The sequence below is a fragment of the Mytilus edulis genome, chromosome 4 (genome assembly GCF_963676685.1).
Source record: "Mytilus edulis chromosome 4, xbMytEdul2.2, whole genome shotgun sequence".
Lineage (NCBI taxonomy): Eukaryota > Metazoa > Mollusca > Bivalvia > Mytilida > Mytilidae > Mytilus > Mytilus edulis.
Genome location: NC_092347.1, coordinates 35,954,301 through 36,026,389, shown reverse-complemented (window position 1 = coordinate 36,026,389; position 72,089 = coordinate 35,954,301). Strand labels below are relative to the sequence as shown.

Genomic DNA, 72,089 nt, shown 5'->3' with positions numbered 1-72,089 from the left:
ATATATATATTATCAAAGGTAACCAAACCCTACGACACCGACCAAGAAAACAAATCATCTGTGAAAGTACTGACAGTAAATATGAGACCCATTTTGACTTTTAAATATCATATGGGTATCCATAGCAAAGGCGAATTAACAAATTATTATTTTATTATTGTTCTATTTTGTTTCTGTATATAAAATGTGTTAGTATAAAACTACAAAAGGAACGAAGGCCACTTAAATACTACTGGGGTCATGAGCGTTTGCAGGTGCTGTTAACGTTCCACGTCAATAGCCCATTTTTAACTTTTGGCAAGAGAAGGCATTTTTTTCTACGTTCAATATTTTTATCTGGTCATTCAAGCCAATAGCGACCCCAGTGGCATAGGAGCCTCCGTGTAGCATAAAGTATGATCAGATTAAATACCTGAGGGAAACTTCAAGTAGTGTACTTTCACTTTGATATATTTAAATATTAAGATTAAGTCCTTCATAAGAACGTAAATAAGAACATTAGACTAAAAAACATGCTTGAATAAAAGAAAAGCTTGACATTTAAGAAATATCTGTTTATAACATTTCGGGTTGTCAATATCAAAACAATATCTAAACAAAATAACATAATATTCTTTGAATAAAGGGAAGATAACCATTTTATTTTAATAAACTTGTCTCATTGACACTCATATCACATCCTCTTTTTTATATTTACATAACATGTTAAATCAACTTATCATCGTGTACGTTATGTTGTACTCATGCAGTGGTCAGCCTATAATCCTGAATAACTGTAATGTTATTGACCGTACACCTTATAGTCTTAGGTTAGAAAACAATGACAGCTTGCATCATCTTGTGGATTACATTATAGCAGTCTCTTATTTCGCATTTATTCTTTATTTCGGTCATTTTTTCTTCGTAAAAATAAGAGGTAAAGGTTGCCAGATGGTGAAGAGAGGATTTTTTAATGGTTATCAAATTAAATGAATATTAATTGTCAAAAAATTGCGATACTGGTTGCATAGTTTGTTAAAGCTTGGACATTGATTGCAATGAAATTGAGAATGGAAATTGGGAATGTGTCAAAGAGACAACAACCCGACCATAGAGCAGACAACAGCCGAAGGCCACCAATGGGTCTTCAATGCAGCGAGAAACTCCCCCACCAGGAGGCATTCTTAAGTTGGCCCCTAAAAACATATGTATACTAGTTCAGTGATTATGGACGACATACTAACTCAAATCAAAAATCATACAAGACTAACAAAGGCCAGAGGCTTCTGACTTGGGACCAGCGCAAAAATGCGGCGGGGTGCAAGAATTGATTATTTTAAACGTAAGATTGATTACTGTATGTACTGAGAGGAAATCTCAAAATATGAGACTCGACCTAAACCAAAAGTATGATGTATTGAATGGTATTAAATAGAGGGGATTGTGAAAAACTTGCATTAAATTCTTGTAAGGTGTTAAGGAGAATAGGGTACAAACGTGTATATGGATGAAAAAAACGAATATTTCTGGGAAATTTATACATATGATAATTTGCCTGGACCCTGCTTATTTGAATGGTTAAGTGACTGCTAAAAAATCCTCTTATAACGGGAAAGAGAGGTGAAAAATACAAAAGGGATCTACAAAATCATAAGACGGAATGAACTGACAAAAAAACGACAATAAAACGAAAATATACTATAAAGACAACAGTACAATTGTGTATGTGTATAGAAAGCACAACATCGAAAACTGAAGACTGAACAATGCAAATTACACTAAAAACTGAGGATGATCTCATGTGCTCTTTGTGGCTTAATAGATACTGCTTAACATATGTCACGCTTCTTGCTGAAAAAAAATCCAGTAGTGTCACAAGAAATTTACAGGAAAAGAGGATAACATTGAAGTTACGACAATTGGAACATATTTATCGTCATCTGTAAAGCAGGTATTCCAAAATGACAACCGAACTGTCAAATGTTATAAGAGATTACTAACCTTATTTAACGGAACCCTTGATATGTAGGTTCCTAATTAGCAGTAACCCTGTACAAATGAAACCATTATTAGAAACCAAAGCTCTGGAATATTATATCCACTGTGATATATATGCGGGAGGTTTGGTTAGCCATAAAACCAGGATCGACCTTCCATTTTTTTCTTACAGTGTCCTGTACTAAATCAAGAATGTTACAGTAGTTATCAAATAGTCCGTTTTTATATATGGCGGCGTTTGTTTTCCCTCTATCGATTTGTGACTTTTGAACAGCGGTATATTACTGTTGCTTTTAAATATATATATACCTAATGTTAGAGTACTGCAGGAATGTTGATAAATAGAATTTGGAATCTAAAATCATCTTTCTTGTTGTGAAGTCAGATTTAACACATTCGTGTGTATCACTTTGAAAATCTTATTGATTCACACGGTATTGGAAATCATCCCTGTATGGAGAGTTAATTTGTTTTTCGTGCTGGGTACCAATTTTTAACTGTTAATAGCTATATATACATTTTACTCAAATGACCAAATATTCTTATAGTTTATATAAAATAACAGCCACATGCTTTAAATTTGGTTTGGGGAGGGAGAATAAAATAATTTGTAATCTTGATTTTCAATTTAAAAACAATATGTTGCCATTGAAAGGAAATATTTCCTGAATAGTTCAATTCGTTAAAATTGTTTAAAAAAACGATTGGCTTTTTCGCCATCAAAATGTAATAAAGCAAAAAAGATAAAAAAAAAAAAAAAAAAAAAAAAAAAAAAAAAAAAAACACATAACATTCACCTTTCATCAACTAAGTTGATACATTAAATTATTTATGTAAAAAGGAAAATCAACAAAATAATTAACTGGCAAAATCAAACGCTCAAACACATCAGTGGAATGGGTATGAACTATCTTATTCCTGACTTGGTATAGGCATTTTCTTAGGTAGAAAATGGTGGATTGAACCAAAGGTGACTTTTCATACACCGTTATCGGGTGGTATCAATTAATTGTGTCTTACTTCAAGCAATTGCAATAATATTCTTAATATTGAAGCTTGATAATGATTTCTTAAGATTATATCTGGAATAGCTAATCATTTCATTTTACATACTGAATGATCCAAAGGCTGTATCAACACCTGAGAATAGTGGGATGGTCGGTAAAATAGGTTGAAATAATGTTTTTTTTTAATTTGTTTCTTCACAGATAACTAAGGTATTCGGTTTTGCTGTTGAAACAATTAATTTTTTTTAACTTGAAGTTATTGATGGCATTTTATGTTATTGTCATGTCATGACATGGTTATCCTAAATTTGTAAATAGTATAAAAAGGAACGGAGGCCAGTTTACCACTGGGGACTTAAACGTTTGGCATGAGTTTTGCGTTGAGTTAAATTTTTGTTTTGCTAGTTCATGTTAATAGGCGGCCCCAGTGGCATAGAAGCCTCCACAAATATTGAGGTACGAAAGGTTTAAATACCCAACGGAAATTCCAATATTCTACTTTCGATTTCAGATATTTAAATATCAGAATAAAATACCTCGTAATAAATAAACAATTAATTATTAAACAAATGACACATAATAAAAAAAAAGATAAAAAAAGTGTCGTTTAACGCAATACCTTATCGAATTTTAACGTTTTTACCAAATAAATGTAAAAACTTGAAAATATCATATTCTTTACATAAACGGGAAGTAATCATTGGTATATTTACATACCGGCATGCAAAGTAAAATGTAATTGATCATGATGTTTGTTCTAAGCATAACTTTATTGTGCGTCCTTGCACTAGATGTGTTTGTTTTATAAGATTCACAGTGGCGGATCCAGAACTTTTCCTAAAGGGGGGCCCACTGGCTGACCTAAGGGGGGGCTTCGTTATGCTTCAATGATTCCCTTTATAATCAACCAAATTTTTCCCAATTTTTTCCCACGAAAGGGGGGGGGGGGGCCCGGCCCCCCCCCAGGACACCCCCCCCTGGATCCGCCTATGATTCAGTGTAAGTATGGTAGAATAACAAGGCTGCTTAAATTGACAAACTGACAAAACAATATGAAAAAAACAAGGTGAATGTAATATAGCTAAGAGAGGAGTTTTTCGAATTCCAATATAAACAGAAACATGAGACTATAAGTTAAATAGTGTGCTAGTGACCTAATACGGTATAAATGGGGTCAGTAAATTCCATATGGGGTGTGAGCGAAAGCTCGAATCCCCATATGGAATTTACTGACCCCATATATACCGTATTATGTCACTAGCACACTATGTAACGAATTTATCTTAACGACTATCTTAACGAGTGAAATTAACACTAGTGACCTATGAAAATGAGGAAGTCTTAAATATACTGTTAGCATTAAGAAACTACTTGTCTTCCATTGATCCTACAAACACAGATGCAGACAATAACAACTTGTAAGTTTTAAATGTGTTTTATGAATTTATTTCCATCTTAATCATCAATTTTTTCGTCTGTTGAAACCTTTAAGATTTTGTCTCAGTACCGTTTTGTTTTATAAAGGGACGTAACACCACTACTAACTGTGTATGAAATAAGCCTTGCCTCCCTTCTTGTCTAATATGAAACATAAAGGGACGTAACACCACTACTAACCGTGTATGAATAAGCCCCGCCTCACTACTAACCTAATATCAAATATACACGGTTTGCACGCGGACGCTTTCAACCAATCATATTCCTAGAAATGTATAGAAGGTAAGATAATATTTCATATTATTCAGTAAAACTAACAAAGATAAATTTATAGAAAATAAGCAGGTTTAAGATGATAGAAGTGATGAAGTAGTAGCTAAGTATTAAGTATTTCTAAACACCATTTGCATTTTTTATTTATTTGTTTTGACAGGTTGAAAACCAGTGAGATACAGATTGGCGATACTATGTTTGTACTAGAAATGTATTTATTTTATGCAAATCAAGACATACTCTTGATTGCACACAGAAGAAAAACTAAATTTAGTTTCTGCTCGGTATTGCTTTTGAATTATGAACAACTGTTAAAGTTTTTTTTCCATTAAGAAAGTATATGAATTCAACATGTTCAAAGGTTAGGACTTTAAAATGGTATGATTTCAAAGAAAGGCACATTTAAAATAATTTAATCTCTAGAGGCAATTTTACAATTCACAAAATAGTCCTTAACATCCACTCATAGTTTCCATCCTTGATGCATGTTTAGTTCTATGTAATAATGCTTACCATATAACAATTATAAGAAGAAGAATATGTCACATAATTAAATTGAAATACCCAATAGACATAATTCTTAGCTCACCTATCCAAAATGGCCATGTGAGCTTTACCCATTACTATGCATCTGTGATCCTTCTGTCTGAAAACTATTCTTTAAACATTTTCTTCTGAAACTACTTAATGAACTGAAATAAATGTTTGTCTGCTTCACCTGTAGGATATCAACTATAAAGTTTAGACTCTTGGCAATGTTTTTTTAACCAACATGCACTAGGAGTGATACAACCATTGTTATTCTCCAATGAGTCTTTGCTTGATGGCATATTTGTCTCGCCTGCTCTGAAAGTCGCGGAAAGGCTGACATAGGGATTACAATGGTGACCGCGTCACTAATTGACCATTAACGTTCTGCTTGAGTTAGTTTAAAAGGAACTACTTGTGATAGATCCTTAATTGATATTTATGTTAAATTGCATTACTATCAGTACATATAATTTTGATGACTATTCGAGCCCCTGTCCCCTGGGTGAAGGGTAAGCGACTCTGAATTAATAAGAAATTGTTAGTGTTATGTTTTCTGCTGAATTGAGTTTGATCAATGTCATGGTTCATTGACCTTAAATGATAAGTAATTTTCAATTTTGAATTTTCTGCTGAACTAACTTAAGCAGAAAAAAATCATCATTCAAAATTCCTTATTATTATATGGAAAGGAACTAATCACAAAAGACCAAGATATTGTCTTTACAGTTACAATACCGCCTGTACATTTCAGTTTTGGGAGAATTTCTATATCCTGCCAACGAAATCATGGTCCAGTGACTTTGAAATGATAAGCAATGTTGCTGTCTATCAGATTGGGGTTTTTGGCTCATCTTGACGGAGTCAAAAAGCGAGGCATAGATATGCTGTGTCTGGCGGCAGTGGCGTCAACAATGTATTAGTTTGTAGTTAGGTCAATTATAACGGGTATTCAGTTGTATAAGCATTGACATATCTCATTTACAAGGATATTATTTGGTCCTGCCCCGCAGTCATGGTCTATTGACTTTGAAACTTTTGATTATTTTACATGTATTAGTTTGTGTGATTAGTTCGGTTCAAGTGGAACCATTAGTGGTAGGCCAATGTCAATTTGTTTTCAGTTGTATAAGCATTAGCACATCTCATTTCAATGGAGAAAATTTGACCCTGCCTCCTAAATCATGTCCTATCGACTTTAAACTTTTGCATAGTTAACATGTATTAGTTTTTAATATCAGTTTAGGATGAACTGCCAATGTTAAGTCAATGATATTTGGTATGCAATTTATTGACATTTGCAAGTATGGTTTCCATGAAAATTATATAACCCCATCCCCTCGTAATGGCTCACTGACGTTGAACCTTTTACACAGTTTACAAGTTAATGTTTGTGTTTAGGCATAGGCGGATCCAGGGAGGGGGGCTGTGGGGCCCGGCCCCCCTTTCGTGGGAAAAATTTGGTTGATTATATAGGGAATCATTGCAGCATGACTGGAGCGGGCCCCCCTTAGGTCAGTCAGCGGGCCCCTCCTTAGGAAAAGTTCTGGATCCGCCACTGTTAGGTTTGTTTAAAAGGAACGACGTATAAGACCCCGTTCACACTAGCATTTGTTTTAAATCGATCTAATTTGAATCGATCTAAATAAAACCAGTTAAGCGTTCACATTATCTTTAATCATAACGATCGCTATCGGTCTAAACCGATCCACTGCGTTCACACTACAATTAAAAACGCAATCGATCTAACCTTTTTACCCGTAAAACTGTAAACATTGTGTATAAATAGAACTGATTTATTAAATTCATCTATTGATACTCTGACACACACACTTGAAAAAAAATGGATAAAGTTATTGTTTCTCCTGAATCAGAAGTTAACATTTTGGTACAGGTGTTATTGCCTTTTTCTTTAATTTTGAAAAAAATATCTGTAGTAACGAAGTTCCAACACGACGAAGTATTGCGGTTCTTGAAAAGAAAAAAAGGCATCATAAGAAAAGAAGACACAGATTTCGCAAATCTATGCGATGGCGAAGACAAAATGTTTTCAGTTTGTTTTCAATTTCTGTAATTAAACAGTGAAATATGGGTTAAACAACGAACCTCTGAGATAGTTTTGGCGCTGTACATGCGCATACGTTATTTTCGATTCAAGCGGACTAGTTTAAACCGATCTCTGCGTTCACATTTAAAGTTAGATCGGTTTACTTTAGATCGATTCAAACTAAACTACCTCTTTTGGTGTTTTAGTTTAGACCGATTGAAGATCGATTCAAAGCGTTCACATTGCCCCTTAAATCGATCTAAAGTGAACCGGTCTAGTTTAAATCGATAAAAATGTCCTAGTGTTACCGGGGTCTAAGTCAATGATATTTGGTATGCAGTTGCATAAGCATTGGCACATCTCATTTACATGGTGTTTGTTAAGTCATGTACCTCTGAGATGATTCATTGACTTTGAATATTTGCATAACTTATGTAACATGTTTTAAATATATTGCTTTTTAATTTCTACATTTATATTATCAAAATAACATAAAGTTGAGACATATGTCTGTGATAACAGTTTATTTTTTTAATTTCATGTGGACAGATAAGACATATCTCTGTGCATAATTTATCTTCGTTTCAAATAAAGAAATACTTGGCAGGAGTACAGTTTTATCAAGTCGAGTACTACCGTCATAGTTTCACAAAATATTTCATTGCATAACCAACAAATGTTCACTACTTTTTTACTTATTTTCAAACTGTAGTAACAATGTCACCTCGAGTTTCCAAAATGTTGTATAGAAATACCAAATGAAAAAAGAATTGTGCTTTGAAACAATTGCCAATGATATATGCAACTTACAAACTAAAAAAACTGTCAAAGTCAAGCAAATATATTTATTTATCCTTTTTGTATATGACACTGGATTCCAAATACAATAGCACAAATAGTAAACTAATTTTGATCTGAATCTGCTATTGAACAACTGAACAATAAATAATTGCAAGTTTTAAGGCTTTACTTATATTCAATACTGTTCAGACATTTTACTTGCAGTCAATGAAGATATGTTCAGTCTGTACAGAAGCTGTTTTTGACCAGTCTCTATCAGTATCATGCTGAATTGACCGAAATGCTACAGAACCTGAGTACAGAACAGTACAGAATCGACCTTAAGCGCATTGTCTAAAAATAATAGTACTGACCTTTTCACAGTGGGTATATCTCATAATATGGACATTGAATCAAAGACTGAATATTACGGAACAATTTATTGTTCAGACTTTCAAATTAATGATGTTAAGATTATATTGATGGTTTAATGACTGCATAATTAAACTCTATATAATTGATTGACGTGTGATCCTGGTATGCAAACATGTTTATTATAAAACATTGTAAAGGTAGTTCTTGCAAACCAATTAGAGGTTAAAACTGACCTAAATGGAGATATTTCATATTTGATCTGGTGTTTTATATATAAACTCATCATAGATACCAGGATTAAAAATGTATATTTACGCCAGACGCGAGTTTCGTCTACATAAGACTCATCAGTGACGCTCGAATCAAAAAATGTTTAAAAGGCCAAAATAAAGTACGAAGTTAAAGAGCATTGAGGACCAAAAATTCCTAAAAGTTTTGCCAAATACAGCTAAGGTAATCTGTTGATGCATGTAAGCAATTTTCACATCTACTCATAATAAAATGTAAATTCGTTGCCAAAAGTTGACTTCAATGAAAGGGAATGTTCAGTTATGTTTAAGTTTAAGTTTAAGGGTTGATAATTGTATATAGATATGGCAATATGACAGCTGTTTGACAGTAAAATCTATATTAAAAAGGGGACATCATTTTGTTTTGCAAGATGCATAAATACACGGTCATATCCAGTCTGGAAGTGGGTCGTTTAATTGGATGTGTTATGTAGGGAAATGCGACCATCGCTGAATATTTAAGAACACTTGAACAAGAGAGTGGCGAAAGATACCAGAGGGACATTTAAACTCATAGATCGAAAACAAACATACAACGCCATGGCTAAAAAAAAAAGAAAATGACAGACAAACAATTCAGAAGAACACAAGACACAACATAGAAAAACTAATGACTAAGCAACACGAACTCCATCAAAAACAGGGGCTAATCTCGGGTGCTACGGAAGGGTAAGCAGATCCTGCTCAACATGTGGCACCCGTCGTGTTGCTCATGTTATTAGAAACCCGGTAAATAGTCAGTAGGTCATATTCATGGAAAGGGAACAGGATTGTAGTATTGAAATAAGGTACATATCAGATATCATCAGTGAAACGTATATTCCGTAATCGTCAACCTACTCGTGATGATGTCCGTAAAATTTACGAAGGGCTGAACTTATCTATCAGTCATACATGATCAATGGAGCAGGCTTTGTATTTGGTCTCTGGTGGAGAGTTGTCTCATTACATTAAGGCAGGTACGTATTTAGACACACTTAAATTCCTGTATCACAAAATTTTATAACTTTGTATTCAATTATATTTATAAAGAGAAGAACAACACATTTTTTTCCTCAAATTTGCAGATTTATCATGGTTGTATGTGCTGATATTTATATAAACAGTCATAGGACAAAAGTGAGTTCCCACTAAAGAAAAATGTCCTATCATTTCAACTTAAATCGATATTTTTCAGAAACTTATTGTCAAGTTACTCTTATGTGTGTTTTTTTATAAAATAGATCCCATAAGATGCAGAAATAGCTGAAGCTTTATTGTTTATTTGGCCATAATTTTGGTGTGTTTCGTTTTTGTTATCTAATGCGTGAAACACAAATGCAAATTTTTATGATATTTTTATATACATAATTATAAAACCAAAAGCAGTCAACACTTGCATTATGTGTAATAATATCTTGAGCTTTTTGCACCACTGTTTAACTTACTGATTACTACTAACAATAATAACTGCTTTTCCAAATGCACAAGTTTGTCTATATTCAAGACATGTTTTTTTTTAATTTGGAGTGAAAACAAGGCCATGGTATCTCAAAGATTCATATGAGCCTTAATCTCCAATAATTATTTTTATTGTGTTATGGTTATCGAATCATAAATAAACAATATAAACTGTTTGAAGACTGGAAAAAAAGAACGGATACCAGTTTACCACTGGGGACTTAAACGTTTGGCATGAGTTTTGCGACTTGAGTTAAATGTTTGTTTGCTAGTTCATGATATAATATGCGGTCCTAGTTGCATAGAAGCCTTCATAAATGATGACTAACGCACTCTTTAATTACCAAAAGGAAATTTCAATATCTTCCAAAAAATTTTGCTTTCGTATATTTAAACATTAAAATAATTTACATGGCAATAAATAGAAATAAAAGATAAGACTAATGAAACATACTATATTCTGATTAAGAAGTGTTGATCAAAGCAATAGCTTTTCAAATTTTAACGTCTTGACCGAATAAATGTAAAAACGTAAAAAACATAAATTATTCCTTCAATGTATGATCATGAGAAGTAATCATAGCTTTTATTGGTACATTTGACTTTGCAATTTAAAATACGTCATTATGCAAACAACAAGCTTTTTATTTCTCTCCCCCCCCCAATAAAAAAAACTTTTTTAAAGGCATCTGACCAGTTGATTAACAGATTTGTTTTGCATACTAGTACATGAATACAGGCAACAGCAGTATACCGGTGTTCAAATGTCGTAAATCGATTGAGAGAAAACAAATCCGGGTTACAAACTATAAAACCGAGGGACACAGTCATATCAACGACAAGAGAAAAACAAAGGAACGACAGCTCTACACTGAAGTGCAACAAAAACAAGCATCAACATACATAAAAACTACTTAATTAAATGAACTATTTGATAACAACTGCCATATTCCTGACTTTGTATAGGACATTTTAAGATGGTTAATATGTTTATTTAATCAAATACCTGTTAGTTTAAAGAAACACATACCGTGTACACACTTTATATATATAAATGAAACGAGAATATGTGTCTAGATAGTAGTATATATTGTATGTATTTTATTTATTGACAACATACTTACTAAAAAGCCTTCTTAAAGATTGGAAAAAATGGTAGCATTATTTTTATCATGTTTATATATAATAAGCACGACAACTCCTCGTAAACCAAAATAGCCAAAAGTTTGTCCAATACAGATTTTAAAGGATGTTCATGGCTGAGGTAGAAAAAACCTGTTTAATTTTTCAAATCAATACTGATAAACAAATTAACATGCCTTGGAACCAATTTTTCTCCCCCTTTTTCCTATTTTTTTTTTTTTTTTATTATACATTATCATTCAGTGGTGAAAACGGAAAGTACACAAGCAATGGATAGTAAATAGTAACACGTGATACTCTTAATTCATAGAGTTATGAAAATCTTTCTGAGAAAACCCCAAAAATAAAGAAAGGGGGAGGGCAAACAAATATTTTCCCGGTCCCCCAAGCAGCTGTGGTATCGACTGATCATGCATATTGAGGTTCAAACGCACCTCTTATATTTACATTATACATTTTCAGATTGTGTAAATTGATTATAAACATACAGACGCAACGTTAGATATTGATACCACTAAAAATAGCGCTTAATAAATATTTGATAAGGAAATTTTCTTAGAAATGGTGAAATAAATATTTCAAATTATATATGAAAATAAAGATTGCGTCTTAAATGTTCACATTATGATAGAGAAAGAATAAAAATATAATATACATAGGCTTCGGAAGACACAGATTATCAGCAAACGCGTTTACTTTAAGTTAGCGTTGTTTCATGTAACAAACTCGAAACAAAAAACACGAACAATTCTTGAAATGTTCACCCAACTCTATGAAAGTTTTGCATGAATGTTTTATGACGTGATATATTTCAGTATAGTTTTACATGGCCGTGTCCATATAAAATTTTAACAGATATTTTGAAAAGAATATGAGTAAATAAACTCATCATAGATACCAGGAATAAATTTTGTATATACGCCAGACGCGCGTTTCGTCTACAAAACAGTTTAAAAAAAAGCCAAATAAAGTACAATGACTGTCCCAGGGGAAATTAAGTTTGGAAACTTGAAACATTTCAGTTAAAAAAAAATGTTTACATATAATTGTTAAATTGTAAGCACGATCGTTTTGTACTACGTGTAAGCTCCAAAAATTCAAATTAATAGATTAATTGAGTTACATATTCAATTCAAAACAATAGGTTTGCAATGTCTTGCGGAAATGTCAGGGTTAAACGTTGAAATTCATGCCTTCAAGTTCTCAAAACTTTTTCGGCCAAAAAACTAAAATTTGATTTCGTGAAGATTATATTTTGGCTTTGAGTATTATACCAATAAAAAGTACTTTTAAAAGTTGAAGATGTTACATCAAATTGTATTAAGATTACAGTGTTATCTCTAAAAAATAAGGATTAATGAAAATGTCTTGCAAGGTTGTCCGTTAACATTATTTGACGTTGTGTTATACTTTGCATTTACACAACAAGGAAAGCAGGAAAAACTTGATAGTGCGCGTTTCTTATTTATCGATTTTTTTCTGTTACACTAAATGGTAGCAATATCTGACATTGAGGCACACAGACTTTAAAAATGTAAAGTTAAACTTGGTGCTCCCTATTGGAAGGAGTTATACACAACAAGGAGAAGAACAAAAGTGAAAGTAGATGGGGATTTCCGGAAAAACACACATCCCACCACAACCATGACAACATGGAAAACGATTTACGAGAAAGAATCAAATTCTTGTTGCCAGAGTTTCAAAAATTTCTAAAGCCAAGTGATATACTTTTCAGTATACAGGGCTTGTCAGGTGAAACTATAATGATACATTTTGACAATCCATAATTATTACAAATTAGTTTGTTTACATTCAACACTGACATTGTATCTATGCCTTTTACATGTTTTACCAAAATAAATTAAAAGACTATTAATAGATATTCATTAATATTGTATAAATATGTAAAACAGTTATTTGCATTTTGACAAATTATAATTATCTTGTCAAAATTTATGTTAATTAAGTTTAACGTCCAAAGTTTTTAAAGAAGGTGTGTTGGGACCTGAGACATGTGAGATGACTATATATGGTATATAAGGCTCAGATTGGAACATATCAAGATTTAAATTTCTTTATTTATAAAAATTTTAAATATAAAAACAAAATTGAAAATGTTATCTTAGTTTGAATTAAAGTTGATAAATATATACAGTGGCAGAAAGGGCCGCACCAGCGCCGCACAGTCATGCTGAAGGGATTCCTTATATAATCAACCAGTTTTTACTACTTTAAAAAAAATTAACACATTCTGTTTTAAAACTAATGTCAGGCCAAATTATGACAGAAAAATATCAATTGTTACTTTAAAAGTTTGAAACACGCTAGAGTGACGTTTACCGAAGGCAACGCCTTCAACTGTTCCTTGTCAAGTACATTTCGGTATTTTTTAGTTCCCATGCCCCTGCCGTAGGGGAAGGGGCATTACGTTTTACCCTTGTCCTTCTGTACATACGTCCCAAAGTTGGTTTCCGTTCTCTTACTTTAGATTGCCTAAACCAAATGTTATAAAACTTATACACAATGCTGATTACCACAAAATACAAATCAAGTTTGAATTTTGGTGGCGTCACTTTAACTGAACATTGCGGAGTTATGCCCCATTACAAATGGAAAATTGCAGAATTCATCGGTTCTGTTCTTTAACCTAAGTTTTCCTCCACCAAATGCAATGAAACTTATACACAATGCCAATTAATTTATCACAAAATACAGAATTAAGTTTCAATTTTTGGGTTGTCACTTTAATTGTTCTAGAGTTATGCCCCTTTACAAATGGATTAAGTTTGCCTGTACCAAGTGCTATGAAACTTATGCACAATGCTTATTACCTAAAACACAGATAAAATTTGAATTTTGGTGGTGTCACTTTAATACGTTCTAGAGTTATGCCCTTGGCAAATGGAAAAAATGCTGAATATTTTGTTTCCGTACTCTTACTTTGATTAGCCTCTACCATATGGTATGAAACAAACACAATGCTTATAACCACATAATACAGATCACGTTTGAATTTTGGGGATGTCAATTTTATTGCTCTACAGTTATGCCCTTTACAATGGGAAAAATGCTGATTTTTATACTCAATCAAATGTTATAAAACTTATACACAATTGTTGTTACCACAAAACTTATACACAATTGTTGTTACCACAAAACTTATACACAATTGTTGTTACCACAAAACTTAGATCAGTGCACCAACAAAAATGTACAAATTTGGGTTGAATCACTTTTACCATCTTTCAGTTGTCATGGTTATGTTCCTTTCTAAGTTTATGTGTTTGTCAAGCATGGGGGAATCATCTGTGGCAGATTTATTTCAAATTGGATGGGTTTTTTTTTTGGTGATTTATTACATAAGCATTACATAGTTTGTGATGCATGCAGATGAACGTCAGTCAAGAAATGTTCCTGCTTGTTTGCATATATATATAGACATAAATTGCATCACATTTTTTGAAAGATGGTAGGAACAATATTTTTGTTTTGGCCTCATTTGCATCAGTACAGTAATATGTTCAAAGTAAAAATAAAAAAACAAGAAATAACCTACTTGCATTCATAATAAAAGGCCTATAAAGCTATCACCATGATCACTGGAAATGCAAAAAACAGAAATTGTACTATAGTAGCTGAATTTTTTATATTCATATGCAGTGGAGCTCCAAGAAAATGTTCGTGAAATTGAAAAAAGAAGTCGAACAGAAGCTGTTGCAATACTGATAAATGCAGTATCTGTAAATGAAGATTTGTCAGAGAAATTTGTTGTGGCTTTATCTGATGGAGGTAAGGTTTAAGATATGACTACTTTTTTGTTTTGCCTTTGAAAATACTCATTCTCAAATTATGTTCAAAAAATTTATATAGAATTATAATATGCATTCCAAATTGTTACCTGGTTCATAATTTATGATAAAAACTTAGTTTATGTAAAAAAAAACAACAAAAGAAGTAAATATTATATGTTAACATCTGTTTTTGCTAGAATTTCTAAATATTTTGAAGATAAAAATTGTACTTCCAATATGACACATGTGACAGTCAAGGACTGGATACTTCGTGTACAAGAAGTAAATAATGATATACTTGTATAAGTAAATTATACTGTTTGAATAATCTCTCCTTAGTTTTCTCAAAAATTTACTTGTATAAGTAAAATAATTTTCAAATTCCTAAAATTCAAAACTTTTCAGATGCAAAAAAAAACCAAACAAGCCTTTAACAGTTTTTCTCAGGTTAGCTCATAATTTTTTTTTATTAGAGTTCAATGTTTCATCTTATTTGTTCAACAAAGAAACTAATTGTGCACCGATCTTAAGTTTTTTGTGCAAGGCTTTCAAAAATTGTCTCTTAGATCTTGTAAATGAGCAGTGTTCTTAAGATAACCGAAAAATGAGATTTTTATTGTCAATGAAATTACACTTAAATGATTAGTTAAGACATCTGCAAAGAACAGATTGTATAACACACTCTATTAAAGCAAAGGAATCCAGAGAAATTCAAGAAAAGACCTTCTAACTTGCATAAGCAAAAAACAAATCAGGAAGTCTAAGGGACATAACTTATATAGCCAATGAAATAATTTACCTATACAAGTCAATAAAATACACTTGAAAATGAATATCCTACAAATTTACTCATATAGGTCAGGAATCTGATGTACAGTAGTTGTCGTTTGTTTATGTAATATATACGTGTTTCTCGTTTCTCGTTTTGTTTATATAGATTAGACCGTTGGTTTTCCCGTTTGAATGGTTTTACACTAGTAATTTTGGGGCTCTTTATAGCTTGTTGTTCGGTGTAAGCCAAGGCTCCGTGTTGAAGGCCATACTTTAACCTATAATGGTTTACTTTTTAAATTGTTATTTGTATGGAGAGTTGTCTCAATGGCACTCACACCACATCTTCCTATATCTATATTAATATTTACTTCTTCAAGTTCCCCTGACTGTATGATATTCCCTGTGTAAAAAAATATTGGTTGCCCACCAAAATACATAGTGCTTAGATTTTATTGAAACATGTTTACTAGTATATCAAGATCACATCCTGAATTCATTGCTGGTTTTAAAATCCATGCAAATTGAAAATGTTTGTATTATTTTACTTCAGGTTATGAAAGATTCATTGATCTTATTAATAATGAATATCCAGACAGGGGAGACAAGTTTTGTCAGGACTACTATGAATTTTTAATTTGTTATATGAAGGGAGATCTTTTTGAAAGAATAGAACCAATGAATAACTGTGGGTTTTTATACCAAAATAATTGCATTAAACGGAGTGATATGGAGACTATAAGATCAGAATGCAATTCTCATGGAAAATTTAAAGCCTTGAATAAACTACTTTTCCTGATGCGACGAAGAAGTTATAATTGGCCAGTTCTGTTAATGGAAGCTTTTAAAGAATCAGGAGGAGAAGCTTTAAAAGCTAAGATGGATCCAGGAGCAACACCAGGTATTGTAAAATAAGTATTCGTAAAGGTCTTATACAACAGTTCTTTAACTCCTTTTTTAAATTTGAACTTTTCCCAAAATTGTGTAGAATTTGTCTTTGTTTCAAAAAAAATTACTAAGATCTGTGTGAGTATAGTTTTATTCTGTTTAGTACTACATACAAAACTGTACATAACTTGTCATTGCATATAATAGGATAACCATCACTGGAAGTTAACTAATTAAATGGTGACCCTTTTTTCCTGTGTACAAGCTTTAGTAACCATGTAACCTCATGTTTCCCAAAAAATCTATATACATACAAACGAAAAAGAATGGTACTTTGATAGTTATCAAAGGTACCAGGTTCATAATCTCATTTTATCAATGACTCATCAGTGACGTTCTGATCAAAATAGTTAAGAAGCATAACAAGTATAAAGTTGATGAGGATCAAGGACCCAAAAATGCAAAAGGTTGTGATATATACGGCTAAGGTAATATATGGATTGGTTAAAAAAAATCCATAGTTTTTCGAATAATTCATTCTTATGCAAACAGTTAATTTATAAAAAAATGACTTTATCATTGATGTTCATGTCAACACCGAAGTGCTGTCTACTGGGCTGGCTATACCCTCGGGGAAGAAACGACGACCAACAGTGGCATCGACTCAGTAGTGTAAATAATTATCAAAGGTACCCAATCTGATTAAAAACCGATCTCTCATCGCTCCCGTTTTCTGATATGTCGCGTGAGAGATCTAACGAAACCTGATTTGAGGTCACATGTGAGTGACCTTGTATGTGTGTCTTTTTCGACCAATGAAAATGAGTCTTCGACGATCATGAAAGTTTATCGTGAGGTAAAGGGATGTAACTCATTTCATTTACGAAGTAATCGTCAGTCCAAATAATTCATACTCTTTTTTGATTGGCTTATCAATAGGTCGTCAACTCATTTGCATATCATTATAAATTCATAACTTCCAGTTCACTACCATTTGACCTCAAAGCGGGTTTCGTTAGATATCCCACGTGACATATATTATAAAACGGGGGCGATGAGAGATCGGTTTTTAATTACATTGCAAAGGTACCAAGCTAATGATTTGATACGTCAGAAACACCGAATATATATATGTTTATGACTCAGAATTGTAAATGTTGGATTAATTTCCTTCAACTCTTAAATTCAACTGAATATTTTTTTTAACACTTTTTGTGATGCAGTCCAATGTGACCTACTGTGATTTGGTGGTATTACACCAACATGACAACCTATATATTGTCAATCCGATCAATCTAGTTCAAACGCACTATATCAGCTGTTTTGTGTAACACCCACCTTATTTATACGACCAAGTAAACTAAATTTGTGACAATAAAACCCAAGTTTAATCTAGACATAACTTCATATATATTCCAGTCTCTCTTTACTAATGCAGAATAAACAAATCACTCAATTTCAGTTATTATTGCGGTGTAAAATTTCATAAAAATGTAAATTACGCTAAATAATGTTATTGTATTTAGCAACTAAACAATGTATGTATACCCTTCGGGGTCTTATGAAAACACTGGTATATTCTAGTCTTTATGGCATTTATAGCCGTAGTTTACCCCCTCAATATAGCTCGGGACAATATAATAAAATATAAACGGTTAAATCGAAACAATTCTACGGCTGACGTGATTTATTACACAAGCAGATTTAACCTTATTTTCTCACTAGGCCAAATTTTAAAAGTTTTGGCTAGTATCTTGAAAACTAAGATTGAAAAAAAGCTCCTGTTTAAAGTTTGCTATGTGCTTTGTTTGAATGCCTTTTTATGTATCATTATTATATATATGATATGATAAAGATAAAGATGAAGATAAAGATATTTTATTTCCTAATCATAGGGCTCATAACAAGCATTGTAATCACATTAAGTAAAACTGAAAAGCCTTTCTCTTTCACTCGCATACCATGCATACACTCACACATACAACTATCGTTCTGATTAAGGATGATTGATTTAACAGTACAACATGTAAATGAAAAATAAAATACCGGTAAAAAATACAGACACAAATGTATTTTTATTCTTTTTTAATTTTTTTGATTTTTATTATGAGGAGAGTCAGTTGACTACATTGTATATGTGGAACGAAGGATAACTCTTACTGCCCAGAAAAGAAAAAGATAAAACAATTCAGGTATAATGTGACAATGAACTGGTGAAGACTATAAATAAGTTTTCTAAGTTTAAGTTAAGCAAATATTTAGTTTGTCAATGTGTAAAATGAGGATAGCAATTCACATAATTTAGAGTTAGAATGAAGGCTATCGTTTGACATAAACCAAATAAGCAGATTACTATCGGATATTTGGGATACATATGGGTATTTTGTAAAGAGTTCATCCAGAAAGGTTTTTCTTTCCTTATAATAAAAGGTACATTTAAATACAAAATGTTCTTCGTCTTCAACCGAGTTCATTGAACAAAACTGGCATGTTCTCTCTGATCTTGGCCGTATAATATTTTTACTTAAGAGATCAGTGAGCGAGTTTTCAAGACGGTGCATTTGAATTACTATGTTAATATATAAAGGAAATCTACCTAGCTCTGATATAACTGCAATATTTATGCAATTTTTGGAGAAACATAGAACATACTTGCAAAATTTAAGATTTAATTTATCAGGTTCCCAATCTTTGAAGATTTAAAAAGATGCATGGCTGTTCTTTCTGGAGTTAAATTTATTATACCCCATATTTTACAGCCATATAAAGCTATTGGTTTGATGGTGTGATCAAATATATGAAGAAAAGTCTTAATAGATGGAGAACATGACTTAAATGACAAAAACATTAAGTCATGTTCTCCAGAAAGAACAGCCATGCATCTTTTTAAATCTTCAAAGATGTGGTCACTATCCGAAGTCTTGGTCTCAAAAGTGACCACATCGAAGTATTGCATTGAATAGTTTTAGAAAACATGGGACCATGTGGGATTGTGACACTTTCAGCATTTCATTACTTATGTTGTCCAATCCTGGACTCTTTCCAGATTTGAGCTTTTTCAAGCCTTTTGTAATTCAGACAAAGAAAATTCAAAATCAAGTGGAATAAAGCTTCCAACATTTTTTTCTAATTTCTTTAGTTTTTCTGTAATTTCGTTTACTTTGTTTGACAGATTTGGAGAAACAGATGCCAAATTAGAAAAACATTTGAACCAATTATCTCCATCTATATTGTTTGTGTTATTATTTTGTTGTTCATCTCTTAAGGAGTTTACCAGCGACCAGTATTCTTTTGGGATTTTGGTTTCCAAATTGTCCAAGCGATCTAAGATAAGCTGTTTGAATTCTTTTTTCTTATTTCTCCTTAGTTTTGAGTATTGTTTATATGTCTTAAAAAAAGAGCCCCGTACGATTGGGTCTTTTGGAAATTTTGACATTAAATTGCCCTTTTATGTGACAATTTTTTTAAGTTGTTTCAAATCTTGATCAAACCATTTTTTATTATTTTCTGTGAATTTTCTTATTTTTTCTTTTCAATATGGCTATGAACTTATACATACCGTCATTGTGTTATTGTACTTTGGTAAATTTGTTTATTCTTGTCTTCAATTGTTACTAATATGCTTGGTCTGTATGCCATTTTGGCTTCTTTTTTACATGTTTGTATGGTTATTTTTACAATTACGATTATAGCAAAATGTTTAGCACAATGTTGACTGCTGTATTTTTTACATTTAATCTATTATGTATGTTTGCTTTGTTCACACATCGTTGTCAATAACATGGAATTTGATACTGCCACTGTCATACAAGTGAGAGGTTTGGCGCTATAGTACGGCGGCTTTGTGAAAAATTGTGCACATCCTGCTACAAGCATGAAATTTGGCATAGACCTTCCTCAACTATAACTCTTTTTTCAGATAGGGAGGCATTTGAAAAAAATGTCTCACTTCCGGTAAAATCCAAAATGGCGGACGTCATACTTAAATCAGCCCAATATCGAAGGCTAGTGTGTAAAAATGTGTTATTATCATGCTACTATCATAATATTTGGTACAAACCTTTGTTTTTTACTACTTTTGTATAAATTTAATAGATTAGGTGTCTTCAGAAACCCTACTTCCGGTTAAATTCCAACATGGCGGACATTGTACTTAAATAAGCTTATTTTTAAGGGAGGGCGGGGGGGTAATTGAAATGTGTTTTAACGTATTGCTACTATCATTACATTGTGCAAGAACCTTTCTTTGGTGCTTCTGATGAATACAATGTTTAAGACATATGTCTTAAAAACCCTTACTTCCGGTCATATCCAAAATGGCGGACAAAGAAATATCAATTTATTATTCAAATTTTCAACTTTTTTTAAAATGGAAAGAAAATGATTTTTTTTTGTGCTGGTCATTAAACTTTTGGCTTTAAGTTATCCCCAAAACCACTTATTCTATCATGTTGTAAATGTTTAAATATAAAGTCGACACTTCCGGTAAAAATATGACGTAAATTTCATAGATGAGTCCTCAATCCATTTCTTCGATGTAGAGTTTTGGATAGATTGATTAAATCACAGTTCTCTTTACGCCATAATTATTGTGACGTATATATGGGAATAATTCTATGTTGTCATAATCTGACTTTTATACAAACCAAGTGATGAAGATAAACAGTGCATCTATTTCCAAAGGTTTTGAAGAAAATGCAATGGAACACAATAAAAATCAGAAGATTTAGTATGATTGTAATTAGACAATTCTTCATTAAGAGACCAAACTATGTAAAAGTTAATAGCAATGTGTACAGCCTTCAATAAAGAACTAAACCAATCTGCATATCATATTTGATTTTGTAAAAACCAAGAGCATGATTATTTGTAGATTTTGTCACTACCAAGTATAAACGTGCATGTAGTAATGTATTCGTGTGATGCCAGTCCTCTAACTAAAGTTGCCCTTCGAAAGATACTCTGAAATCCCCCCTCCCCCAACCAAAAAAAAAAAAACACAAAAAGAAATGGACAAGATCTATGGTCATGATGGTCATGCAAGTTGGCAGTTCAAAATATATTAGGTTAAGAAATAAGGATCTAGTCAGTAGTTAATATAATGAGTTGAAGATGACATAAATAAAAGAATAAAAATTTAACAATAGATATTATATGAAGAGAGCAGAGCATGTCATTGAGGATTAAACTATGATGGTTTGGGATGGAGATCTGTCTCATTCATATTAAGATATGTAAGGATTTTCTTTATGTGGGGTTCCTGTATGGCATGATCTGAAGGTACACATTTTAGTTGCATTAAAACGGTGTTGTCATGTCGATCAAGATAATACTGTTTATTCAGAAATGTGTGCAATGTTGTTATTGCCAAAAAAAAATCATCATAAATTGTGAAAGCAATATTTATATGCAGCATTTTAGGAAATTGTAATTACAAAACTAGCAAGTGCGTGGATTGTCAAACAGCTACAATAAGTTTTGTAAAAGTATATGATTTTGAAATGGACATATAAAGCTCTTTTATATACATATACCTTTAATCATGTTAAAGGATAAACGTCAGTCAGATGTTATCATCCATGGAACACAACATATTGTCTTGAGTTGCTGCACAACGGTGTCAATTATAAACAGCTTTTGTCACAGGGCAAAAAGATCTGCTCCCGACACAAAAGTGTAAACAAAAATCCTCTTTTTACTTTGAGGTCAAAGGTCAAAGTACAGCAAAAATTGTATTGTAGGTATCTATGGCATTACTGGCCAATTCAATGAGAATTTTCTTACAACTTCCAACTTAGTTCTTTCATGGTGAAAATTTGTATAAAAGAAGCCAATAGGAAATGAACAGTGTACATTTTATGGTTGCTATGGCAACCAAATGAACAAAGTGGAGACAAGACTACACCTTTTTATCTTTATTTTTTTTCATCAAAACCGTTCACTTAAACATGATAAAAACAACAAAGATGCAAAAGTATATGGTATTTTGCAACTTAGTCCAAGTAATACCATTTTGGTTTGCCAAAGAATAGTTTTCTCAATTTCACAATTTTCCCTATTTCTTGCATTTTTTTACTTAATTTTTTGAAAAATTAAAAAAGATACCAAAAATTTTATTTTCATAATTTTTTACACTAACATATAGTACTAGACTTCCATATAAGTAGTTAAGTCATAAGTGTTATTTTCCTTTGGTGATGGATGATTGAAAACGATTAGAAACTGGCTTTTCTCAATTTTCTCTATTTTTGCATTTTTTTAGAGAAAAAAAATAGAAAAGATACCAAAGTTTTATTTTCATTATTTTTTTACACCAACATAGTACTAGACTTCCATATAAGTAGTTTAGTCATAAGTGTTGTTTTCCTGTGGTGATGGATAATTGAAAACGGTTAGAAACTGGCTTTTCTAAATATTTACAATTTTCTCTATTCGTGCAATTTTTTACTTTATTTTAAAAAAAAAATTTAAAAGATACCAAAAATTTTATTTTCATTATTTTTTTCACCGACATAGTACTAGACTTTCATATAAGTAGTTTAGCCATAAGTGTTGTTTTCCTCTAGTGGTGGATAACAGAAAACGGTTAGAAACTGGCTTTTCTCAATTTTCCCTATTTTAGCTTTTTTATACCTTTTTTGGGGAAAATATATTAAAGATACCAACAATTTTATCTTAATTAATTTTACACCAACATAGTACTAGACTTCCATATAGGTAGTTAGTCATAAGTGTTGTTTTTCACCGGTGATGGATAATTGAAAACTGTTAGAAACTGGCTTTTTTCCTATACATTTCAATGAAAATTGGGGGATTGAGCGCTTACATTGAATTTCATCAAAAAAATGTCAAAAATACAAAAAAATGTAAAAAAAAATATATATTCCCAGTCAGTATGTTATACTGAAAGGGTAAACTATGTATTTGACCAAATATTTTTTTTTAGTTGAACAGTCCTGCCTGGTGCTCTCTGACATTGCCTCTTAAGTTATTTGTGGTATTATAAGTTATTTGTTAAATCGAAATCTTTGACGTGATTAATATAATATTTATAGATGCATGGAGATTACATTCCTTTAAACCTGAAACATCACTACAGATGTGGGCATAGTGAACCAGTTTTATAAATATACACACTGTAGAGGGACCAAAGGAAGATCACTGGCATTTATAAGTTTCCAGTATTAAGCTGAAATATCAAAATCTAACAAAGAATAATCATTGCTATTCATGCTAAAGACCTATTTTAAAAAGTTTCGTTCGGTATATTTTTACAACATCGATATAGAATATAAATTATATAATGATGATTTCGAACAATTTTTGTAGTTTTGGCTAACGCTTTAAAAGAACCAAAGTGACAAACTGTAAGCAGCAAAATTGATCAGGAAAAAAAGATCTACAATTATGTCATAGACATTTTGTCTAAAATGATGCAAAGTTTGCTTTTGTCTTGAAAACAATAACTGAACGAAAAAAACTATTCCTTGAAAAAGTCAAGACGATAAGATCTACAAACCATAAACTCAATCAACTTTATATAAGAGCTATGGCTGTTTAGTATACACATTTTCGAGTGTTTGTTTAAACAGAAGCTTACTAAATAAAATTTACATATGGACGTAATGATTGGACCTTGATCAAACCTCATTTATATATAAGTGTGCGAAAAATAGGTGCCACTTTTGCTAATGATAATTTCAATGTTACATATTTTAGCAGTGATTCCGACATATGGGAGTATCTAGTCTGCATATAATTTGTAAAATAAAAGAATACGATTTTTATTTTGGTTAGATCCAACTGTTGAATTTTGTGTAATGATTTATCTTTAGCTTATAAAACATCAATTTAAAAGTTATTAAAGCTTAATGAAACTTTGAAAAGTTGCTCAAATTTTGACATTGATATTTTTGAATTTCAGAGGATCTTGAGAGGACTGGTGTTACAGTCGGTGCACAGCAACATCACGATGTACCTGTCACAGAGAGTAAGAAGTGTAATTAACATAACCAATGATATACTACTTCCATTGATTTCTATTTAGTACAGTTGAAAGTCTCATGAGACGTACTGTGTACTATTCGATTCATTCATTTTCGGTTTTGATAAATTGCAAAAATGTTGGTTTACTCATACCCACGAAATCCACGAAAATAAGAATTCCTAGAATCATAATGAATTCACTGTAGTTTTATTTGCGTAGTTTTTAAATTGTTCTGTATTTTGTGTTTTTTTAAATTTTAATCATCGATGCTACATCACTTCTATAATCCAAATTATTCTTTATTTAACAACATGTCTCAAGGTTTTAATGCATCGATTAACATCAGAATATTGATATCTTGAGTGTAGCCAGTATATACAGAGACGTGCAAAAAGTATTCGGTCACAATGGCGTCATGTTTACATTTCAAAACGAAAGTTGTAAAGTTCATGCTTGCACTGTAAATAAATCAACCAATGAAATACAACAAAAATAAAAACTTACCTCTAATACTTTGTTAAGTGTCCTTTTAGCCTGATTACATTTAATATCCTTTTCGGAATCGACTTGTATAAGCACTGAATATAGGCAGGGGAAATACTGACCCAAATACGGTGGATTTCTTGGAATAATTCATTTTTAGATTTAATCATCCCAGTACGTGTTTGAAGTTTTCTTTTTACATGTAACCAAACGTTTTCGATTATATTTAAGTCGGGGGACTGTGCAGGCCAGCTCATACCGGTTATTCCGTTCCGAGCTACAAACTCTTGGGTGGACCGTGCACGATGGACAGGGGCGTTGTCATCCTGGAATAAATAATTTCCTCCCGGAAAATGCCGAGCTATCACTGGCCACAAATGTTCATCAAGTATTTCTTGATATTTGACAGCATTAATATTGCCTTCTACAGGAGTAAGTGTACCGACGCCATTCCAGCAAATACAACCCCAAATCATGACTTGATATTTAGTTTGTGAAGTCCGCGGTTGCACAAGGTCCGGTCTCCACCCCTCGTCTCTTTTTCGCCATACGTACACACGTTCATCATGTCCAATCATGATTTTACTTTCATCAGAGAAAATAACCTTTTTCCAGTTGTTATTAACCGTCCATCTCCTTTTTTCTCTGCACCATGCAAGTCTTTTTTTCCGATTGACTTCCCGGATCACGATTTTTTTCTTATTTACACACCTGTGATACCCATGTTTATGTAAATGGTGCTGGATGGTACGTTTAGACACGGGAACACAATTTTCCTCATTAAACTTGTTTGTTATGTCACGTAAAGAGCTCCTCCGACTTGTCTTTACAATGCGTTCAAGCTTGCGGTAGTCGCGTGGTTTTACAAACAATGGTCGGCCACTTCTGGGTTTATTCTCCACAGAACCCGTGTCTAAAATTTTTCGAACATTGTCAATAACTGTTGACTTGGGAATTCTAAGTATGTCAGCGATTTTTCGGCGAGAAAATCCATTCTGGAACATTTCCACAATCATGTTTTTGACATCTGTTGACAGTTCCTGACCTTTTCTACCCATCTTTGTTATTTTACTTGTTTTAACGAAACTACAATGGCAGACGACAACAAACGTCACATGACGGTAGCCCATGTGATACACAACGCTAAAAGACTAGTACAGTAATACTCAGTGACGTGATTGACGTGGGTCAAGGCCATTTAAAAGTCGGTCACCTGTACAAACGTAAACACGACGCCATTGTGACCGAATACTTTTTGCACGTCTCTGAATTTATATTTATAAATCGATAAAATAGAAAGGCAAAAGATACCAAAGGGTCATTCAAACTCACAATTCGAAAATTAACTGAAAACGCCATGGCAAAAAAAAAGAGAAAAAGACAAAATAACAAACAGTAGAATACAAAACACGACACACAGAAATAAGAATGGGCAATACAAACTCCACTAAAATACGGGGACATGAGCTCTAGAAAGAGTAATATACGAAACACTTACTAAATTTGGTTGTTCAGAGATTCACACATTGTCCTCATTCGTAGTGAATACTAAAATATCTTATGATCTAGTACTCATTTTGACTTGTTTCCATCGAATTCAGTGTTCATTTAAACAAACAAAAGTTTATACTCACGTTGTTCAGGAGGAAACTACCATAGTTTTGACCTTTGAAAGTCATCAATAACGAATAGCAAATGGAGATATCGAAATAACGTTTTAATATGGTGGATAAATAAGTCAAATAAGTAAATTTTTCGTATCACTTATTCGAATCACATTATATGCAGTGTGATAGGAAAAATATTTCTTCGTGCGAAAAATAGATAATAGGACAACACCATAATAGAAGTAGATTTAAGATATATACCAATAACACATTATAATCAAGTGACTTAAAAAAACCAGACATGTAGTCAGGCTAACTGCAGGCATTATTGAAAATATTTTCTATTGGGTAACTGGCGTATTGTAGTGTTGTTTTGAAGTTTATTTTCAAAATTGCTATTCACATAAGTAAAGGAACACATATCTAACTAGACCAACACAGTCAAATTCCCAATTGACTACCAAATCAAAATCCTTTTTAAAATCATGTTTTTAGAATATCATTTAATTACTTTTCTTCAGTTTATAGTAGAACTTCTGGAGAAGAAACAGTTCCAAAATTGGTATGTGTGTGATATAGATAAATTTATATATTGTTAGATGTCTTAGATTATATAATGATTATGTTATCATTTTAGTCTTCATTATCAGTATGATGTAGTGCTTGGGTTAATACAGGGCACATTTTTCTCAAACCACAAGTAGATAGAGAATCATTTAAGGCCACGGTTTTTTTAATTTGTTGGTTTACGGATTTTCTCCATGAAAAAGTCGGGTCGGTCGGTCGGGAAAAAAATAAAAAAAATACCTTTCAAGACAGAAAACTGATATGCAAAATAAATATATATTTCACCTTTCTAATAATATGTTTGTTATCCTATTTTGTCATCATTTCTAAAACTTTAGTTTAATGAAATATTATTGCTCAGTTGTAATAAAAATTGTATGACATTGCCTAATAATTTCCCGTATAAAAGGGGGTGCACGGACAAAGACGTAATTAAATTTCATAAAGGAAGACAAATTCACATAGCTCTTAATCAATTCCAGAAAACTTGGTGAATAATGATCTTCAAGAACGAAAACTGATAAAGAAATAAATGTAAAAGCGTGGTAAGAAAATAATTTTCAACACACGCGTCAAAAACGTAATAGACTCGTCCACTGGAAAAAACGAGAATATCGGGTTAATCTGTTGTCACGCATTCACGTTTTTATCCAAATGGACGAAAGTTTTTTATTATCTATGAAACAAGAAAATTTTAAATGATCTGTTAATATTCAGTACTTTAACTTGATGTCCTGAACTTCCACCTGTCCACATTTGGACAAGTCTATTTCTATGAGAAGATGCATCTTACGGACTGTTGACAAATAAGAGAAACGAACTTATTGTGTAATTGGTTTTAAACAAGGGTTTCGTTCCACAAAAATATTTGTCCAAACGACATGTCAAGGTCATTAATAATCGATTTATCTATTTTTAGAAACGTAAACTGGAAGTTTCATTTTTTCACAACAGAAAGTGTTATCAATTCTGTTAGTGATTAATGCATTTCGTTTTATAAAAAAAGGATAATTTATTTATTTTTCAGGGATAATGCATTTGTTTGGGTCGGCGGGAATGAAAAAGCATGAAAAGTCAATTTTATTTTTATTCTGGAAATAGGCAAAATCAGGTCGGCGGATCCGTAAACCAACAAATTAAAAAATCCTGGCCTAATTTGTGCATGAATATGTACTTTGTTTGTATCTTGATATCATAAGATGGTAAAATATTGTATGTATTGTGACCATTTATGTTAATGTTTTAAATTTCATTACTTTACTTAAGCCTGAAAGCTTATATAAAAAAAGAAGATATGGTAATGAGACAATTTTCCACCACAGATCAAATATTGTTGAAGTACGCAGCTTTAGGTAACCGAAAGGCCTAACCATGAATGAGCAAATCCCATACCGCATACTAAATTATTAAAAGCCAATTATAAACAATCACAAAGAATGTAAAAAAAAAATATTCAAAAACGAAAAAAGGCCGAATTAATGTAAAATAAAATATGTAAGCGATATACAAATATGATATACAGAAACAAATGACAACCACTGAATTGCAGGTTCCAACCTTGGGTCATACGTATAGACTTTGGCGCAGTTAAACATGTTTTGGGGATCCCAATCCCTCTAATCTGAAACATTTGTGTAACTACACAACATAAGAACAACTTATAAAATTCATTTGAAAACGGCTGGACTTATCAGATCGACACAGCAAAAGCACCCTAAAAAAAATAACCCTACTTAAAACAAAGACTTAAGTAAAAGAAAAAGTACCAATCTAAGTCATTTGTTTCCAGTCTATATATAATATAGATACAGATATAATAAAATAGAAATGTACTTGTAAATATATTTACTCAAAGATGGCGACACCAATACAAGACAGTGATGAAGATGAGCTATCAGATCGACTAAGTGTTATAGGTTTGGATGGATATGGACATGAAGCTCTAATGGATTCTGATCATGAGGAAGAAAAATATCAAACAGAAGGTAACGAGCCATCACTGGAGTCAAGTATTTAAGTTTTCAAAGTCCATGATAGTTTTATACCTTTTAAACAGAATGTCGTGGAGCATATGTTTTATTCACTACTATCCCATATATAGTGTATATGATTTGTCAGACTGGTTATGCTTTAATGCACGTTGTTTAACCAAACATAAAAGTACATGTATGTGCTAAAATACTCTAGGTTGCACTTTGTAAATACAGCTGTTTTAAAAGCACGCCTCTTTCGGGGAGATCTAGAATATTCATAGAAAATTAATTTTGTTTACATACTGGTTCTTAGTTATGCTCTGTGTGTTGCATCTCACAGAGACATACCTTGGGAATGTTACCAGTTAATATACATGTGCATATTGTTTATATTGAAATCTGTGGTAACCTTACATTCCAGGTAGGAGTAGTTAAGAAAAATACTGTTAGTTTATACTCTGAGAAGTTCAGGGCATATAAACGTTGAAAATATGCCGCACAGCCCTATATTTTGACCTTTGAAAAAACATTGTGGTACATATGAACTTTCCATTCTAGGATAAGATTTTTTTTCAAATCTTCATAGTGTCCGCTTAAATTGTATACACTTTCAGGATTTTGATAGTGTCTCAATTTGAATATATTGACATGATTCATTTGACATCGTGCTATTACCGAAGAAGGATATCTGTTATCCGAAATATCTAATATTTGTTCATTTTATAGTTATTTAATGGTGATGTTGTACCCTTTTTGACTTGTTATATATTATATTTTGTAGTGTACAGTATCATATTACATGATCCATCCCCCTGTAAGATTAATCGTTGACTGTTTATTCAGTCATTTTATACATCGTGGCCACAAGTTAAAAGTTTTTTTCTGTTTAGTATTAAATTTATATTAAGATCCATTTTGTTACATCTTGTGATCAATTTTATTTGGCAATCGCCAATGGCAGTCAGCAGGGTTAAAGAACATCAGTTGTTCGACCTGTTAGTCAAATGCGTTTTGTTTAAATATACTTTTTCACTTTTTTGGTCTTTTGGAAAATGTTTTTTGTGCTGTTTTTAGACCCTTCTTCAACGAAATTTGTTTTACATGCACACGTATGAAAATTGCGGTTTTTATCCAACGCAACCATAGGTTTGAACGTAGTTTTCAATTTAGACTCGTTTATATTTTTTTGTTTGGGCTTGTATCATATTTTCCCTCCGGTTTATATGATCCGTTCATCCTATATTGACTCTTAAAATTCAAGAGTTAATCTAAAAATGAGGGTACTTTTTATATGGCCTTCCAAATACCGTTTCGATCCCTAACATCACTGAAGAGACATTTATTGTCGAAATCCGGATCTGGTGTACTAAAAAAATATTGACACCGTATGTTTGTGGCATAAAATCGTGGCCACAAGTTAAAAGTTTTTTTCTGTTTAGTATTAAATTTATGTTAAGTTCCATTTTGTTACATCTTGTGATCAATTTTATTTGGCAATCGCCAATGGCAGTCAGCAGGGTTAAAGAACATCAGTTGTTCGACCTGTTAGTCAAATGCGTTTTGTTTAAATATACCTTTTCACTTTTTTCGTCTTTTGGAAAATGTTGTTTGTGCTGTTTTTAGACCCTTCTTCAACGAAATTTGTTTTACATGCACCCGTATAAAAATTGCGGTTTTTATCCAACGCAATCATAGGTTTGAACGTAGTTTTCAATTTAGACTCGTTTAAATATATATATATATATATATATACAACTCGTCTAAACATCAACCCAACAATGTTAGATCTGTAAATTTGCTTTCGCAAATTTTTGGTTCTTCCCTCGCCGGGATTCGAACCCATGCTACTGTGATATCGTGACACCAAATCGCCTGCACTGCAGCCGTCCCGCTAGACCACACGACCACCTGGGCTCTCAAAAAAAGAGCTTTCGCTGGCCGTGTGTTACCTTTCCACGTCAGTTTTAATCTAGCGGCGTACTGCAGTACATGATATATAAGGCATGAAGATGTTATTGTTACAGATCAGCTAAATTATCTATAGTAAAGGATCCTACAAATTAATGTAAGATACAGTCACAGAAAATAATTATATTTATAAGTACGTCTGAGTCAGTGACAACCCTACAACAGATGTATCCATCGGATCGCCATCAATGATGGTGATACATGGCTGTGTACATAATGCATATACAACTCGTCTAAACATCAACCCAACAATGTTAGATCTGTAAATTTGCGGTTCTTCCCTCGCCGGGATTCGAACCCATGCTACTGTGATATCGTGACACCAAATCGCCTGCACTGCAGCCGTCCCGCTAGACCACACGACCACCTGAACTCTCAAAAAAAAGAGCTTTCGCTGGCCGTGTGTTACCTTTCCACGTCAGTTTTAATCTATATATATATATATATACATAAACGAGTCTAAATTGATATATGCATATATATACAACTCGTCTAAACATCAACCCAACAATGTTAGATCTGTAAATGTGCTTTCGCAATTTTTTGGTTCTTCCCTCGCCGGGATTCGAACCCATGCTACTGAGATATCGTGACACCAAATCACCTGCACTGTAACCGGCGCGCTAGACCACACGACCACCTAGGCTTCCTGTATATAGCCATGTATCACCATCATTGATGGCGATCCGATGGATACATCTGTTGTAGGGTTGTCACTGACTCAGACGTACTTATGAATATAATTATTTTCTGTGACTGTATCTTACATTAGTTTGTAGGATCCTTTACTATAGATAATTTAGCTGATCTGTAACAATAACATCTTCATGCCTTATATATCATGTACTGTAGTACGCCGCTAGATTAAAACTGACGTGGAAAGGTAACACATGGCCAGCGAAAGCTCTTTTTTGAGAGCCCAGGTGGTCGTGTGGTCTAGCGGGACGGCTGCAGTGCAGGCGATTTGGTGTCACGATATCACAGTAGCATGGGTTCGAATCCCGGTGAGGGAAGAACCAAAAATTTGCGAAAGCAAATTTACAGATCTAACATTGTTGGGTTGATGTTTAGACGAGTTGTATATATATATATATATATATATATATGACGTGTGATTATGTGGCTACTACCCAGTCGTCGATAACTAAAAACCCGGCCAATGATACTTTTGATACTGACCGCCAAAACGGTTTACGGCAATAGTTAAAGAACTTATACAAAATCTCAATTATAAAATTGATGCGCAATCTTTCAAATTCCTTCTGCATACCACACACGTTGTTTAACCAAACATAAAGTATTTATGTGCTTAAAGGCTTCATCTAATTTGAACATATGTGTATTAGATAATTGAGCACATCAAATTATGTACAATTCAACATTATCCTTTACTTTCTAAATACAATAGAACAATTACAAGTTTGGATACTGAATTGCGCAATAACCATCTCGACGCGCAAGGAATGTAGACAGAAATATACATGTAAATTCCAAGATTCTTAGAAACTGATTAACGCTTTTTATTTTTATTTTCTAATGCATATCCGTCTTTTGCACCATCTGATTTCAAGCGACCATCCATTTTAAATGATCTATCAGATAAACCATTCTGGGCGGCGGCTGTTGTCCCTACAGTTATTAAGCTAAGTAAACCAAAATCAGTTATACTACAGCCAAAATCAGCTAATGCCATAGATTTCTCTAGTTCTCTAATTATTGTGTACGACAAACTTACATTTTTCTTTCTTAATGAAAATACATTGCGACTCTTAAAAACGCGAGATCGATCTAAAACTATACATATCGGACTTCATATCCATATTGGCTACATCTAAATAATTTGAAAGGAAAGCAACAGGACATTGTTGACTTTCTAGCTTTCATATGAAAACATGGTTGTCTTTTCTATAGCAATCTGTTTTACTCCCTTCGACAAAAATATCTATATAACCTTCACAAAAACTTATATGTTTGGCTTTAATGTTACATAATTCATTAAAACGTAAAAAAACAGTATAAGCTAAAGAACAGATAGTAAGTAAACGTAGCTCTTTGAGTGTGCTTTTTGAAGTATTATTTCTAGCAAACAATTTAATCATAAAATCAGGTGTCACAGGTTCCTTTTTCTTCAAAGTTTTAGAAATATAGATTCTTACACTGCAACAAGTGTATTACGATATTTCTCCACTCGAGACAGTTAAATTTTATTATTTAAAGCGCGAGGCTTGCCGAGCCCTTTAAATAATAAAATTTAACTGTCGAGAGTGGAGAAATATCGTAATACACGAGTTATAGTGTCGGAATCTGTTTCTCTAATGCTTTTTATCGTTCTTTTTCAAAGATTTTCAGAAAATTGTGCTCTTTATATGTGACGTCATCAGGCAAGGTCGCCTTTTTTCATGACGTCACAATAGGAAAATTGAGAAGAAAACAAAACATTTTGACGTCATAATCAAATTTCAACTAATCATTTGCCGAGAACAGATTTTTCACTAGTGAGGAGAAATATTTTTCTCCCACCGGTCAGGAAATGTGAAAATAGCACAAAAATTAGAGAAAGTGTTCTTCTAGCTGACTCAACTATTTAAGAAATTAAATCTGAGTCGCAAAGATTTTTTACACCAGTAAAATTGTGTTTCCATCTGATGCTATAAAATGCAGACTCAATTATACTAAAATGATTTGCAGATTCCATTAAACTTTGCAGATAAAGACCAACATAAATTTCTTTGCATGGTAAAATACAAGTTATTTCACGATACTTTTCCGTCCATTTGGCAAATCTTTTAAAACCACAACTATATTTGTCTACTGTAGATTTAGCTCTAAACATCGGTAACAGTTGTTGGCAAATTATGTATAAGCAGACGAAGTTCAGGATGTGCCCCTTTTTCATTTTCAGACCAGAATCCAGTAGAAAATATTTTCTGTAATCAAATAAACACTCCAATCAAAAATTCATTGTATAATCAAAACATACCGTTATGATTTCTATATGGTCCTGTGACCTACACTACACAATGCAAATAGGCAACACATCTTATAAGATGTACGTCCAGTGACACTTAAACATATGGTCCAGTGACCTCTAAAGACATTCATTCTCCAGCAACCCTGGATCTCCGGCATAATCAGTACATAAAAAACACCCAGTGGTGAAACATCTTTATTCACAATCTGTAAATAATAAACAGCATACTAATTCACCAAGCATCCAAACGAACAGCTAATAATTGCCCACTAAATGTCCTAATAAATTAGCGAACTTAGAATTCTTATTATTGCCTGCAACTAAGATTCTGTCAATCTCATGAAATTCTTAAACATCTCTGACAAACCAAGCATATTCCTACTACCGTGTCATTAAATGAATGATTGATGCATTTGCAAACTAGATTATTATCAGGAGGGACTAACCAATTATTATCCCTATTCCAACTACAAGTAAAAGCATCAATTGCACTCGTACCCGGATTCCAAAGTAGAGAATTAAATCTCCCGAGTTTCGCTTTGATCATATTAGCGAATCTATCAACTGTATGTGATCCCCGTAATTCATCTATGAAGTAAAAACATTCAAACGAAATACCCCAAATTGTCAATATCGAAGATCCTACTCAAAGCATGTGCTTTTTCATTATCATCCCTCTGGATCCATTGTGGATATAACGAAATATTAAAAGAAACACTAATACTGAATATTGACAAAGCCAACGTTTGCAACTCTGGTACTTTGCTACCTTTCTGAATAATACCAAAATCATTTTGGTTATGTGTGAAAAACGAAACTAAACTATTCGATAGTAAATGCTTAAAGCTATCTATAGACAGTTCAATAGCTTTCAATTCTTTCGAAGTGGAACTTTTTATAGTTTCATGCTGCAACCACTGCTTATGCATGATATAATCAGAATTAGCTGCAGAACATGCAGCTGAACCGTCACTGGCGTCAGTGAACACATTAAAATCTGAAATTGCTTGCAAGATTGCCACAGGCTTTAAACTTACAATATTTTGTCTCCAAAATAAAATCTCTCGTATAGAACCTGAATAAAAATTCAAATCTACAAATTGATCCCACTCATCTCTACTGTTAATCACTGAAAAAGTGCACCTAGTCATTATCTGAGTGACATCTCCAATTACTGGGGTAAAACAAATTATTTTGCCACAAAATTTCGCAAGCAGCCTTATTTTCTAAAATGGGTATTCTAAAATGACTCCTGCTTAATCTACAAGATTTGCCACTTTCTCTGGAAGCAATTGAAATAGACAATGCTTCAAATCCCATATCAATTCAAGCAAGTCTAAATTCTGAACAGGCCTCCAAATACACCTGTCTTTATTGGAGACAAATCCCGACAAATCAAGTCATGTTTCACCCGTATAGCTTGTTGGGTACATACCTGTTCTTCTTGCATGTGCTAACGCCAAGCCATCATCCAAAATCAACAGTTAGCTTAATCCCATCCTTACTCCAATGTTTTACCAAAGGACGAACTACGTTTGCTATATACTCTACTGATGAAAGCCCAAAATGGTAAAACAGTAAAAGCGTAATATTTTACAGAATTACCAAACTTCCATGAAAATACCAAATATTTTTGCTGATTAGAAAAAATATTTATGTGATGATAACCAGATGTAATATAAAAAAACAAAAAAAACCAATTCGAAGTTAAAAACTGACTAGCTATTTTCAAGGCCTCGAATTTGACCTCACAATAAGGTTCCTGTTTGTTTACATGTCGTAAATCTATAATCAAACGACCTTTACCTGTCTGACTTACAGATACTGTTAAAGGATTTAAAACAAAAGGTGCCTTTGACTCCTCTCTGATCAAATTAGTATCTAACAAATCCTGTATAGCCTTCCCTACAAAATCTAAATTATCAATTGCAGATTTATTTATTTTTTTCAATAATAGATTTTCAGGTTCATTGATAAAAGGAATTTTTATAAACAAATATTACGCAAGAGTTCCCATGTTAAAAACAGACAAATGTCAATCAGGCAATTTGCACAGATTATAGACAAATTGATTCCTGCCGAACTAGGAGTTTAACATGCACTTATATGTATAAAATCTTTAGAAATAGAAAAAGACAAGTTTTTAAAACAAAGCAATGGAGATTTTGACACTAAAACTATCATTTCAAATGAATCAGTAGATGTGTTAAATTGGTGGATTTCTCATGTTGAGTCTAGTTTTAAGCCATTAATACAACAGATCCTGAGATGATTTAAAAAAAAAAGACAGTTAAAAAACTGGTTGGGGTGATGTTGTTGACAATACACAACTTCAAACCAAGGGTTTTTGGTCTAATGAAGAGCAGAAATTACACATAAATTATTTAGAACTGAAAGCAGCGTTTTTAACATTAAAATTTTAGAATTTTATAATTAGACTTAATATCTAGAATAAAACCTGAGTTATTGATGCTTTTCCAAAAAGGAATAGAATGCGTCAGTCTATTATGCACAGTAATAAAAAATGAACCAGATTAATATTCAAAATAAGTTTGAAAATTGCATGTCTAAGCTTTGCACCTGTAAAATGTTCGAACTATTTTTAAGCAGAAGATCTTCTGGGAGCAGTGGAGTTACTGTTACCTCCGTTCTTGTATTTTTGGCCCAATCCCCATACAACCCACACTTGTAGCAGATGTCTCTGGCTTTTGATCTGACGAATCTTGAATTAGGGCCCGATGCCCCGCCAACACGAAAGGGCGGCTGTGAAACAGTTGCAACACCATCAGCTCCACGATCAACTGAAGACGGACCATCTGAAGCTTCAGCGGGTCTTTTCTTTACACTCCTGTTACTATCCTTTGTTACCTTTATCTTCTTCACGGCTCTGGTCTCTGCAGCTCGTATCTTCCTCTCGTCTTCTGAATTGCTAGCTACCTCGTCTGAAAGATATTCGTCAACGGTTTTCTATCCTGCTTTTGACTTGTCCGCAATAGGGATCAATTTGTTTTTCTTCTTTAGCACCTTTATCGACTCCTCAAATAAAGAAACGGCCTTGAAATATCTCTTATGATGCAAGTTGTCTATTACGCCACTAACATTGTCTGAAATGTCTGAATTTAGATCAAACTGCACCTGATTTCCTTTGTATTGTAAATTATTCTCGGTCTCTCTCTCTCTATATATATATAAATTGAATCCCGGCGAGGGAAGAACCAAAAATTTGCGAAAGCAAATTTACAGATCTAACATTGTTGGTTGATGTTTATACGAGTTGTATATATATGTATATATCAATTTAGACTCGTTTATGTATATATATATATATATAAACGAGTCTAAATTGAAAACTACGTTCAAACCTATGATTGCGTTGGATAAAAACCGCAATTTTTATACGTGTGCATGTCAAACAAATTTCGTTGTAGAAGGGTCTAAATACAGCACTAACAACATTGTCCAAAAGACCAAAAAAGTGAAAAAGTATTTTCAAACAAAACGCATATGACTAACAGGTCGAACAACTGATGTTCTTTAACCCTGCTGACTGCCATTGGCGATTGTCACATATATATATATATGTATAGTCTGAAAATTACACCAAACAGTGTTAGAGTTTGATTTTTTGTTGACAAATTTTTGTCCGTCCCGTCAGCGGGATTCGAACTCACACCTATGATACACTACAGCATCAATCGCTTAGCCTCATGTTCAGCGCTCTAGACCACTTGACCACATCCGCTATATTAAAATATTACTTCAATAGTCGCAGTGTAACCTTGTCGCGGAAGTCGAATTTAGAGATTGACATAATACACGTGTTATTAAGCGTATGTAGATGTTATATTATTCTCAGTCTTGATTAAAACGGACGGGGAAAGGTAACATACGGCCACCGAAAGCTTTGTGAAGCCAAGGTGGTCGTGTGGTCTAGCGCGGCGCCGGATACAGTGCAGGCGATTTGGTGTCACGATATCTCAGTAGCATGGGTTCGAATCCCGGCGAGGGAAGAACAAAAAAATTGCAAAAGCAAATGTACAGATCTAACATTGATGGGTTGATGTTTAGACGAGTTGTATTATATACATATATGAGTGCGATTATGTGCTCACTATCCAGTCCTCGATAACTTAAAACCCGACGTGCAATTTTTCTTTTATACTACCACCAAACCGGTCAACGTTAATAGTTATACAACTTATACAAATTTCCCATTATAAAATTAATGCGCAATCTTTCAAATTCGTTACGCATACCTTACATACATTCCTCGAACATTATTTAGGCAAGAAACTTTTACTAGTGTATTATGTGTGGTGAAAGTTATTATACTAAACATATTGTACATATTGTCAGAGTTGGACTTTCGTGTATTTGACACAACCATCTCAAGTTGTCCTTTCATATAGAAAACATTCTGTTGTTGACTCTTTCTTGCAATTTCGATAATTCATTCTTGAAATAGTACATTGTCGATTGCAAAAGAAAAGAAATGGGGGTCTATATATTCATTTTATAGCTTGAAATAGAAACCTTTTTTTTATTTTCTTTTTCTTAGTTTTTAGTCTACATATTCATTTTGTAGCTTAAAATAAAATAAAAAAATTCTTTCCAATTCCATTTCTTTAGTATCAAGTCTATACATTAATGTTGTAGCTTAAAAATGTTATGCGACTGCAGTAGATTTTATGTGCCTAAATATACAATGTGTTTGTTTACCTTTGCATATCCTTTCAAATTCCAGTAACCAATTTGATGATGTTAGTGATTTATTTTTTAGTCTAATTTTGTTGCTATTCATTAGCATTGTCGTGAAATGAACGCGCTTAATTTTGACGCATTATTGCATTTGCTTCTGTACCGTATACTGTTAAGCTTTAAAATTTAAAACATATCTTAAAAAAGGTTTTGTAAGCTTCTTATTCAAGTTAAAACTAATTGTGTTGACTTTAAGGATAAAATCGTATAGACAATATAAGTAACATGGTACTTAATATATATTTCAGTATCTGAAAAAGAGTTCACGAATTTGCTGATGATGAACCCGGCTAATGATGATCAACTTGAATTAGAAGAAAAAGCTTCGACTGGTACAAATACATTGACACGTGTTGATACTGGTTCGGGTAAGAACTCGGTGGCTCTGCAATGTTATAGAACAGGAGAATTGAACCAGAATTATAATACATTTTTGTCAAGCCTGCAACATCCTGTCACGTATGCTAGATATAAAAGCCCTACATTTAGGTTTTATATACATTTATAATGTCGTCATGGAACATTCAAAATCACAAGTCAACGATAAACTGAAAACGCCAACGCAAAAAGTCGAACACGACCAAGAGACAAACAACAGAATACAAAACACGACACAGAAAATAAAAATGGGCAATGCAAACCCCACTAAAAACCGGGGGTAATCTCAGGTGCTCAAGAAAGAGTAATATACAAAACCTTCACACCATTTAATAACTTTGATTGTTCAGAGATTCAAACATTCATAATGGATACCAAAATATTTGTATGATCTAGTTTTCGAGTTTTTTTCATCAAATCCAGTGTTCATTTAAACAAACAAAGACTATATTTGATTAGTGGTAATTTGGCCTCAATAATGCATTCATATATTTACGTTATCAAGGAGAACATTTACATAGTTTTGACCTTTAAAATCACCTATGACCTAACGAATAGAAAACGGAAATGTCGCAATAACGTTTTATTATGATTAATAGATAAGTCAAATAAGCAAAAGTTTCGTATCACTTATCCATATCAATTACTGTACAAAAAAAAGATAATAGGACACAACCATAATATATAATATGAAGATTTAAAATATACACCAATAACACATCATACTAAAATTATACAAAAAAAGCAGACATTTCGTCAGGCATTGCTAGAAATATCTACCATTTGGTTACCAATGTAATGTAGGGTTATTTTGAAGTTTATACTTAAATGGCAATTCACATTAGCAAAAGAACAAATCTTTTACTAGAAGGACACAGTCAAATTTCCATATAACTGCAAATCAAAATGTATATACCTTTTCAAAATTATTTTTTTGATATATCATTTCTTTTATTTTCAGTTAATAGTAGAACCTCTGGAGAAGAAACAGTTCTAAAATGGGTACGTTTGGAACAGACAAAATTTATTATATATTTTTAGAGTATATAATGATCATGTTATTATCTTTAGTCACCATATCAGTATTTTTGTACTTGAGTTGATATTGGATACACAACAAAAGCAAGCAAGCAAGCATACACACACACAAAAAAAAAACAACAACAAAACCAAGACTTAAGACACAAAGTACTGATTTGTCGAGCACAGTAACTGTTACTGAGAGCTATTTCAAAGCCAAAAGTCACGTACCCAAGATTAAAATATCAATCCATACAGATCCGATTGATCCGTTAAAATACATGAACTAACTGAACAGAGAAAACAAGATCATGTGCAATGCCGAAATATACATATTGACAGACTGCATGCTAATCCAATGTCCTTAGCTGTATAGCAATAATATTAAAAGTTATTGGTAACAATGTTGAAACTAGTAAAAACAGAATTAAAAGATCTTATTTCATCCCAAATTACTAGTATATATTAGTGAATGCAGATATGGTAAATTCGACTAACTTCTCATTCATCATTGACTTTGGTTTAAACTTTAAACTGAGTAAAAAGTCATCTGAGATTTAAAATTCATTATGTTAAAATAGATCAGTAAGATTCACCTTACATGGTCACTGACTGGCTTTGTTTATACTTGTCTTTTTAATTGTATTTATTATTGTAAAAACATGTTACTCTTTCAATCAGTTGTGCCTGAGTGGGAAGGTCATATAAAAAAATGGCCAAATAGATTTAATTTGTATCTCTTAGCTAAACGAGCATCGTGTGGATTCCCAATGTTGTCATTTGTAATGGCTGATCACAAAATTGACCATATCATTTTCGTGCTATTCAGCGTTCATTTAAAAGTTAACACTCATGGTTAATATGTAATGTTTTGTCATTTGAAGTTACCAATACATGTAGAAAATCGAAAAGATTAAACATAATCACTTCAATAGCACACAACCCACCAGCAATTCAGAGACACAACCAATTGATGAAGTATATACTCATAGGATAATCATCGAAGACGTATACTTCAACAAGACAGCAATTATTGACTTAAAAGACAAAAGAAAATGTGTGTTCACTAGTTAATGCTTTTGACCATTTGTCTAACTGTGTCTAAACTACCTCGGCAAAAAATGTTTGGACATAATAATATTTAATATCTTGTACGGTGATGTCCCATCAACAGACTGCTGAAAAAAGTAAAATATAACAAATAACTAATAAGAAATCGTACCTTTTCTCTGTCTGTTGATGGTCAGTCACCGTACCGGATATAAGATATTATTGATTCCAAACATTTTTTGACGGTGCAGTTTGGACAGAATGCATTAGAAAATTTGTAAAACAGAAAACTGTCTAGATTAAGTAAGACCAAATTTAATCGTGTACTATTTTATAGTTATTCGCACATTGATTTCATAAGGATTATATATTAAGTGCTTAGTCATTTGAATTCTGTCTTGATATATTATAGATGAAAATATAATTACTTACATATGTATTTGTTAATATCTTTACTCAAAGATGGAGACACCAGTACAAGACAGTGATAATGAAGATGAGCTATCAGAACGACTAAGTGTTCTAGGTTTGGCTGAAGATAGAGAAAAAGCTGGACTGGATTCTGAAGGAAAAGAAGAAAAATATATAATAGAAGGTGACAATCCATCATTGGAATCCGGTATCCAAATTTTTAAAAGTCAATGATATTTTATACCTTTTCAACAAAATGTCTTGGGCATATTTTTTAATCCCCTTCTGTCCCACATATAGTGTATATGGTTTGTAAGGCTAATTATTCCTACATTATTTACTGTATTATATAGGGTGTAAGTAACTATACAAAATGTGTACATATTTTAAGGATTTTGATTTCTTGTATCCGATAAGACACAACCATCTTAAGTCGTCCTTTAACAGCCAGCTGGGGCATTTTTATTTTGTTTAGTTTTACTCCCGCTTTAAAACAAAAACAGGGGTTATACTGTTTCACCTGCGTCCGTCCATTCGTCAGTCCATCCATTCGTCCATTGGTCAGTCCATCCATCTGTCCAATGAATATTTTTCGTCACATCTTTCTCAGTATCACTACATAAGGATACATCATAAGGATTTCTAACATTTGGTTTCAGAGTTTTTGTAAGTCAGCTATACTGTGTGATGTTTTTTTAGATTCTTCACTCAACAACTTCCTGTTTACCGACATATTTGGGAGGGGGTATCATCAGTGAGCAGTAGCTTGCAGTTTCGCTTGTTTTAACAGTGGACACTAATTTTTTAGAGAGGTTTAAGATAACAAAGAGAAATTCGTAGGGTCTTGAACTGTTTTATTTTGTTTAATTCTTGATCATTATTTGTAATTAGCATCTTGTACAGCATACTTACATCAAGTGAAATAATCTTAAAGAACAATTTCTATCATTAGCAAAGTTGCGTTTAATTTCGACGCATTATTATCTGACTTTGCTACTGAATACTTTACCGTTAAGCTTCAAAAATTAAAACATTCTAAAAAAGGTTGTTTAAGCTCTATATTCAAGTCAAAACTAACTTTATTGGCTTGTCACATAAAATTGTATAGACCATATAAAATGTATAAGTAACTTGGTACTAAATAAATATTTTAGTTTCTGAAAAAGATTTAACTAAGCTGAAGAAGACCAAGCTTCGTGATTATCAACTTGAATCGGCAGAAAAAACCTCGACTTGTACAAATACATTGGCATGTGATAATACTGTTTCTGGTAAGACCTTGGTGGGTGGTTTTTCAGTGTTATAAAACATCAGCATTTAACCAAAATTATAATACATTTTTTCGAGCCTGAAATACTATATTATGATAATTCAATAACTGTTCATTTCTCATGATTTTGATAAGATAAAGGATTTTCTTTTATAAGAAAGTCCATGTACAAGTGTTTTAAAATACAATTATCCAATTCAAGTCTATAAAACCCATACAATTGTTTTAGTTTTGAAGTATCATATGACTTAAAGAATGTTAGAAAATATATTTAGCTTCCGTATCTTAGATACATAAGTAACGAAGATACATATTGTTCTTTTTACTCTTCAATTTTAACTCACCCTTAGAAATTAAATTAAAATAAATTTGTCTACATCATTATCATGATTATAACTCTGTGGGCAATATTTACAACATTTTTTTTTATGATTAGTATAACTTTCTTGTCTGTGAAAATATTTCATTTTAGAGGATATAGTTCCAACTGAAATTAGAAATTTGGCAGACATAAACTCTGTTCCTTTGTACCTCAAATTACTGGAGTCGGGATCTGAGAAAAAAAGGGACATTCGTTTAGTTACTGTTGGAATGAAAGGATCTGGAAAAACATCTTTACTAAAGAGACTATTTGGAGAAGAGATTAACATGGTAAAAGAGGTGGCCAGTACTAATGGGATAGAAATTCATAAAATAAAATGTAAAGCAAACTTTGATGATGGCAAATGGAATAAATTAGATGGTAAGATTTTAAAACTTTAACAAAATGTCATATACATATATTAACGCCTAAAAAGTGTACAAAACAACACCAATCACAAAAAATGGAAACTATAAATGTAATTATTTATAAATATTTCGGATAACAGATATCTTTCTTTAGTTTTTGATTATGATGTAAAATGAATCATACCAATCTACTAGTACTTTGATTAAACTATTACAATCTTGAAATTTATACAATATAAAATAGTTAAAACCGAACATTATAGTTAGTTTAAACATATTTATTTTATAGTGGATTGGGAAAATTCGAAAACTTTTAATGACATATGTTATATAGCTTTAACAACAGAGACTACAAAGACATGCTAGAAATAAAAATTATAATGTGCGATATCAACTGGCACAATTCTAAAATTCGAAAGTGACGACAGTTGCGATGTTACCTTAATAAAAAGTCCAAATAAACAACATTGACCGATCTACGTTTGTGAATATTTCAAATGTGACAACGGTAGAGTAATTACAACAGAGGCTGCGTATTTGAAAATCCCGCCCAAAAAAATAGCAGTTTAAAAAAATATAATGATATATTGCTTGGTTCTATTCATTTTGGTTGGATGTCAAAAGTACCAAGTAACGTTAAATTATTTATCTTTAGTCAAAATTTATTAATATATTTTTTAAACATGCAACATAAGCATTAAAAAATGAAGATGGCCACAAAATTTAACTAACATTACTACAAAAATATATTAAGAAGGGATATAGTTACGATACTGTTGTCAGGTCATTAAAGATTGCATATTTTGACGTTTATATTGATTTACTTATAGGGTCTTTGCATCGGAACTAAACACATTTATTCAAAAACCAGTTGTTGGTATGACACGGGTTATGTTCTTCTCATATATGTTATGATGGTATGATACTAAACCCCTAACGGGAAGGATTGTTCCTGATGTTCATATGATGAAATCATAATATTTTAGTCAGTTTAATTGAAGTCTGGAGCTGGCATGTCAGTTAACTGCTAGTAGTCTGTTGTTATTTATGTATTATTGTCATTTTGTTTATTTTCTTTGGTTACATCTTCTGACATCACACTCGGACTTCTCTTGATATGAATTTTAATGTGCGTATTGTTATGCGTTTACTTTTCTACATTGGCTAGATGTATAGGGGGGGGGTTTGAGATCTCACAAACATGTTTAACCCCGCCGCATTTTTGGGCCTGTCCCAAGTCAGGAGCCTCTGGCCTTTTTTAGTCTTGTATTATTTTAACTTTAGTTTCTTGTGCACAATTTGGAAATTAGTATGGCGTTCATTATCACTGAACTAGTATATAATTGTTTAGGGGCAAGCTGAAGGACGCCTCCGGGTGCGGGAATTTCTCGCTATATTGAAGACCTGTTGGTGACCTTCTGCTGTAGTTTTTTTTTCTATGGAAGGGTTGTTGTCTCTTTGGCACATTCCCCATTTCCATTCTCAATTTAATTGTAATGGACAAAATATATAATTATGTACATCTAACAAACATCATAATAAAAAAAACATAAGGTGTTGAAAGGAGATGAAGGACGAGAAAATTTATAAAATCCCCGAAAAAAATCTTGTTTACGAACTATCGCCCTTAAGATCGGCAAGAATGTGTTACTATAAGATACATTGTGTAGAAAATTGACCAATGGTCGTCAAGCCAAAAGACCGTAATCCTGGGGTTCCTCCAAAGGAAAATAATCGAAATTTAGAAACAAATTAATGGGTTTCGTCGTTTGCATAAAATTACATAATCAAATAACTTGCCTTTATGCTTTTCATCTCTAACCATTTACTTTAATAAATCAATGAGTATTTCACTTATTTACCATTCTATTGAGCCATTGGGGCATTATATAAATGAAAAGAGAAACAGGAAAGTGAATTGCAAAATGTTTACTTATTCAGAGTAAAAATGCTTCTCATACAAAAAGAAAAGATTTATACATATTCATTAGTCCAACAAGATAATAATATGGAGACGAAGTCCCCAATAACAGTAGAAAATTCAATATAAAAAAAAAAACAATCGAGAAAATTATACTAATGAACCCAAAATCGTTCAATTTTTTTATGGTCATGATTTGAATTCCCGCATCTGCACAGAAATCTACAAAGTACTTCCTTTTTCCGGTCTCGTTTGCATGAAATTTTGAGTAAAATATATATTTATCAGCCTAGTATAAAATAGGAAGGAACGCAATATCACTTTCATTTTTAATAATTCCTTGATATGAAAAAACTTTACCTAATGATAGCGTTCTTTGTTTACATTGCATATGACGTCATGACTTAAATAACGTCACAACTAAATTCCCTAACAACAGAACCAAAATCGGAAACGTTACGGTATTTCCGTTTTGAAATTAAGATATGTTTGAAATAGAATAAAACCATGCAGACTTCGTCCCCTTTCACAGGTAATGCCTGCCTCATATTATTGGGACGAAGTCCCCTATTACAATAGGAAATTCAATAAAAAAAAAATTAAAAAAAAATCGGGAAAATTTCCCGAATCTTTTCATTGTACTAATGAACTCAAAATCGTCAATTTTTTTTTTTTTTGTCGCGTTTTTTAATTTCCGGATCTGCGCAGAACACATAACTCTACTTCCATCTTCCGGTCTTGTTGTCGTGAGACTTTGATTAGTCTAGTAGGATATAGGAACTCAAGGAACACAATACCAATATTTCATTTTTAATCATTCTTTGTCTTTGGTATGAATAAACATTACCTGATGCATTGCGTTTCTTTGTTTACATTGAACATGACGCCATAACTTAAATAACATCACAATTAAAACTCATAAAAACAGAACCAATATCGGAAACGTTACGGTATTTCCGTTTTTTTTATCAACATGTTTGAATTAAAAAAAATAATACAGACTTCGTCCCCATTCACAGGTAATGCCTGCCTCATATTAAATGCAAAACATAAAATGATAATAAAATAAAAAAGATTACAATAGCTTGACCTAGGAAGTGGTCAGCTAAGCCACCAGGAAATATGCAATAAAACACATCTTTCCTATCCCACCAAGCATAATAGATGCATTTATTAGTCCCAGATTATCTTATGAAGTATCTATAATTCTAAAATAACGAGGTCCAATTTGTCAGCCGTCATGGGATAAAAACTTTATATAGCTAATATAGGATAATGATGTTGATTAAAAATTACACCACTACAGACCCTTTTGTTTTCCACATAATTAATATTGCCAATAATTAACAAGTTCCGGGTCGAATCCGATACCGATACCAATAGTATATTTACCTGTTACCTATTACCTTATCTGTACGTTCCGCATCTGAAAGGCGCACCACCAAACGGTGTATTTAGGACTTTGCTATAATAATGCCCTTTGCTCCATTACATAACCGTACACGGGTTCCTTTCTTTATTTCTTCGTCCATGATAAGATTTATATTAGATTTTGCAGACGATAAAGCAGACGAAAATCGCGAAAACCGGAAGTAAACAATCAGTTGTCAAGAAAAAAAGTAGTCCCGGCATGACCTTTTCCAGTGAATAATGACCTGATCAACGGCCAATTAAAATATTGGAAATTTACGAGATAAGCCAATCAAATTAACGTAATTTTGATATCACTTTTTCATATCACACTCCGTACGGTGTGATACGAAAAATATCTATTCACGTGGGAGTTAGATAACAGGCCCCAACCATAAGAGAAACTTTAATTCAGTCACAAACCCGCGATATCACGGGTGTGTTCTAGTGTCATATAAAAATACAATACCATTTTATAAACCTGAATCAAAATGAACCGGGTTTAAGTCAGGTTTGGTTCTCATATTTATAAATTAATACTCCTTTGATTTTTTTAGGAAAAAACTTGAAAAGCCAGATAATAGGAAGACATTTGTGTGATACATAGAGAAAAATACATAGCAAAATCCGTATCATATGTCGTATCATCCCGAGACACCAATATCAGCCCAAGGGCCTTTAGGCCCGAGGGATGATATTGGTCGAGGGTGATACGGCATGTGATACGGATTTTGCTATGTTTTATACGCTTTATCATATATTTCAACAGGAGAGTTGTATTATATGAACTGTTCACTGGATTACCTTCGGTTCTATTTTTGTCTTGTTTTAAAAGCCTTAAAAGAACTGCTCAAATACTTATCCAAAGCACCTGGATTACCTTAAAATTTGCGTGCTGTTGTTTAAAAAAATATTTTGTTTATTATTGATTTTTTTTGTGTGTTTTGTATTTTTTTAAAGTTGCATTTAGTGTGCCAAAAAAATATGAAAACTTGACGTTCGTGGCGTCACATGTAGATATTGGAAGATCACATGTACATACCAAACAATGACGTCATTCAATAAATTGTGTCACGCCCGAATGACCGTACCTATTTTGAGGAACAATATTTTTTAAGCTTACATTAATAAAAACTGACTTAATGTAAAAAAAAAAAAAGTAGGGGTGTGATAAAGGGTGAAGGTGTGATAAAGGGTATGCGATAAAGGGTAGGGGTGTGATAAAGGGTATGCTATAAAGGGTGTCCATCAAAGTTGCGCTATATGGATTAAACAGCAGGCTATTTATCAAATATTCAAAACTACTGTATTTTCTACTAAACATATGATAAATCCTGATAACGACAATGTGAATATATAGGTTTGCAGTAAACATTACTGATATACTAATAAAATTTTGATATATCTTGTAGGCTATTACATTAATACCATTAGATTTATCCAAAAAAATTGTTTTGCCATGATATAATACCATTATAGTTAATTTCTCAAAATTTCAAACTGATTTTATCAAACTCAGCTTATCATAAGATGAATCATTTCAATGACATTACATTTCGGTTTCCCGGAAGTTTCTTTTTTAGTCATTGACACTTTCTTTGTTATAAAGATCTCTATTGATTTTCAATTTAATAATTGGGTCAACACTAATTTTTAGCCAATTCATAGGGCAGTATTTTGATTTCAAGATGTTATCGTTTAAATGATTTGTCTAATCCACTTACCAACCTGAAGTAAAAAATAATCCTTGGATATGAACAGACCCATGATTGATGTCTTGGACGAGTCAAACGTAAAGGTAACAGAGTCATAAATAATCTGAAATTGTCAGAATGTCTTGTTGCAAGACAATGTCGTTAAATCTATAAGTCAAATATTCACCAATCTTTGTTTGATAAACTCGTACAGAGAAAGAATTGAGTTTGTGGTCGCTAGGTCAAGGAAACACAAGTGTTTGATAGACGGAATCGTGTACTCTATCTCGGTTTCTGGATGATATCGTTTAAACCACATGTCCATTATTTATTTATTTTATTACCCTTGGAAAACCAACATAAGTACTTTTATTATCCTATCACAGGCAACAATGAAGAATCTGACCTTCATGCAAGACTGTTAAAACCATCTGAGGAAAAATTGAAGAACATTCCATCATCAGTTAAAGTAGTAGCCCGTGAAGCCATTCAGAACACATCCTCAGAAAACGTTGATGAATCAATGGAATATGAAGCAGCATCTTTGCAGCCAAATCATCAAGTAACAGATCAAGTGTCTACCATATGTCATGATCTACCATTAGCAGTAGCAGTAGCAGCCCATGAAGCATTTCAGAGCACATCAGCAGAAAACCTTGATGAATCAAAGAAATCTGAATCCGCATCATCGCAGCCAAATCTTCAAGTTCCAGATCCAGTAGCTACCACATCTCATGAACTACCTGCTAATCTATTATTAGAACAAGCATATAGTGATATTAAAACCATGCTCAAATCTAAAGTTGATTTGTATGACAAAGAGGAGTATGCAACATTATTGTTGTGGGATTTTGCAGGCGATGAAGAATTTTACCATACACATCAAACTTTTTTGTCTCCAGATGCAATTTACCTTGTTGTAACAAAGCTCAACGAGGCTGATGACAAAAAGGCGCAAGGTAACAAAACTACCACTAATTGATAAATTCTTCTTAATGCATTGAAGGAATGGGGTAATAAGATGGTTCAAGGTACCATGTATGAAAAAGGCACAACAAGAATAAGGGTTTAAAAGGGAAAAAAAGATCGAATAAAACCAATCACACCACAACCACAGGTGAGCATATATTTAGACCTATTTTGTTGCTTTGGACAGGAACAGATACATTGACAATCAAGAACACTGTATTTATTCATAAAATAAGTTCTCTAATGTGTATTTGTCCATTTTCTCTATTGAAATCTTATTCTCTGTCAAATGATCTCTAACACAGATTATGTTTCGTGATGTTTCGGAATTTAACAAGCATAAGATAAGAGTGTAAGGCAATTATTGCCAAATATCAATGTAAGGATATTTGACATACATTAGTGCATTATATTCTTTCTTTCTATTAATTGTATTCCAATGATTATTGGCAAGACACAGTGGACATACCAGTTATCATCTTTGATACAGTTTTCTGAACATAATGCATATGTTCATCTGTCATCAAGTTTAGTTTCCAAATGATAAAAAAAAGACAACTTTTGAAATTTAGAACTATGTCATGTACCATCAAGTACAAGTCAAGTTTAATATGGTGGTTTTACTGAGCATGAGTTACACCCCTTGTTTACCTTAAAACGTTGACGTTTCCTCATTCTCATTAAACTACAGATCAATTTAAATGGTTTTGACATCTACTGTTCAAAATTTATGTCTCCCAGTACATAACAATTGGGTTTTGATATTTTCCGAATGATAAACTTGATTAACCACTGAATGACCAAAACTTCGAAACTAAAAAGAATGTCAAGGACAGTCATGGGCCATAAAATACATACTGGTTTCCGATGGTAAGAATGATACAGCGCTTGATAAAATCAACAATAGAAGACAGATATTGATGGTTTTCACCTTTACCTGTCAAGCGTTATGGCCCTCAAAGTAAATATTAAAGTACGGGTATTCTTCCGAAATGAACAATACAGCATGGCATATTAATTAGGCAGTGAACTGTTAAATTCAAATACATGGAAGGCGTTTCATTTATCATGGAAATATGGAAGTGCAAGTAGGGCATGGTGTCATGAGGACACATATTAATATTGTAAATGATATGTTTCTAATGACACTTTCAGTTGCCTTCTATTGGTATCATTGACTTCTTGCATATTGAAGAGTAACTGTTTTATCTTCTTGTCTGCTACAACGAACATAATAGTTATCAAAGGTACCAGGATTATAATTTAGTACGCCAGACGCGCGTTTCGTCTACATAAGACTCATCAGTGACGCTCATATCAAAATAGTTATAACCCAAACAAATACAAAGTTGAAGAGCATTGACGATCCAAAATTCCAAATAAGTTGTGCCAAATACGGTTAAGGTAATCTATGCCTGGGATAAGAAAATCCTTAGTTTTTCGAAAAATTCAAAAGTTTTGTAAACAGGAAATTTATAAAAATGACCACATAATTGATATTCATGTCAACACCGAAGTGCTGACTACTGGGCTGGTGATACCCTCGGGGACGAAACGTCCACCAGCAGAGGCATCGACCCAGTGGTGTAAATAGTTATCAAAGGTACCAGGATTATAATTTAGTACGCCAGACGCGCGTTTCGTCTACATAAGACTCATCAGTTACGCTCATATCAAAATAGTTATAACCCAAACAAATACAAAGTTGAAGAGCATTGACGATCCAAAATTCCAAATAAGTTATAAAATCTTCATTGTATTCGAAAAATGCTTATGCAAAATCATTGTCCTATCACTTTGTAGATTTATTCCGATTGTGGATAGACTCAATACATTGCTACAGTAGACTTGAAGAGGACAAACAAAAATCTGCTGAAAACATGAGTGCATCTGAAAGTCTTGATCCACCAGTAGTAATTGTTGGTACTTGGAAAGATGCTGTGACTTCAAAGTTAGAAGAGGTTAAGAACCTGTAGAACTTTTTAAAGCAAATCAAACTTTTCGTTGTGTATATTGATGACCATTTTGTTCTGTTATTCTAGTAAAATTGAAACCTTATCTCACCTTTGCCTTTGACGAATTCAAATAAAAAAAGCATTGATTAAAAACAAATATTTCAAGGTGACGGAGGTTTTACCCTTAGGTAGTACCGAACACTACAGGGAGATAACACCAGCTAAACGTTTTAATCACGTTGTATTGTTCAGGAAATATTAAGCTTCTCAATGATCAAAATAAGTGCTTATCACATTGCTATATATCCAACGAAATTTTTCCGTGAAAATGGATTGGTTTCATTTTTTTTTTTTAATTTTTACATTTTTTTCAAAGGGTCAAAGTGAATATTTTGTCAAAATTTTAACGAGCCAAATTAATTTTAGTCAAAGAGTTGGGTACCACATTAAACATGTTGTTTGTAAACTCCAAGCCTTGAAACTCAAGAAAAACACAAAATAGCAATATGACAATTATTGTAATACAAAGTTTAATACTTTTCAATATTGTGAAAGCATTTGACCTGAAAACTTCCTTGTTGAAAAGGCTAAGCAAAAACATATATTTCATTTCTTTTTAAGATTGAAGACTCATACAGAGAAAACATCTTAATGTATACTAACAATATGGCTGAAGATGAACGCAGACACATAAGGAATGAAGTGTTCATTTCCAATACTGAAGATGATGATAATGTATTCCAGAAAATACGAAAAGACATCTTAAAATTAGCTAGAACGATGAGAACATGGAATATAGACTATCCTTTGAAATTTATTCAACTGGAAAAAAGTCTGCAAGAGAAGAAGAAGGATATACCAATTATTGCCTTTCAGGAATTGAAGCATATCTGTACAGAAACACCAATGCCACTGAAGGATGAGGAACTAATTTTGTTTTTGAAATTTCATCACGAAATAAGAGCTTTGGTTTATTTTCAAGATCTTCCAGATTATATTATTTTAGATACACAATGGTTGTCTAATGTTTTTAAATGCATAGTGACTCCAAGGAAATTTCGAGCTGTAAGTATCAAGAATCAAAAAAGATGGGAAGAATTTCATTCTAAAGGAAAATTACATAGTGTGGTTTTGGAAGATATATTAAGAAAAGAAGAACACATTTTGTACAAACACAAGAACCATATCGCGAATGTAATGGAGAAATTTGATATAATTATACGTCCAATCAAATCAGATAGATATCCTGCCGATGAAAGATTGTGTTATTATGTACCTTGCATGATTATGGAAAAACCAGGTTGTGACATTTATAAAATGTTTAATGTGGCAGATGATACCTGTAAAAAATCCACTTGGATATGCTTCAAATTCAGGTTTTTGCCACCACATCTAATGAATCATTTGATTGCTTCACTGTGTCGGGAGTATGAAGTGTCAGAAGTGGGCATCACTGAACAGGGAAACAAACAAGTAGAAAGGGTAATTGCTCTTTTCAAAGGAACTGCTGTCTTTGAGTTAGAAAAGACAAGAAAACTAAGAAAATTACTAGTAACGACTTGTCCAAATATTATTCAGATGCAGATTTTAGAATTTGGTAGGAGAGCCATTATCACGGGAGGCATGTACAAACACATTGCCGACTTTGTGACAGAGGAAATCAACAAAATTATAAGTACAAGATTTAAGATGACCAATGTGAACTATGAGAAAAAGTGGGAATGTGGCATTAAAAAACCAGAGTTTGTGACAGGTTCTTTTGCCTTTACAGAAGAGCAGAATCCAGAATATTACTGTGAGACATGTATAGGAACGTACATGTTCATTGGTGAATGGTCAGATGTACAAAGTAATACACTATGTGTAAGTAAAATGTTGAAATATATAAGACATATATGTATTTTAATGTATCAATATTCATGTCAACAAATATTTAGGGCTGACGATTACTAGCCTAAGAAGAGACGCAAAAATGATTACAATGAGACAAACTAAAAGAGGGACGAAAGATACCAAAGGGACAGTCAAACTCATAAATCTAAAACAAACTGACAACTCCATGACTAAAAATGAAAAAGACAAACAGAAAAACAATAGTACACACGACACAACATAGAAAACTAAAGAATAAACAACACGAACCCCACCAAAAACTAGGGGTGATCTCAGGTGCTCCGAAAGGGTAAGCAGATCCTGCTCCACATGTGGCACCCGTCGTGTTGCTTATGTGATTACAAATCCGGTAAATAGTCTAATTCGGTAGGTCATATTCATGAAAGGGAAGGGGATTGTAGTTACGACGTAAGGAACATATCCGATATCATTTGTGAAACGGTTATTCCATAACGGTCAACCAACTCGTGATGGCGTCCGTAAAATTTACGAAGGGATGATTTCAACTTCACTATTTGGAACTCTTGGTTTAATAGCTTCCTTGTGAGCAGCAAACCTCTATCAAGAAAATCATGATAGGAAATGCAAGCACGGGAATATCGTATCAATTGGGAGATATATACCCCGTATGCAGGTGCTGCTGGAATGTTGCTACTTAGAAATGGAAAGTTCACAATTGGAAAGCTGAAATCATCTCTTTTGTCGTAAAGTTTTGTTTTCAACCGACCCTCATTGTCAATTTCTAGATGTAAGTCAAGATATGAAGCCGACTTAATTGTATCTGTAGTATCCTTTATCTCTAGTTCGATTGGATAGATGCGTTCCACATAGTCACCAAATTTTGAATTGTTTAGTGAAAGAACATCATCTATTTAGCGGAAAGTAGAGTTAAAAGATATTGCTAACTTCTTGTCTTTCTTCCTAAGAAGTTCCTGCATGAAGTCAGCCTCATAATAATAAAGAAACAAGTCGGCGAGTAGAGGGGCACAGTTTGTTCCCATTGGAATGCCGACAGTCTGTTGAAAAACACGTCCTCCGAACGTAACAAATATGTTGTCAATCAAGAAATCAAGCATCTTGATAATATCAGTTTCAGAGAATTTTTTGTTTGAATCAGAGTGATTCTTTACAAAGTAGGATTTATCCCTCCCTAAGACAAGATACTTGTATCTACGTTGGCCATTCTTTTTTATGAAGCAAAGTAATACCAACTCTTTCAATTTGTCTTTTAGTTTGGAATGTGGAATACTTGTGTACAGAGTAGAAAAGTCAAATGTTTTAATACTGTTAAAAGATGAAAGAGAGTTAGATTGTATGTACTCTAAAAGATCTTTTGAATTTTTAAGTATCCACATCTGATTCACGCCACCTCTAGAATAGGCAGTTTCACAATAACTTTGAAGCCCGTCTTTGATTGCTGATAAAATAGATGTTAATAATTTAGAAAGAGGTTTCGTGGAGCACTTGGAAGACCCAGCAATATACCGTTGTTTGTAAGGACACTTATGTAGTTAAGGTATCCAATTCAGTGATGGAAGATCCAGTTCTTCATCTTTGGTTGAAATTCCAAAGGAACATAGAACAGACCTATGATTATCCATGATTTCCTCTTTGGTAAGTGTCGTGAGGGTATATGTTGAGTTTCCAAGTGAATTGTCAATACCTAATTCGTTTATCAAGCAGTTGATGTAGTGACTTTTACACACAAAAACGATGTTATTTGAGGCTTTATCTGCGGGGACAACAACATATTTGTCATGGAGGTCGGATAGGTGTTTTGCAACATTTGGGTCTTTAAAGATTGACGTAGCATGGGCATTGATGGACCCATTCAGTTTCTTAATTCTGATTTGTATCAACGACCTCACTGCCTTAATCCATTCGGAAAGAGTGTCTACGTCTTCCTTCTCGCGCTTAGCCCATTGCCTGGCATAATCCTCGACTGAATCCATCAAAATTTTAAAGTTGTATTTCCAATTGATGGATTTAGGCTCACGCTATTTGGGACCTTTCGATAACATATTTCGTAGAGAAGTGTTATTAACAATGTTAAGGTCACCGGTAATAACGTGGCCAGCAGGATTATATGTGAATTTGGAACTAGCACAAGTGCAATCAGGAGGTTTAGACTTGAAGTCGTCAATATCGAGATCCTGCAAAACGCGTTTGTAATTGAAAATTTTAGTTGCAATAGGTTTGGTATAGGTATAAGAAATTATTGGTACAGACTGGTCTTTGAAATAAGGAGGTATTTTCGATTGTACTAATTTATGATGAAGGATATTGCCTAGGTTGACGCCATCGAGACCTTTGTTGGCAAAGGAAAGATTAAGAAAAAATCTTTTCTCTTTTTCATCTTTTCCAATGCGAACTGGCTTGAAAATAGTGGGGCGGCTTAGTACCAAAATTTGACAAAATCATGCAAATGGTGATACAAGCAAGGGATTTAGCATAGACGTTTATTAGGAAGTACTTTATCATATTAGAGGGGTAGCCAACATGTTTTCGCTTTTTTTCACGGCGGCCATCTTGAATTCAAAATTGACATCATTTTGCTCAATCATGGAGATTGAAAAAATGTTCTTACCATTTTCAACGCTATATATGTCATGAAAACTATTAGTCTGTGACTTGCAATATCCGAAATTATAGCTAACACACGAGACCAAATGGCGTTGATATGAGCATCACTAGCCATATATTTTTTATGCAAAAATTCATATTTGTCTTAAAGCAGTGATTACCATAAAACTGTAAATGTCTTACTAATATTTAAAACATGTCTTTACACTATTCTAAAATATGTCATTCTATCAGACAAGAAATAACTAAAGGAGTTTTTTTTTAAGAAATTGATGTGTTTTAAAGGGCCACTAGCTACCAGATATATAAAAAATCTAAAATCTAAAAAAATATTGTTCAATCATTTATGAAAGTGAAATAGGGAGATAGTTATTCTCTTTTAGCAGCCAGTATTGTTCAGTAAGCTAAGAACCATTGTTGGTAAACTATTCACTTGCAAGTTATTTAAAGGAAAAGAATGTCAACATTGAAAGTGAAACAAATGTTAATATGTTAAATTTTCAACTTGTTGCCTTTTGTTGGCTGTTGTTCGTATGTTTCTTTGTCAATTGTATTCTCCAATTTATTTATATTGTAGTCCTGTGGTGTTGAGTTGTCATCTTGATGTTATATTTCACATGGCTATAAAAGGGGAGGTTTGGCATGCCACAAAACCAGGTTCAACCCGCCATTTTTTTTCTTTAAAAATGTCCTGTACCAAGTCAGGAATATGGCCATTGTTATATTATAGTTCGTTTCTGTATGTTTTACATTTTAACGTTGCGTCGTTTGTTTTCTCTTATTTTTTAGTGTAAATTCACATTGCGATAAGACGTGTCACGGTACTTGTCTATCCCAAATTCATGTATTTGGTTTTGATGTTATATTTGTTATTCTCGTGGGATTTTGTCTGTTGCTTGGTCCGTTTCTGTGTGTGTTACATTGTAGTGTTGTATCGTTGTTCTCCTCTTATATTTAATGCGTTTCCCTCAGTTTTAGTTTGTTTCCCCGATCTTGTTTTTTGTCCATGGATTTATGAGTTTGAACAGCGGTATACTACTGTTGCCTTTAGTTAATCATTTGATTGACCTATTTGATCTACAAAATTTATTCTTATACAGGTAAAAAATATGATACACACATATTTTTAACATATAATATCAATTTAATAGACCTAGAAAAATCCAATTGCACGAGTTCGCTTAATTTATTCATATCTATATTTATGTTTACATCACTTATATGGTTATCGGAGGACTTTGGAGGTCAACTCGATAGTTGATGAGATAGCGTCTAGACTAAAATACACACGAAACGAAGCTACATCCTATATAGTCCATGTTCTGAAGATTATTCTAGACTTCTAATGGTTTGGATAAAAGTTTTACATTGATATAAATCAAATATGAGAATTTGAGTCACATCGATGAACATGAATTTAACAGCTAGTTCCCCTTTAATATGAAATAGATAGCATAATGTTCAAACGATGAAACATGTAAGCACTTGCAAATGCTTTACATTAATAATTTTGAATAATAAGAATGATATCGACTTTACATCTGATATTGTCTGTAACTAGTTTGTATTTTTTTCAGTTGTCCCAGAGTTCAGACGATGCTCCGAAATCAAATCACCAAGCAGAAAACAAAGTATTTTTAACAAAGGTACCATACTTTTACAGACTATTTATTGAATAATATAATAGTTTTGATATTTCAATACCTAACAAGGATTATTACATGTCACTGAATAATAAACAGATATAGGAAGATGTGGTGTGTATTACCAATTAATCCAGGTCTGAATTATATAACACAATCAGTTCTAATAGAAAAGATTTTTGGCATTTGATCAATAATGTCAAATATCTTTAGATTGAGCTGATTTCTTAATGCGGGAACACTCTACAGCTACATTTTTAAATTCAAAAGAAAGGGAAAATATTTTGAGTGCAACCGGTATTTACAGATTAACCAAACAGTTTTATGGTAGATGTATAAGAGGTATGAATACACTATGAAAAGTTTGGATTAAAAATATGACGTAGCCTGCATCATATTACAAGAGATGAATACTCACAAAACAAAACTGCTGTCCAAATGGCTCACTCTTTACTATATGTCACTTAACTTTAAAGGTATACGGTTTAACCTTCAGTGTGATATAAATAGAAAAGTTGTGTTTAAATATTTTAAGATGACCTGTCCTGACCAGGCAGTAAAATAATTTTTTAATATAAATAGTGAATTAACAACTAATTTTTATTGCAGAAAATGCTCAGATTAGATTTATGCAATTTGGTTTATGATTTCAAGCCAATAACGTATGATATTACATAAATTAACCTCATTGATTGACTGATATCAGATGATTAAGACACTGATTTTTATAGTAAAATAGATCCTGCTGAATTGATATTATCATTACAGTTGAGTTCAGTTGACTTTTGACTATAGTGTCATTGATTGTAAATCAATTGGCAGTTGTCTGCTATACGGATATTGTATCAGTACTCGTACGTGTCTTAGGAAAGAAGTGGAATAACTGTACTTGAAACAAAATACGGGAATCAACATAATGTTTCTTCAAGTCATAAAAACACATAATTAATTTCATGATATGTATTCAAATCAAAATGCTGCCCCATCTGAAAATCCGAAATGATCACATAGACCCAGTATGGATCCGAAATTACTAAGAATAAAAGATCAGAAATTATTACAAATAAAAGATCAAACAAAAATGTTTTTATTCAACAATGTTGGAAATGGGGATGCATATATATATGGATGAGCGACACAAGCTTTATAGGGACTTTCGTTTCAAGACATACAACTTGAACCATATCTGAAAGTACAAAATAGTGCAATACAAGAAGTCCATAGCCACATATTTAGTTATCAAATTAATGTAAAAGAATTACTTAGTAACAATAACAACAAAGAACATATTTTGTAGATGCGTTGCAGTTTCCAAGGTAGTATGGAAACATTATCAAAATTATCTGGAGAGTCAGTTTCAACAGGAAGTATGACAGGGGTATGTTATGACACAATTTAGTCTTGAATTAAGGTTATTATGCGTCAATAAACTGGTCCTGCTGTATTTCGTAGTGTTCATCTTCAGGATTAAGTAACATAAAAATAACCTTAGGTAGTAACAATATTAGTTTGCTTCAGAATAAAATGAAACATTTTAGAACTTCAGAAACAGCATACATAGAAACATGAGAAACGTGGCTTGTGACATGTTTTATATGCTTTTAAAAAGCGAAAAATATATATAAAATGAATAATCAGCTAGGTTTTGAAATTTGATTCATATTATATTTTGCTTAGTTCCATGGGCTCAATTGTCACTATTAGTGAAGATCATTTCTTAAAGATTGTATATTGAAAGTCCTCTTACCAGTTTAGTGTGCAGGTTTACTGAATCAATTTTCGAGGTAGAAGATTTTATAATTTTGATATATGCCTTGAAGACTTGATTGAGGTTAACTGATTTGAAACAATTGGGAATGTGTTCTGTCTGATGGAATCCTCATCGATTTTGGATATCATTTTAATCATTTACAAAGATACTGTGATTGCTGAGTGTTTTCTATAAAGTATGTCACTATAGCCATACTCCAAAGAGTGATCAATTTTCTTCCATACACTGTTTGTGTAAACTTTTGGAAGTATGTTGCATCATCATCAACCAAATTTGAAAATCATTGCAAATTTTAGGATCTTTTTTCCAAAAAAATAATTTTAGATTTAACTGTTGGATTTTACTTTATATGCTTTGATGTATTTCAATGTGAAAAATCATTATTCATGTCTTCAATTTTTTCCCCCAAATATTCAGCTTTCTTAGACTATATCTGTTGAGTAAAAACATATATATAATATGCACCTTTACGCATTTTGTTGCTAATAGTTTTCTCCAGTAAGTTTAAAAGTTCGATTTTCTGATAAATTTAAAACAAAAAAGATGTGGTACGATTGCCACTGAGATAACTCTCCCTTAATTACCAAATACAAATATTAAATCAGTTACAGGTACTGTAGCTTAACAAATTAAAACGATACTGGTAATCTAAATGGTTGTATTGGTTTACCGTTGCGAATTGACTTATAATTTTTATTTGGTCAGATGGCATCTTAGTTACAAGTCGTATATGCGACTATGCTACTTTTTTGGATATTTCGTATTAAAAAGTTGATTTGTTGAAGAATATTTCGTGTATTTTATAATCATTCAGGAAGGTAAAAAAGGATAAGCTAGATTTTCAATAATGAGGATTAGGGTGCTGTATATTTTCCAAGTTAGTTAGAAGATTAGGCAAAGTTATAAATCATTTATTTAAAACTCACACTTTATGTAGTAAACTTTTGCCTGTACATATTTTACATCACTTTATGTTTTACATTGATTTCTTTTTCAGTTTACTAAGGAGGAGATAAATTTTGCAAAGATGGGAATGATTGTGTTGAATATTCTTGCTGATGTTTTATATGACCTATTAAAAAAAGATACACAAAATCTGCGACCAAGGCTTGATTGTGATATAACATTCTTGTACAGCGAGATAAGGAAACTTAACAAACATATTCCAACAAATTCATGGGGTGGTCAGTGGCAAATAATTCAGAAAACAGACATAGCTATTGGAGATGATGTTGAACGTGTACGTCTTACAAGAAATGAGCTACAACACTCAAGGAACTTTACACTCAATGATACCCGTTTTAATGAGTTAAAGAATATAATACTTGACCTTGTGAACAGATTTAATCTACATAACAAACCAACAAAGCTGTATTCAGATCACCTCAACGAGATTTTATCTACATCAGTATCTGCGGATGATGTGAAAATTCTTCAGAATCAGATAAAAAATGAAGTGAAAACAGGTAATCTTACTTTAATTTGATAAACTTCTATAATATGAAAATATTACCCAGTTTGTTTAAACTGTCTGTTTGTGTATTTTTATGCTTCCCTGACTATTTGACTTTTACACTATTTTCTATTTAAATGTTTAGCTATTATTAAAAACAATCTTTCATTTCGATAATTTTACAAGATAGGACCTCTTTTTACCTGCTTCACAGAAGGCTGAAGCAGGTCTAGTTTCCACCCGAACAATACCTCTGTAAGTCTATAAAACAGAAGGACTCATTTTATGGTGTAAAGTTTAGGATTGTTGAGTTGTAGTGAGTACGCAGTTATTACATCTGATGTACATCTGATGTACAGCCATTTCCTGTGTGTCGATAGTTTGAAATACAACACTCATTTGAGGGACATTATTTTCAAGTATTTTTTTGAACTTCTATGAAAGAGTTTAATTCAATATTTGATCTGACGCTTGATGATGTTGAGTTGTAGCAAGTACGCACTTTCAAAATCTGCAATGTACCCACTTTCTGTTTGCCAATGCTGAAAAAGACGGTGTAGAGATTTTCTGTATTTTTGTTAAATTTATACGATGGTTTCTGATTTTGAAACCTGCTTTTGCACCTGTCCTAAGTGAGGAATCTGATGTTTAGTGGCTGTCGTCTGTTTATGTGTTTCTCTTTTTTCGTTTTTATATAGATTAGAAATTAGTATTTTTTTGTGACCCTTAATAGCTTGCTGTTTGGTGTGAGCCTATGTTCCGTGTTGAAGACCGTACTTTGACCTATAATGGTTTTCTCTTATAAATTGTGACTTGGATAAAGAGTTGTCTCATTGGCACTCATACCACATCTTCTTATATCTATTTATGGCAGTTGGGTTCGACTCCAATCTTAAATTGACTAAGATTGTTGGTTATTTGCTTGAAATCTGGTTTCCTCCCTCAAATAAAAACAACTGGATGCCACCATATAGCTAATAGTAATTGAAGTGGTGTTAAGGACTTCGCTTATCTCATTTTTGACATTTTGTCAGATATTCCGAATCATCTAGTGTCTATCCACGTGCTTCATTTTGTCTTCTAACCCCTTCTATGCTTTTCATAATTTTAGTCAATATGGTTTATAATTAGTTATAACCCATTTCTTTCAAGTCTTATAAAGTCCTTGTTATTTTTCTTAGTTTTTTAAAGTAAAAATGGTGCTTATGTTAAAATATTTGCCTCTGGAGTTAAACTTCCAACAATGAATCAATTAATAATCACGATATTATTTTAGTTTGCCATTTTTCTATACGGCAAATCAGGTGTTGAATTAATATTTACACCAAACAAGGCAATCGTAGACTAGTGGTACATGAAGCGTTACTTAACGAACTTGTAAAGATTAACTAATAAAAGTAAATTATAGTCAATCAAGTCCAATGGTTATGTTTGAAGTCTTTCTACACTACTAGCAAGACTGGTCATGCTAATAATAATATTATAACACACTGTTGACTGCTGTATTCCTACTTTTGACATTTTAACTTATTATGTCTGTATGTTTTGTTCACACAGCGTTGTCAATATAATGGAACTTGATGCAACTGTCATACAATTGAGATGTTTAGCAAGCTATAAAACCAGATTTAATCCACCATTTTACATAAGACAATGACTGAACAAAGTCAGGATTTTGACAGTGGTTTTCCGTTCGATGTGTTTGTGCTTTGATTTTTCCCCATTTGATAAGGGACTTTCTGTTTTGAATTTTCTTTGGAGTTCATTATTTTTGTGATTTTACTTTATATTTTAACACCAACAATCAATTAATTTTGTTGAAAGTAATGATATAGTTTATGAGATATAACACTTATTTAAGTTGTTCACATGCAGTGATTTGTTTGTCTTTTTTTTTTAGAAATGGCTTTTGAAGTTGAAATTGAACAACAAATAAACGTTTCACATCAATAGAACAGAATTGTGAAGGAATGATCTAATCTCAATAGATGAAAATCAACTCGTAAACAGCATTGTCAACGTGTTGATTGTGCTCCAAATGTGAATATTAAGCCCAACTTTAATGAATTGACATATTTTAAAATGAGGTTTTGAAATTCAAGTAGTCAACCTATTGATTTTGTGATCCCAAGTAGAAATATTGTAACGACATTAGATGTTTAGATCTGAAAAAGAAAATAAATTACTAGGCCAAAACTGAAATTTTAAATGATGGTCAGACATTTGAGTGAGGAAGAACAATTATTGACAGACATTTGAGTGAGGAAGAACAATTATTGACAGACATTTGAGCGAGGAAGAACAATTATTGAAATATTAGACACCTTCAGCAATTTTAAACAAAAACATGTATCAGAAACTATAATGAAAATACTACCAATTGTTATTTTAATTTCAATAATTCACGTGTACTTAACAAATATATGTTTAATTAAATTTGATAATATGTTAAAATCTTCAAATTACGAAACTGTAAAACATAGTCCATAATAACAAAACATATGAACAACAGGATGTCGTTCAACAGACCTAACTGGAAAGAACTGATAGAGGTAAAGTTTCAGTATATCTTTGGTAAAAAGCAGACTTTAAAGTTACCATCTCTGTATCGAATTGTTGACATTGCACAAGAGAGGCAACATATATCAAAGGAATAATCAAACTCATAAGTTGAAAAGAATCTGATAATGATAAGGTAAATTACAAAGGAAGAAAGATAAGAAGTAAGCAATATCCTATAACTTTACGTTCCGCTATAAAGATGATGTTCTCCCACTAAAAAAAACAACATTTGGTGACTATATTGAACGAACCTATCCCATCGAACCAGAGATAAAGGATACTACAGATACAGTTAAGGGGGTCGGGAATATTCGACTGCATATAATTTCACGCATGAATTACTATGCACACAAGTTTGTGTCGCAAATTCACTAATTTTTTTTACAAATTTGAATTGATTAAAAATGTTAAGTAATGTTTTTTTTGTTACCAACACATTATTATCGTTATTATGTGTATCTGTGACGGCTCTGAATGACATTTCACCCAACTTCACTACTTTCTCGCCAAAATTTTGGATTTTAAGGAAAAATAGTTTGTTTTCCTGATTGGTGACCTATATTTTTTATGTCCTTGAAGCTAGCTTTTTATATTACAGTTTGATATTCCGAAAAAAATATGTCAACACCTCTGTTTTTCCTATCATTTCATTGAAAAATGGTCCCTTTTACATACCTGTTTATTGTAATATTTTGAGCTGAAATGGTCCGGGACCCCCTATTTTGTTCTGCCCAATTGATTCACTCTCTATAAAAATTAAAAGAACAAAAAATACGGCACTTCTGACAGATACTTCGAATAGGCCCGAGGCACCTTAAGTCTGCCTCATATCTTGACTTACGTCTAGAAATTGATCAGGAGGGTCGGTTTAAAACAAAACTTAACCACAAAAGAGATGATTTCAGCTTTCCAATTGTGAACATTCCATTTCTATGTAGCAACATTCCAGCAGCGCCTGCATACGGAGTATATATCTCCAAATTTATACGATATTCCCGGGCTTGTATGTCCTATCATGGTTTCCTTGATGTAGGGTTGCTGTTCACAAGGAAGCTATTAAACCATAAACCAAGAGTTCCAAACGGTGAAGTTGAAATCATCCATCTGTAAAATTTACGGACTCCATCACAAGTTGGTTGACCGTTATGGAATAACCGTTACACAGATGATATCGGATATGTTCCTTATGTCATAACAACAATACCCTTCCCCTTTCACGAATGTGACCTTCCGAATTAGAATATTTACCGGCTTTGTAATAACATAAGTACCACGACGGATGCCACATGTGGAGCAGGATCTGCTTACCTTTCCGGAGCACTTGAGATCACCCCCGGTTTTTTTGGTGGGGTTCGTGTTGCTTAGTCTTTAGTTTTCTATGTTGTGTCTTGTGTACTATTATTTGTCTGTTTGAATTTTTATTTTTTAAACATGGCGTTGTTAGTTTTTTTTAATCTATGAGTTTGACTGTCCTTCTGGTATTGTTCGCCATCTCCCCCCCCCCCCCCCCCGGCCCCAAAAAAAAAGATCAAAAGACAAACAACAGTGTTCAAGTCACAACATAAAAATCTAAATGTTGAGTAAAACGAAAATCACCAAAAATCTTTGGTGATCTTATGTACACTGAAAGGATAAACATAGCATGTGCCACATGTTTCACTTGTCGTGTTGGTCATACATGCACAAACCAAGTGATAAGTCAAATTTAGTATGTCATTCGAGGAATAGAGGACGGCTTGTGGTTTTGACATTTTGGTGATCTCTGTCCTCATTTCTGAAGTATAACGTAATTAGATTAGATCAAATTAAACTAAATATGTATAGCTGTATAATAATGATCAGTTGCAGTCCGAAATCCTGTTGTTTATATATCCTGGCATGTTTGAATCAGGATATTATTGCGATTGGCCTGTAATTAAACAGATTTGGTCCTATTACCGATCGTAATATTTGAACTTAATATGAATTGTATGACAGGAGATGCATGGAAGTAGGCATTACTTACCCTGTCAATGCAACCGTTGTTTGCTCCTTGTAAAGCTCATGTACAAACAATATTATTCCCACAGTTTTTTTCTTTGTTACATTGATTTGTCTCTTCTTTTTTTGGATATATGAACTTAAGTAAACTACTGTCATATATATTTACAATTCAATTTATAAATCCAGTGGCTATTTACTGACTTTACATGTACTGATTGATATTTTATTTTTGGAACATGATTTAAATATTTGTTAGTTGTAGTTAACTTACGCGAACTAGCTTTCAGTAACTCGGAGTACTCTTGTAGTGACGCTTTGTGTAAGAAGTCTTTTTAGCCCTCAGCCTTGTTTGTCCATAAAGCAATGTGAGCTATTGCCATTATTTTGGGTCCGTTATTGTTGTCTGTCCTAATTAAAAAAAGAGGGACGAAAGACACCAAAAGGGACAGTCAAACTCACAGGTCGAAATCAAACTGACAACGCCATGGCAAAAAATAAAAAGACAAACAGACAAAAAATAGCACAGAAGACACAGCATAGAAAACTAAAGACTAAGCAACCCGAACCCAACCATAAACTGGGGTGATCTCAGGTGCTCCGGAAGGGTAAGCAGATCCTGCTCCACATGTGGCATCCATTGTGCTGCTTATGTTATTACAAACCCGGTAAATAGTCTAATTCGATAGGTCACATTCATTTTTTCAAATATTTTCTACTATGGACCTACGTAACCAATGTCAGCCAATCTTTCAGTGAATGATCATTACAGTAACTTGTAATGAAGCTTTTTCCCAAAATAATCGACAAACCGTTTTCTTAAATAAAACATACGGGTAAAATGCGTTTATTGTCCTTTATCTTGAAACTAGACTTGGATAGAAAACAAATCTGATAGGGCATATATGCCAGAAATGTCCAGATTTACCTATTTCCTATGTGCAATGAAATTATCAGATAATACCTTGTGTTCTTACTTCGTCTAGGAATGAGCCCACTGACTGGGTACTAAAGTGCTTTCATTTATCTTATTTAGATTTTACAGTTTCTCTCTAACTCTATTGTAGTTTCTCCTAAAACACAAAACGGGAAAAATCGTCATTCGAACAATAACTCCTTTATTTATTAGACTGGTAATTAAGACCATATTGACATATTTCATTTTGTAGACCTGCTCAAACAATCAATATATCCTTGGGTTTATAATATTAACGTTTTGAAATATTCCCTAGATCTAACATAATTTTGTTACACTTCTTCTTTTCTTGTAGAAAAAAAAACAACACAAATTGTGAAAGATAAATTATGGCAGTCCAGTTTTAACTTTTGGCATGAGAATGCAATTTTTCTACGTTCAATATTAAATTCTGGTCATTCACGACAATTGCCTCCGTATCTAGGATATTGTATGATCAAATTAAATACCTGGTGAATTTTCATACCCTTCTATCAAGTTGATATATTTAATAAAAATATCAAAATGAAATACTTCATTATGACGTCAATGAGTGCATTAATTAGACTAACAAACATGCTTGAATAAAACACGGACTTGGCATTTAAGAAATATCTGTTTATAACTTTATCGGTTTGTCAATACTGAAAAACATCTCAAGAAAATAACATATTCTTTATATTCTTTGAATATAGAGAAGATAACAATTTATTTCAATAAAATAGTCTCATTGACACTCATATCACATCTTCTTATTTATATTTACAAAGCATCCAAAGTTAACTTACCATTGTGTACGGCAAGTTGTACTCATGCAGTGGTCAGTCATTCCTTCAGTATCTGTTTATCTCGTTAAGAATTATCCTTAAAAAAAGAACTTTGATATCTTATGACCACGGTTCATCGTCATTAAACGTATACGAAAAACTGCATTTAAAAATTATCAACAAAAAGGAAGCGTTTAATACTTGTTCGTTGCAGAAAGAAGACAAAAACAGTTTAATACACTTGCATTTCCGTTTTATGGTTCATTATTTAAAGTCAAAATGTAGTGAATATCAGTTTTAAGAAAAGATTTAAGCCAAATTTTGTGTCATTTATGCATATGATCTAATATGCCCAAATAAGTATAAAAAACGAACTACAAATCAAATTAACAAATGGGGGAAGTGCATAAAAACTAACAAAATAAGCGTTAGTCTTTATCAACAATCGGATCTAACAACAACTCTTATACCTGAAGCAAGCATGATATACACTATTTTGTTAAACGAAGAAGCCAGGTTTTTCAAAAAGTTTCATTGAGTTCTCACAGGGGATTAAGGAGGCGTGGATTTGGATGAAATACGTGCATATAGATATAGGAAGATGTGGTGTGAGTGCCAATGAGACAACTCTCCATCCAAATAACAATTTTAAAAAATGTAAACCATTATAGGTCAATGTACGGCCTTCAACACGGAGTCTTGGCTCACACCGAACAACAAGCTATAAAGTATGTGTTTATTTTCCTAGACCTATTTAATGATTCAGAGACTGCTGAATAAATTTCCTCTTATTACATGAATTTCTAATTTTTAAAAGAAAGAAGAATTAACAAAGTGATATTCAACGTCATATGTAGGAAACTCACTGACAGTGCAACGACTAATAACAGTATACAAAGCACAAAATAGATGAGTAAAGACTGGGCAATATTACCCCACCATATTTGGGGCTGATCCTAATTGTTATTGAAGCGTAATCAGATTTTGCTCAACGTGGGACACCGCACTTGTTATTGCATATTCAGTGCTGCCGCATTCGACGTAAAGATCACATAATTTAAGTTCGACAATTGGAATCTATCTGTCGACATCTGCAAACGGATAGTTAATAGTCCAGCAAGCTGTAAAATCTTCTAAGATATGACTAATTCATATTTACCATTTGGAACCCTTGTTTTATACGTATGCTACAACCCTGTATCAACAAAGTCAAAAATATTACAAGTTTCTTGATATTGTTTCGACAGGAAATTTATTTATCGGTGATGCAGGAATGTTGATAAAAATTTAGAATTGAGAAGCTGAAATCAGGCATTGAGCGATTTACATATTGCAATGTAGATATATTACAATTATTTTTGCAAAGTAATGCATTGAATTACACATTACATTTGTCAATGTTAATATTAAGTGAAAAAAAATCAAACAATTTGAAAAACAACATGAAATCACAACATTCTAGCATATACAATATCCTGAAATCAACTTTTTTTGTTGTGAAATTTTGTGCAAAACCGATCTTCATTGTCAACCTTTAGATTTTAGTCGAGATATGAAATAGGCTGTTATAAGTATTTGGAAAATAATTATATTTGTTAAATGGAATCCTTGAAGAAAAAAGAGGGACGAAAGATACTAAACTCATAAATCGAAAATAAACTGACAACGCCATGGCCAAAAGACAAACAGACAAACAACAGTACACTTTACACAACATAGAAAACTAAAGAATCAGCAACACGAACCCCACCAAAAACTAGGGGTGATCTTAGGTGCTCCGGAAGGGTAATCAGATCCTGCTCCACATGTGGCACCCGTGGCTCATGGTACTAGTATAACAAATCCGATTAATAGTTTCACTTTAATTCGGTAGGTCACATTCATGAAAGGGAATGGGATTGTAGTTACGACGTAAGGAAACTATCCGATATCATTTGTGAAACGGTTATTCCATAACGGACAACCAACTCGTGATGGCGTCTGTAAAATTTACGAAGGGATAATTTCAACTTCACCATTTGGAACTATTGGTTTAATAGCTTCCTTGTGAGCAGCAACCTTCTATCAGGAAAATCATAATAAGAAATGCAAGCACGGGAATATCGTATCAATTGGAAGATATATATCCCGTATGCAGGTGCTGCTGGAATGGTGCTACATCTACTTAGAAATGGAAAGTTCACAATTGGAAAGCTGAAATCATCTCTTTTGTCGTGTTTTCAACCGACCCTCATTGTCAATTTCTAGATGTAAGTCAAGATATGAGGCCGACTCAACTGTATCTGTTGTATCCTTTATCTCTAGTTCGATGGGATAGATGCGTTCAACATAGTCACCAAATTTTGAATTATTTAGCGAAAGAACATCATCTATATAGCGGAAAGTAGAGTTAAAGGATATTGCTAACTTCTTATCTTTCTTCCTTGAAAGGTTATCATGGATGTGATACAAAGATCGCCTGACCATGACTACCACATTTCATCAAGCAATAGTCAAGGGTTAGTTTTAAAATCAAGACCATATGCTTTTTCTATTGAAAGCACAAGCCGGGTGCCCTTCAACGATCAACTGACAATCCTGGTAAATTTACCTAGGAATCGCATGCACCTGCCAATTGTATCTATTATTTCTAGTTTGTTTGCTCACACAATGTTGTCGATATAATGGAATTATATGCGACTGTCATACAAGTGAGAGGTTAAACTAGCTGTAAAACCAGGCTTAATCCACAATTTTCTACGAAAGGAAATTTTTGTATCAAGTCAAGAGTGTGACAGTTGCTTTCCATTCGTTAGATGTGTTTGGATACCATTCTGCTATCTTACGCTATCTTACGCACTCGGGAAGGAATTCAGACATACAGAGCTTCATGTGCTAGACCGCAATTCTATATTTTATTCCTTAATTCTTAAAACTAAAATTAATAACACTTGCATTGTGTTCAGCTATTTGCATTACTGTTTAAATTACCGATTACTATCATTTAATTTTGAATATTATTGATTTGTTTTTATCTTGAGTTATTGGTGTGATTGTATGAAGACTGGAAAAAGGAACGGAGGCCTGTTTACCACTGGGGACTTAAACGTTTGGCATGGAGGCCAGTTTACCACTGGGGACTTAAACGTTTCGCATGAGTTTTGCGTTAAGGTAAATTTTTGTTTTGCTAGTTCATGTAAATTAGCGGCCCCAGTGGCATAGAAGCCTCCACAAATACTGACGTACGAACGCTTTAAATACCAAACGGAAATAACAAAATTCTACTTTCGCTTTTAGATATTTAAATATCAGAATAAAATACCTCGCAATAAATGGCCAATAAATTATTAAACAAATGAGAAAAATAAAAAATAAGATTCAAAAGTGTCGTTCAACGCAATAACTTATTGAATTTTAACGTTTTTACCAAATAAATGTAAAAACTTGAAAATATCGTATTCTTTACATGAACGGGAAGTAATCATTGATATATCTACATACCGGCATGCAAAGTAAAATGGCTACGTAAAACAAGTCTTACATTTATCTAAACCTTTTCTTGATATTTAAACCAAAAATTTCTTTCGAAAATGGTAACAGGATAGACAAAATATTGTACCACCGATCAAAACGTTTCAAGATATTCTTGTAGGACCTCATTAAGATTGCACCTTTTAATATGTTGTTCTTAAAGTACTGTTTGTTTTGATTTGCTTATGTAGAGGGTTGTTTGAATAAGTAACTTTTAATAATTTTTTCAATTTCAAAATTCGACATTTTTTGAAAATGACCCATATGCATCCTTCGAGATTTTATAAAGGCACTTTAAGGCAGAGAGGACTGGCAATTGGCATTTACATTTGGAATCCCTCAAGGCCATGCTATTATGGCATACTTTACAGCTTCTGGTCACAATCTGTATGCAAAGTCTGCATGGATTTATCTTAACCAAATGGAATGTCTCAAGGCAAAAAATGCAGAAGTAGCAGCTCTATTTGAAAGACGATACCATGTGATCAGACGAACAGATCAATATTGGGCAGGTATTTCGTCTGATTTGGCTATTGAGCAAGCTTTTTAAAAATAATGCGAAGCATTAAGACAACAGGAGGGCTTACCAGAGGACGAGGTATGAGTGAAAGCCAGAGAGCAATCTAGATTTTATCTATGCCTGATTGTGCTGAGGTAAATAATGTAATGATGTCATTTACCGGGACAAAATTCTATTCCTCAGATCAACATAAAGAAGATGGCGTTAGTCGCCAAAAACGGGATACTAAAGATACGATGATATGTGCTTCCTTTCTTCAAGAGAGAAACCCATTTGTTGAGGAAGAGGGTATGAGAAACATAGAGACGGATGTATCAGCAACATCAGATGTGAATGCAGAAAGAGCTAAAGATATTGGACTCAGTATATTAAAATCGATGGAAGGTAAATGCGTATCAGAGTTTACTTTCAAAAGAAAATACCAGGCTATCACACTTCAAAACAAACCTATTCGCGTAAATTCGGAACCTGAAATAGCATCAATGGACCCGCAAATTTTATTTCATAGATTTATCGTAGCAGCAGACAGTATATATGATGACAAATCTGAAATATTTGCTTATGAACTGTCTAGTCGATCAAGT

General features: G+C 32.8%; 1 protein-coding gene across 1 annotated transcript; it reads left to right on the top strand.

Moving 5' to 3' along the window:
• The first annotated feature begins 12,888 nt into the window (after positions 1-12,888).
• On the top strand, positions 12,889-63,665 carry LOC139519623 (uncharacterized). Its single transcript, XM_071311818.1, has 18 exons — positions 12,889-13,049; positions 14,958-15,086; positions 16,413-16,760; positions 24,672-24,737; positions 27,346-27,386; positions 29,247-29,376; positions 39,310-39,429; positions 40,401-40,441; positions 41,972-42,104; positions 43,075-43,191; positions 43,663-43,932; positions 49,331-49,903; positions 51,717-51,874; positions 52,490-53,731; positions 57,922-57,990; positions 59,285-59,365; positions 60,756-61,224; positions 63,112-63,665. The coding sequence occupies exons 1-18, from the start codon at positions 12,950-12,952 to the stop codon at positions 63,162-63,164; spliced, it is 4,140 nt and encodes a 1,379-aa protein (XP_071167919.1). The 5' UTR covers positions 12,889-12,949; the 3' UTR covers positions 63,165-63,665.
• The last annotated feature ends 8,424 nt before the right edge of the window (positions 63,666-72,089 follow it).

What these genes read in the sequence shown, in the direction of transcription:
- LOC139519623 (XM_071311818.1), top strand. Translation starts at nt 12,950, where the DNA reads ATGGAAAACGATTTACGAGAAAGAATCAAATTCTTGTTGCCAGAGTTT. An exon ending in AAGAAACAGTTCCAAAATTG is followed by an intron (nt 27,387 to 29,246) that starts GTATGTGTGTGA and finishes ATTTACTCAAAG; the next exon opens with ATGGCGACACCAATACAAGA. An exon ending in ACGTGTTGATACTGGTTCGG is followed by an intron (nt 39,430 to 40,400) that starts GTAAGAACTCGG and finishes TTTTATTTTCAG; the next exon opens with TTAATAGTAGAACCTCTGGA.